General features: G+C 49.4%; 1 protein-coding gene across 2 annotated transcripts; it reads left to right on the top strand.

The window, feature by feature from the left end:
• Positions 1 to 15,059: 15,059 nt before the first annotated feature.
• JCAD (junctional cadherin 5 associated) lies at positions 15,060 to 48,920 on the top strand. 2 transcript variants are annotated; one of them, XM_020284108.2, is made up of 4 exons: positions 15,060 to 15,147; positions 25,229 to 25,548; positions 39,284 to 42,789; positions 45,709 to 48,920. In XM_020284108.2, the coding sequence occupies exons 2-4, from the start codon at positions 25,286 to 25,288 to the stop codon at positions 45,741 to 45,743; spliced, it is 3,804 nt and encodes a 1,267-aa protein (XP_020139697.2). In that variant the 5' UTR covers positions 15,060 to 15,147; positions 25,229 to 25,285; the 3' UTR covers positions 45,744 to 48,920. The 2 variants fall into 2 exon arrangements, with proteins under 2 accessions (XP_020139697.2, XP_075853564.1); XM_075997449.1 differs by lacking the exon at positions 25,229 to 25,548 and having other exon boundaries at positions 15,062 to 15,147.
• The last annotated feature ends 21,901 nt before the right edge of the window (positions 48,921 to 70,821 follow it).

Raw genomic sequence — 70,821 nt, 5'->3', positions numbered from 1 at the left:
AGTTTTTGCCTTTTCTTCTGGGCAAGTGAGTTCTACTGAGGAATATGCCTTCTCCTCTCCCTAAGAAACCCTTTTAAAATGAATAAAACATGGGCCTGAGCAATTCATCCTTCCCAGCTGGTTCTCACCAACTTATTGATGTCTTTTGTTTCCTTCTCCTCTTGACAAGCACGATGGCTTCGCTCTCATGCTGACTTTTATTCCTGTGAAGTTGAGGATAACAGGCCTTCTGTTGGTTCCATCACACCAGTGTTTAATTTAGATCCTCTAATGGGTAGTGATGCCACGGTTCCAGCACCACCTGTGTCCTTTCATTGTTCTAGCTGAGCACAGGTGGCCCTTCCCAACTTCGCTGCATAGTTGGAAAAGAAACAGCCACACAGCCCTAGGATGCCTTCCCTCGCTGGAAAAGGGTCCCTGTTTCCACATCTGGCCGCCTGTGACTCACGGTTTTGGGGGATTAAGATGTTGAAATTCAGCTTCAGCTGTGGCTTCTGCAGTCAGCAAACACCTATGCATTGTAACTGCTTTGACAAGATAAAAACGCTGATGTTCTAAATCTAGAATGAAATAATTGTCAGATTTCTGTAGAGGCACTAAATGCTCCAAGAGTGCCTGTTTGAACCATATTTGTAAGTTAGAAGGGAAAGCACAAATGCCCCAGGAAGCATTGGGCCAATTCCATTTGTCATCTTGATCTAGATGATTCAAAACAATGACAATGCTTGGAAACGAGTGTCAGAGTGAGCATGGAGCAGCGGCAAGTTGAGAAAATAGCAGACACAGAGGCATGGAAGCAACTTTGCTTTTCACTCCGATTTTTCTGAGGGACTTCTTCCTTCCTCTCATGGACATGAGCAAAACAAGAACAAACCTCCCTAATTTCAAGTGCATTTTTTACTTCTTGCTCCATCAGATTTTTAGTGGCTGCTCCACAATCTGATGCCGTGATTCTGACAGGTTGACATCTGCTGCTGTTTGACATTTCTGCTGTGACACTGGCTTCATTTTATGCAAGAATTTTTATCCAGAATGGATGTAGGTTCCTAGGGCAGGTTAAGGGCACCGCTTCAGATTGAAATCTAACAGTCAGAGCAGACCCTGGGCAGCTTTGGCCCATGGATGAAGTAACAATTACCTAATGTTATTGGTACTGACATGAATATTAAATCAATTAGGCCATCCCGTGGAGCTGGGATAAAGCTGTGTGAAATGGCACCAGACATATAGGTTGAGTGAGAAGAGCATGTTGTTCCTAAAGAATCCAACTAAAAACATATTGAAAGCAAGGTACAAAGGAGTCTGTTGTGCGCATACATAGCTTGAGCGTCGTCATGGTATCAAGGGGAACCCTGATACACCCCCTTCAGAGGTGGGGACAGCCCCAAGGCTCTCCATGCTGAAGTCCAAGGCCTTTTTCCTCAGGCAAGAATAAAGAGTTGCTAGAAGTCTATGTAGATTTCCAGGTTGTGCAATCAGAACTGAAATGAAACAATTAAGGTATTTGAGCGTGAGTCTGACATGGGGGTGGAGAGGGGACGTCGCTGCCCATGTGAGACGGCAGTCCTGGGCGGGACGGCGGCTGCGTGGGAAATAGGTCCTTCATGTGCTCACCCTCACGTCTTCCTCCACACGCTCTCTCCATTCTCCCCCCGTATGGAGTTTGCTGGCAGCTCGAAATCCTGTTGTCTTTTCTTTGAAATCATTGCCATTATGTTTGGGTGGGTGTAGAGCTGTGTCCGTCAGCATCGCCCCTGCGAGACCCACCAATATGGAAGAGGGACATCATCAGCCTGGGAACACACAGGAGCCAGGCCCAGGTCGCCAGGTTGGGTTTCTGAATGTCCAGGCCAGAGAATTTAGCTCAAGGTGCACAGAGTGTAGTTGAACTTGAATCACTGGAACTTTCAGTGAGTTTAAAATTTGGTCACATCGCTTTTTTAGCTTGGTCAGTGCCTGCTTGGCATTCTCCCATCAAACTTAGAAGGAATGGTGAAAGGAAGTGAAGTAATGTCCTAGCCACAGGTACAATGTGTGTCAATATCCAAAGGAAGAGTCCTGCCAATTTATCATGCTGCTATATGCCTCAAAGAACACTCTTGATTTAGCATCAGATGGCTATTTTGTCCATAGCACTTTTGTCAAGCTTATCAACACATTTTTTATCCCCTCATTGCTGGGCCAAGACTACTCTTCTAAACTCCAAAATCTAGCTTTTATTGCCTACTTCACACACAGGTGTCACACACGCATGCACATGTGTGCACACACACACACAGCGTGTGATCAGATTAACCTCTGTGACGTCACATTTCACATTAAATAAAATTCCGCCATTACAGTGTCGTCTCGGTGTCTCGTGCTGTCTTGGTTCCCTTGCAGGGTGAAGACGGCTCTAAACATCTGCCTTTCGGGGTCACGGGACTAAACACTATGGCATTTCAATCATTTTAAGAATCTCTAAATCCTTTGTTTTAACCTGACAATGCACCTGCTATTTGCAATACTATTCTGGAAAGAAGGAAGAAAAGAAGGAGGAAAGGAAGAGAAAGACAATCTTGCATTGCAATTAAAAGACTAAGTGGAATGATCCTTCCTAAAATTTCTTAATCTGTTATCTCTCTAGCATTTTTCTCACTAAAAAGCAAATGAATATAGAAAACGTTTCCTCCCATGGTTTTCACCAAGTGGGAGAGCTGTGCTCATAAGTTATATTTAGCCACAGAAATTGCCGACACCTCCTGTTTGCAGAGCACTGTGCCGTGCCAGGTGCCTTGCGTGTTTCTCACTCACTCGCACATGGGCTTCGTGGAGGGCACAGCAAGGAGCGGCTAACGTTTGTGGAATGTTGACTCCTAACTGAATGGCTTCACACAGTATCTCATCTAACCCTCATCCCCAGACTGTGGTTTATCATCCTATACAAGGAAACTGAGGCTCAGAGACATCAGGTGATTTGCCTAAAGACACACAGTAAATGGCAGTGTTGAGATCCAACCCAAATCTGTCTGACTCCAAAGCCCATGTGCTTTTTCCTCCAGGTTATGTTACCTTCTGACAAGCAGGGAAACTGGGGAGCACCGTATTGTCAATACATTCAGCCCCTAAATGGGGCTGCTGATTGCTTTGCAGTTAATGAGATCTACAGAGCCAGTGAACAAGTGCTACTAAGAGAACCTGTCCCTGCTAGGTTAATGCTAGGACTGGTCACACGGCATGGTTCTCAAACTTTGGTGCACATTAGAATCAGACAACTTGTTTTAAAAATGCAGATTTCTGGGCCACCTCTGGGTTCCTAGTCAATAACTGCTAGCCACTACTTGTTTCAAATGATCCATAAATTTACTGATTTGTGCTTTAATCAATTCAGACCATGACACTTTTAGTCTTAACAGTTTATTTTGTGAATGCTGGTTGTCGTTGGGTATCTTGCCATTAAGAAACTTACAATCTGGTGTGATAAATAAGAACTTCGGGCTGCAGGAAGGCATGGACTCACACTGAGACATCAGTGGAAACAGTGTATAATATAGCGGGGAACATAAGGTAGACTGGTGATGCTAAATAGATGCACATACTGAGCAGCAGTGGGAGTTAATTATGCACTATAGACGTTTCATGGACTTTTAATTGAAATTCCAGGTAAGTGCCTATAATACTAGCCTCAGGTCACCTGACTTTATGACGAATTTTGTTTTCCTAAAAATGGTGTCTGTGGAATACCTTTTTTTACTGTGTTTTTACCAGTGTTTCAAATCTACATGTAAGAAATGTACCTGTCTTTTAACTTTTAATATATTCCCCTACACACAGTTATTAAGACCTTAAAGTTGTATATCACGTGGCTGAAAAATCAGATTTACCATCCTGCAGTTGCTTCAACATTCGAAGATTTTGTCCACACAGTGCTGAGCCTGTCACCATCTCGGGAGGTTCCCCACACTAGAGAGCTGTTCATGTTATAATTCATTACGAAAGCTGGGAATAGTAAAAACAACAATAATAATGATATTAGGACAATTTGTTGTGAGGTAGCAGCAAGGAAATGTACATTTTTAATTAAAAGTTTAATATACAAAATCCATCATAACCCTGTATTTCCATGTGCCTACAGATGAACAAGTGGCCCCTGATAAATAAATAGGTGGCCTTTGACTGATGTGGAAAATGTCGGGCACCAGGACCCGGCTGATTGCTGCCTCCCCGTAGTTCCGCATCTCCGGGGGCCAGTGCTGCGCGTGGCCAGTTAGGGGCACGCTGCTGGGGCTGGCCCGGCAGCACCCGGCTGCCCCCATGCCCCCGAGACCCGCATGCCCCGGCCTATTTCCGGCCACGCCAGGCTGCTTGCATGATCCTGACTGGGTAATTTTTGAATCCCACTGTTTTTGATTGGATGATAAGGCTTGTTGATTGGATGTTAAAGCCTGTTGCTGATTGGATGTTAAAGCTTGTAGTTGATTGGACGCTTCTTGAGCCCTACCAAGGGTATAAAAGCAGGGACAGAAGGTCAGGAAGGGAGAGAACGTCGGAGGACACGAAGAGAGCTGTAGCATCAGGTGTGCTGAGTCTACTGTAGAAGAATAAAGGCTGTTCTCTGACCGCTCGGTTCTTTCCCTGGTCAAATGAATAAGAGCTGTAACAAGAGCTGTAACACTAGCTGTACACACTGCCGCAACATGACCACAAATAAACAATGTTCCCTGGGCCAGATACTGTTATTTTCATGAATAGCATCTGTTCCAAGATACATAAAAATGATGGGTCCAGTGTATGCCGTTTAAAGAGGGGGAAAATAGGGGTGGACTTAATACTACATCTGTGACTAGTTAGCTATGGCAACTTCCAGGTATTTGGTGGTTTCAGCAAAAGTTCTAATACACACATCTAATCAAGAACTATAGGGAACCTAGCACTCTGGGAGGCCGAGGCGGGTGGATTGCTTGAGGTCAGGAGTTCAAAACCAGCCTGAGCAAGAGCAAGACCCCGTCTCTACTATAAATAGAAAGAAATTAATTGGCCAACTAATATATATAGAAAAGATTAGCCGGGCATGGTGGCACATGCCTGTAGTCCCAGCTACTCGGGAGGCTGAGGCAGTAGGATTGCTTGAGCCCAGGAGTTGGAGGTTGCTGTGAGCTAGGCTGACGCCATCGCACTCTCTCTAGCCTGGGCAACAAAGCGAGACTGTGTCTCAAAAAATAAAAAAAAAAAAAAAAAAACAACTATAGGGAAGACTGTAAAAAGATGTAGACAAGTCGTTAATATCCACTAGTTTGAGAAAACTAAAAAGTGCGTGTAGGCCCCTGCTGACTTGACAATTGTATTCAATTTGTCCTTTCATGAGGAAGTTGCTCTGGGTGCCCACGCAGGGCTGGAGGTTCTAGTGCTGGCATGTGCAGACTCAGGGCACCCTAGGGTCTTACAGCCAACTGGGAAAACTCACTCAATTATCAGGGCAGGAAGGGAGAAGGCGCATTGCAACATTGCAAAGGAAACATTGTAACAGTTACCCAGGGACTTGGAGACCAAGACCAATTTTCCCAGCTGTATAAGACACTGGATTTGGACTTTCTTGATTATTTTCCAACTATTGCTGATGAAAAGCTGTCACTTGATTTCTTTTCTTTTCTCAGACTTACATTTCAAGTCTATGAGTGGCCTTCCTACAAACCACTAATTATCCTCATTGTCCTTTCTTATTTTCGTGTTTTGATATGATTTGCTTTTAGAAAATTTGAATTTTGTGTGATTAAAAAAAACATACAAATAGCATGCCATCTGCTTGGTACCCATATCATCCACGTACATAACAGGCGAACGAACAGGTTTTAGGGTGGCAAGCTGGGTTTAAGGTAGAACAAGGAAAGAGCAAAAATAAAACCCCAACAGATTTAAACCCCAACAGATTTAAAGCAAATTGACAAAGAATTCAAGACAACCTAGACATTTTCTAAAAGTTCTGGCCATGTTATCTTTTCGCCTTTGGTCCCCCTGGCCTCAGCTGACCTGCGGTTCCACTCAAACGGCGAGGAATCATAACTCAGGACTTCGACAGTGTGAGCCCAAGGGACTGTCCCTACTCCAGAGATATTTAGCAATTCAGTTCCACAGACGGCTGTGTCACCTGGCTGTCTGAAGGCGCCGTGCCAGGTTGTGGTGAACAGGGGACTGGTTTGTGGCTGACGATGACACAGAGAGGCCAATGCTACTGAAAGAAAATATTAAAGCTCCTCCCAGTTTCCCTGGGAGACAGTGGCTGCCTGTCCCCGGGGGCCGGGGGAGCTGCCGTGTGGCTCAAAAGGCAGAAGGCAGAGAGGAGAGCCGTGGCCTCAGCCGCGACAGGGATTTGCACGGGAAGGGCTAGGCCGGGCAGGAAAGCCGTGCAGGACTGGAGAGCTGGCGCGATACACATGGGCTCTGGGGCACGGGGGCTCGAGCCGTCTGGTGCCCTGGGTGGGTTTAGGGCAGGGAAAATCTTGGCTTGCTGTGTCAGAGCGAGACAAGGAAGTGGTCTGCAGTACGGGCTCTGGGTCACAGGGAAGGTGTCACCAACTTTGGCCATTAGTTTGGTCTTGTGATTAATGGGTGTCAAATAAATAAATACAGAACCTAAGGACACACAGTTAGGACAGGGACGGACATTTCCTTTCACCAGGGACTCAGACTCTGGTGGCCGAACCAAGCGTGCATGCTTAGATCAACCCAACGCAAGCCTGGTACATGTGGCGCTGTGCCAACAGCCTAAACGAATGTGATGGGAGCCGGAGGGAGGCGGACAGGTAACGACCCGGAATGTTTCCTCCTACGGGAGATTTACATTCTCTTCAACATTAACTAGAGTAGTGTGGTCTTGTGCTGCAAAAATGATGTTTTGGTCAACCATGTGCCACATATACGATGGTGGTCCCATAAGATTATGATACCATATTTTTACTGGATTTTTTCTGCGTTTAGAAATACTTACCACTGTGTTCCAACTGCCTGCAGCACTCGGTACAGTAGCCTGCTGTAAGGTTTGCAGCCTAGGGGCATCAGGCTATGCCATACAGCCCAGGTGTGCAGTAGGCTAGACCATCTAGGTTTGCTCAGTAAGCTCTCTCTATGATGTTTGCAGAATGACGGGATCACCTAACAGTGCATTTCTCAGAGCATATCCCCATCGGTAAGCAACACATGACTGTACTTCAAAATCATACAACCCTGTTAATAAATGCTACTCTTATGAACATGGAAGGACATAAATCAAGCACATAATAAATGTTAAATGAAAGGTTCTTCTCACCTCTGCTTCCCACCTTAATGTTGTTTTTATGTTGTTAGCCATCACTAACTTAATAAAAGCCTGAGGCATCATTCTCTCCCCTAAATGGAGGCATTCTTTCTGCAATGAATTCATGTAAGCAACTTGGTTCATAGTTGTTTGCATCTTTCCCATGTAAAAAATAAAAAGTCACATCGAGTTAAAAAATGCTTTGGTTAGTTTTGATTGATGATTCTTGATCAGCTGGTGTGTGATGGCATGTCCCTGCACCGGGGGTCCCAGCAAGCCACGGCCATTCTCTGGAGAGCACCACCACTCAAGGGCTTTCCTGGTGAATCTGGCAAAGGGCTCTGTGGACTGCAGGCAGGGGAAACTTGGGATGCTCTGTCTACCGTAGTAAACAGCTCTGTAGTAAACAGCTACAGTGAGGGTGACAGAGTAGCTGTTTTCTATTAATGTATAGTTTTATGTGGGGAAAAGCTGACACAAAGATAGCAATTAAAAATGATTTTTCTCATGTGATAACCATGCAGATTCAATCTCCTTAGAGTGAAGATATATGATTTTTTAAAAAAGGTTGTTATCCTTTTCTTAGTCCTCAGGGTGTGAGTCAACAGTCAGCAAGCACTAGTGCGCTCGATTCTCGGGGGACATTGCGCAGCGACTCTCCCGCCACCGGCACGTCTGCCATGGGTGTCACGCGCCGTTCATTCTGTTCACTGCAGACGACAATTCCTGTTTCTTGTGCTCCATCCCTGCTCCTCAAACTTTACTATGGGCAAGAATCATCTGAGAATTTACTTAAAGTACAAATTACAGGATCTCACTTGTAGACCTTAGAAATTCCTATTGTGCCCACCGGTGATGAGGTCCAGGCATCTGGCCTTTAGTCAACTCCCCACCCTGCTTGATCCTGAAGGAGGTGGTCCATGGGGCAGACCCTGAGAAACAGATTTCTAGTTCATGATTAAAAATAATTGTTCAGGATAGCCTGAGGATTCATACAGAGCATGTCAATATCTAAAAGTAAGTTTTATTAGTACTTGTTGACATAAAACCCTTTTAGTGTTTTTTTTTCAATTTGACATTTATTTATTTATTTTTATTGATACATATTAGATATACATATTTTGGGGATACATGTGATAATTTAATATATTTATATAATCAAATCAGGGTAATAGAGATATCCACCTCCTTAAATATTTATCTTTTCTTTATTCTGGGAACATTTGAATTATTCTCTTCTAGCTATTTTTAAATGTAAAATTGACTAATGTTAACTATAGTCACCCTACTAATCTATCAAACACTAGGTCCTGTTTTTTCAAATATACTTCTGTGTCCATTAATCAACCTCTCTGTATCCTTCCTCAGCCTTTCCTGGTCTCTCGTGACCACATCTGCTCTCTGTCTTCACGAGATCCTTCCTAGTTTCTTCTTCTTTTAAATTGAGATAGGGTCTCACTCTGTCGCCCTGGGTAGAGTGCAGAGGCATCATGGTAGCTCATCAGGACCTCAAATTGGTGGGCTCCTGCCTCAATTTCTCTAACAACTGGAAATAGAGGTGTGTGCCACCACACCTGGCTAATTTTTCTATTTTTTGTGGAGACAGGGGTCTTGCTCTTGCTTGGCTGGTCTCCAACTCCTGATCTCAAGTGATCCTCCAGCCTCGGCCTCCCAAAGTGCTAGAATTGCAGGCGTGAGCCACCAAGCCCAGCGTCCTTCTAGCTTTTGTATAACCATCACTGTCTGACTTTCTAAAACAAGTCAACAAGAGAGACTTCAATGTTGTATCAAGAACATTAATTTTATTTTTTGGCAATGGGTTCAAAGTTGCAGTTAAGAGGAATAAGTTCTGGTGTTCTATTGCACAGTAGGTGACTATGGTTAACAATATGGAATTGTATATTTCAAAATTGCTAGAAGAGAGGATTTTAAAGATTCTCACAAAGAAATGATAAATGTATGAGATGATGGGTGCATTCATCTATTTTCTGTTGCTTATTACAGAGTACCTAAAACTGGGTAATTTATAAAGAGAAGAAATTTATTTCTTACAGTTAGGGAGGCTGAGGAGTTTGAGGTCGAGGGGCTGCAGTTGGTGAGAGCTTTCTCGCTGGCTGGTGCACTGCATGGTCAGTACCAAAGCGGCCCAGGGTGTCACATGGCCTAGGGGCTGAGCGTGCTAGCTTGTCTCTCTTCCCCTCCTTATAAAGCCACCAGTTCCCCTCCCAGGATAACTCATTAATCCATTAACCTATTAATCCACGAATTAATCCATTAATGCAGGAATGGATTAATCTATTCCTGAGAGCTGAGCCTTCATGATCTAATCACCTCTTAAAGGCACCGTTTCTCAATACTGCCACATTGGGGATTAAGTTTCAACATGAGTTTTGTAGGGGACCAATATTCAAACTGTAGCAGATAGATATGCCAACTATTGTGATTTGATTAGTGTACAATGTGTATGTGTATCAAAACATCACACTGTACCACATGAATTTATATAGTTATGTATCAATTAAAAAACATTAATTAATTTTTTTAAAAAGGAGCATTAATCTTTTTAAAAAGTGATAACAGGTAGTGCTTTTACAGACTAAGGAAAAAATCAAAGATCTGAATCAGCTAAAGGAAACCTATGGTTATTACAGGGCTGGATACAGGGAGGCAGGAGGGTCGTTCTAGGTCCCTGAAAAGGTAGCACCTTAAAGAAGCACGGTCTTGTATTTTATTTTTTTCCTCAAGCAGGCTGTTAAGCATTCTTTCTCTGGTCGTCGCACATCTGCCCGATGACTTGACAATCCAAGTTCCTTCCTGTGCCTGTGAAACCTCTTTTCCAGGATGTGGAGGAAGGCAGGGACGCCGGCATCCGGGGCTGGATCCCGCACGTGTTCCCAGGGCTGTGCTAGACTTCCAGCCGCATCGAGCTAAAAGTTGTTTTCAATCATATTTTCCATCATATAAACAATAGGTATTTTTTCCTGTGTGTACATCTTCTAAGAGCAGGTGGCGGGATAAAGGGACACACTGCTGGAGAGGGGGAGCCGTGCGGCTAGGGGACGGGGCTGGCTTCTGCAGTCTCTGGCCCACCGTCTCGTCCACGTACTGGCGACTGAGGTGCAAGGTGGCCCTCGGACTCGCCTCACTGCCTTTTATCTGCATGCGTCTTCTTATATTTGTGACCAGATGTTCACCTGCTCACACTCACCCATCGTTCCTGCCTTCCCTGCCTCCCTCTTCCTAATTCCATCCCAGATCTTCAGGAAGCCCCTCCTTGCCCGCCTCTCTGCCCGGCCTACCCACTGCCTTCCCGACTTCACCTCCTGCTGCCTCAGTCTTGGCTGGAAAGCCTCAGAGCGAGACTAGTGACTGACCAGCTCTGAGAGAAGACAGAAGGCAGACGTCCGGAAATGAGGTGGACACGACAGAGACAAAACCAACAACCATACAAGTCTTTAAAACTGTGAAATTGCCATCTGTAGACTCTTCCGTGTTTCAATCTCATTACTTCTCCTGATTGAATCTGCCTTTGGCAACCTTTCTGCTAAATTTATACAATTTCTTATTAAATTTATTTGGTTTGGTTTAGCTTAGTTCCTAGCATTGCATCAATGTCATCTTCTATCGCAACTCTACAGAATTTTAGGTACATTATAGAATTTCCCTGGGGCTGACCCAGAAACTCAACAGCATGCCATTGATCCGTGGGAAACAAGACCTAATCTCACTGCACTGGCTGATACATGATCTTGCGGGGACATGTGGCTCCATGTGTCCACACAGCGCTGGGCACACATAGGTGCCCCACAACAGAAAGTGATTTCTTTGAGTTGGCAAATCGAGGAGAAACAGGAATCTTAAATGTCATTGAAGCAATCTATCTTGGAAAGATGCTTTTATGACAAGAAGTAATATTCCCAGAAAAGCCTTCTGCATTTCATTTTCCTTTTTAATTTTTTTGTCATCCTATCTTCTCAGGTTAGAGATGATGTCCTTTGTGTCTCTGCCTAGCCACACCCCACCTGCCGTTTCCGGGTGCTCTCTGTAACGCCTTCCCTGCCGGCCCCAGCCCAGCCCCAGCAGCACAAGCACCGGAGGCGGCCGCTGCGTCCCCTGCAGCCGAGCTCTGCACCTGAACCGCGCCGGGCGCTGACCGGGCAGCATCTCGTTTAATTCTCGTGACTTCCCTAAGAAGTGAGCACTACATTATCCCCATTTTATTAGAGGGGAAATTGAGGCTACCAGAAGGAAAATAAGACATCTAGAAAGTGGCAGAAGCAGCCAAGACTGGGGCTCTTTGAGCCCTGACCGTGCTGTCTGCTCCCGTCTCCCCAGCCAGCTTCCCTGGGAGCACTGTCGCTAACACACAGTGCAACACTTGAGCATGTTGTTATTTCTTTCCCAGCAGTGTGTTGGCTTTACCGCTCTACTAGATTACATGTTCCTACTTAACCGTGAGAAGCATTTAATCCAATAGAGTGAAAAGGCCACCTCGCTCTGGTGGCTCAGAGCAAGGCCAAGATTCTGCCACTGGACGTCCGTGTTGCTCCCTCAGTCCCAGTTTCCTCATCTGAGAAGCGGTTTCTACCTCATTAGATTGTGGTGAAGGATTAAAAGAAATAATGTAGCCAGGTGTGGAATGCCGGTAATCCTGGAACTTTGGAAGGCTGAGGCAGGGGGATTGCTTGAGCTCAGGGGTTCAAGACCAGCCTGAGCAAGAGCGAGACACCATCTCTACAAAAAAATAGCATGGTGGCTCGCGCCTGTAGTCCCAGCCACTCGGGAGGCTGAGGCAGGACGATCACTTGAGCCCAGGAGTTCAGGTTGCAGTGAGCTGTGATGACGCCACTCCCCTGTATCCCGGGCAACTCAAAGAAATAACAAAACAAAACAAACCCAAGAAAACAAAACAAACAAACAAACAAAAAGAAATAATGTATATGTAGGGCTCAGATATGGTGAAAGTACAAAAAACTTTAGTTAATATTAGTGTTTTGACAGCAAGCATAGTCCTAAAGTCATGGTGCAGCTAAATGGTTTTCTGAAAATTCATTTGGCGAGGACGCCAGTCTGCTACGCCATCCATTTCTGCCTTGATGGACTTGATGCAGCTAACGCTCCTGCCTTTCCCCAGCTCAACAGCAAAGTGTAACACTTCGTGTTTCCTGTCTCCTTTCCAAAGCACAAAACCTTTTGCCCCTGCGCAGAGCCAGGCAGCAGCGAAATCTTTCCGCCCGCGCAGCCGCCAGAGAACCCTGCAGCAGGCGCGGGCCGCAGGTGGCAGGTGCTGCTCCGGGTCTGGCCTGCCCGCTCCGCCGGCCCGCCCTGCAGGCGGCCTGGACAGGAAGCCCGGCTGCCCGAGGGCCCCTTCCCACACTGAGGGCTAGGGCTCCAGGCTCTCCCCTTGCTAACAGTCTCACTCTGTCGGCCAGGCTGGAGTGCCATGGTGTCGCCCTAGCTCACTGCAGCCTCCAACCCTTGGGCTCAAGCGATCCTCTCGCCTCGGCCTCACCCCACCCCCTTAGCCTAAAAAGAAATCTAAAACTTTTTAAAATAAGTAAATCCCAAACGCTCAGCTGTGGTCACCATCAACAGCTTTTTGGTCTTCTTGCCTTCAGTGTGTGGTTGAGTGTGTAGAAGTATTGTGTGTTCATGTGTGACTGTGTTTTATCTGTGCCTTTGTGTGTGTGCATGGGCGTTTGTGTGGGTCTGTGTGTGACTGTGCATGGTTGTTTGTGTGGGTGTGTGTGACTGTGCATGGGTGTCTGTGTGGGTCTGTGTGTGACTGTGCATGGGTGTCTGTGTGGGTCTGTGTGTGACTGTGCATGGTTGTTTGTGTGGGTCTGTGTGTGACTGTGCATGGGTGTTTGGGTGAGTCTGTGTGTGACTGTGCGTGGCTGTTTGTGTGGGTCTGTGTGTGACTGTGCATGGGTGTTTGGGTGAGTCTGTGTGTGACTGTGCGTGGCTGTTTGTGTGGGTCTGTGTGTGACTGTGCATGGGTGTTTGGGTGAGTCTGTGTGTGACTGTGCGTGGGTGTTGGTATGGGTCTGTGTATGACTGCATGGGTGTTTGGGTGAGTCTGTGTGTGACTGTGCGTGGGTGTTGGTATGGGTCTGGGTGTGACTGTGCGTGGGTGTTGGTGTGGGTCTGTGTGTGACTGTGCGTGGGTGTTGGTGTGGGTCTGTGTGTGACTGTGTGTGGGTGTTGGTGTGGGTTTGTGTGTGACTGTGCATGGGTGTTTGGGTGAGTCTGTGTGTGACTGTGCGTGGGTGTTGGTATGGGTCTGTGTGTGACTGTGCATGGGTGTTTGTGTGGTTCTGTGTGTGACTGTGTGTGGGTGTTGGTATGAGTCTGGGTGTGACTGTGCATGGATGTTTGGGTGGGTCTGTGTGTGACTGTGCGTGGGTGTTGGTGTGGGTCTGTGTGTGACTGCATGGGTGTTTGGGTGGGTCTGTGTGTGACTGTGCGTGGGTGTTGGTATGGGTCTGTGTGTGACTGTGCATGGGTGTTTGTGTGGTTCTGTGTGTGACTGTGTGTGGGTGTTGGTATGAGTCTGGGTGTGACTGTGCATGGATGTTTGGGTGGGTCTGTGTGTGACTGTGCGTGGGTGTTGGTGTGGGTCTGTGTGTGACTGCATGGGTGTTTGGGTGGGTCTGTGTGTGACTGTGCGTGGGTGTTGGTATGGGTCTGTGTGTGACTGTGCGTGGGTGTTTGGGTGGGTCTGTGTGTGCATGGGTGTTGGTATGGGTCTGTGTGTGACTGTGCGTGGGTGTTGGTGTGGGTCTGTGTGTGACTGTGCGTGGGTGTTGGTGTGGGTCTGTGTGTAACTGTGCGTGGGTGTTGGTGTGGGTCTGTGTGTGACTGTGCATGGGTGTTTGGGTGAGTCTGTGTGTGACTGTGCATCGGTGTTGGTATGGGTCTGTGTGTGACTGTGCATGGGTGTTTGGGTGGGTCTGTGTGTGACTGTGCGTGGGTGTTGGTGTGGGTCTGGGTGTGACTGTGCATGGGTGTTTGGGTGAGTCTGTGTGTGACTGTGCGTGGGTGTTGGTATGGGTCTGGGTGTGACTGTGCATGGGTGTTTGGGTGGGTCTGTGTGTGCATGGGTGTTGGTATGGGTCTGTGTGTGACTGTGCGTGGCTGTTTGGGTGGGTCTGTGTGTGACTGTGCATAGGTGCTCGGGTGGGCCTGTGTGTGACTGTATACAAATCCTGTGTGTTTTGTGTATGTCTGTGTGTGTGTGGACATTAGCACAGAGTTGGCCCCAACCCCCGTGGCAGGAAATCAGAGGGAAGTGTAGCCAGTGCACCTGTGCCTTCCGCTACCCACCCAGGCGGACCCCATAGGCTCTTGCATCAGACTGGGCCTGAGGGCCGCCCTGCCCTGCGGTGAGGAGAATGGAGCCCGCAGGCAGCCTGGGCGAGGCGGGGCGAGGTTCAGCGGGCGGCCGCGGGGTGGGGCGGGTCCGGGCGGGCAGGGTGAGCCCTGCGGTGGGCGGGGCTAGGCCGGCGGGGGGCGGGGCGATCCCGGGGGCGGGGCAAGGTTCAGCGGGCGGCCGGGCAGGGCGGGTCCAGGCGGTCTGGGTGAGCCCTGCGGTGGGCGGGGCTAGGCCAGGCGGCGGGCGTGGCGGGTCCGGGGGCGGGGCGAGGTTCAGCGGGCGGCGGGGCGGGGCGGGGCGGGGCGGGTCCGGGTGAGCCCTGCGGTGGGCGGGGCTTAGGCCGGGCGGGGGCGGGGCGGGCCCGGCGGGGCGGGGCGGGGCGGGGCGGGCGGCGGCGCTCCGGGCATGCTCGGCTGCGGGCTGCAGGCGGGGCGCGTCGCGCTGGTCCCCGGCCGGCGCGAGCGGCGGCGGCGGGGCGCGGGCAGCACGAGGGAGCCGCTCGGTGAGTCCCGGCGTGTCGCGGTCCTGACTCCCACCGTCCAGCGGGGCCGCTCCCACAGCTCTTCGCGGGGCTCGGCCGCCGCCCCCGGCGCTCGCCCCCAACTTCCCCGGCTGGGACGGGGTTCCGGTCCGAGACCTCCGGGCGTCAGGGGGTGTCCGCCGCCCGCCTCGGCCCCCACGCCGTGCCAGCCCCGCAGCCGGCCGCGGCGGGCGGGGGGCGCGCCTGCAGGGCCGGGCAGGGCGTCCCCTCCTCCCCGGTGCCGGGGCGCGGGGCTCCCGGGGCGGGCTCCGCGGGCCGCGGCTGGCGTTGGCGCTCGCGGGGCCGCCCGGCGTGGGGAGGGCTCGGAGGGCGGGGGTCGCCCGCTCCCCCTTAACGCGCCGCGCGCCACGGCCCGGTCCGGCCGACCCCTCCCTCGTCCGCGCGCCCGACTTCGGGGACCCCTGCACCCAGGAGCTGACAGCCGCCGTCTGGGTCCCCGCGGTCCTGGTTCCCACGGCGGCCACGGCGGTCGGACCTGCCCGGCGCGCGCTCGGCTGTCCGCCCGGCCTCGCGCGCCGCCCGCGCGGCCAGGCTGGGATTAGGGCGCTAATCGCGCTGGGGAGCGGGAGCCCGTGGGTGCCGTAAATCCCGCTAATCAGCTCGCCTGAGGGTCTGGAGCCCGTCGGGGTCTCCGCGGCCCCTCCAGTTGCAGTCCCTGCGCCCTGTGCCAGGGTTTGCCCGGCGCCCGGGTTTGCCCGGCGCCCTGACCGTGGTGGGCGCAGCACTGGCAGCGGAAAGCGCCCTCCTGCTCCCCGCACTGGTGGAGCCCAGCGCCGGGGATCCTTCGTGGGGGGTTGAAAAGAAGCGGTGATTTCGCTACTGAAGAAGAAAACAAAATCGGGAACTTGAGGCTGGCACAGCCAGGGCATGCCCTGGAGCTGATCATCCCGGCTCTCTAGGAGCAGGGAGGGCTTCACGGGATTAGTTTCGTCATATCACCCCCGCCCCCAGACACACACCCCTCCTGCACCCCTCAGTCCCGCTGCTTGGCCCACATCCTCTCCCAAGTGTAGCTGCCGGGTCTGGTCTTGGAGAGAGGGTAGGGTGGGGCGGTGCGGACCACACAGCTCCGGGGTTTCCTGTCGGTGACAGTTTAATGTGATGTTTCTCCCACAGCGTCATGTTTTCCTACTCTGGCTTTTTGTCTTTTCAGATTTTCGAAAAATACACATCCCAGGGATTGGGGGTGAGGGTCAGAAGATGGGCGGATTCTTGGGAGGGGAGTGGGAGCTGGGTCTGGCAGCCAGAGGCTCTGTGACACAAACGGCGGACTAGGGGCTGCGCTGAGTGGGCTCAGTCCGTGCAGGTAAACCTGAATGGTGTCAGGTAGTTTTAGAATTTTCAAGTGACTGGATTAGGACCATGCAGGGAGGCAAGAATGCATACAGGTTTGTGTTTTTTGGAAATCATACAAATATTCAATTTCATGGGACATGTGTTGGTTTTCATGTGAAATTGGAAGTTTGGTAAATTCTTTTGGTTTTCTATAACTTTCTTAATTATTTCCATAACGTGATTATTTACCTTGATATTAGATGTCTAATTCTTAGTCACCAGTTGAACAAGCTTCCTGAAGATCTCTAAGTGTCATCATGGGCAGGCAGCATGTAGCAAACTGTTTTACTCTGGCCAGAGTGGGCAAGCAAATATTTGGTGAACAGAGGCTTTTAATCTGGGGGGCCCTCCTACAAAACCATACCCTCGGTTGCAGAGACCGGAAGGTCAGGCGCTTGGCAGGCCCCAGAGATTTAGGGGGATTGGGTTGGTGGAGGAAGCCAGTTTCAGGAAAAAAGAAGTGTGTCTTTGCACCCCTTAGGACTAGCTTAATACACCCGAATGTCCACATGCTCTGGAGAGTGTGGCAAGCTCATCAGAGTTAATCTGCAATAATACCTAATGTGAGTGGTCACAGATTCCAGAAGTCTATGATGTATTATTTAGTAGCCATAAAATGTAACTGGGCATCGGAAGTGCACAGGGAAAATAAATAAGGACCAATTTTTCAGTTAAGAAAAAAAAAAAAGTTGAAAAGATTTTTGAAGTCTAATTTTTAAAATGCAATTTAGAAATGAATCTTAGAAATACTAACAGTAAAGAAAGCCCAGGAGTCTGCTCCCCCCTCACCCCAGTTTCTCATTGTCCTACTGGGAGAGCCCTCTAGTTCAGGAGGACAGTAAGCCGGTCATCCCTCCTTAGAGTTGAGAGTTTCTTTTTTAATGAGCTTGGCGAAACTCCATGCTAATTAATCTAGAGAGAGTTTAGAACATAGAACGCTGGAATGAAACAATTGTTCTATTGTGGTTTTTATTTTGATAAGCAAAGATTATATCCCTGAAATCCTCTGGGCCTATTGCTGAACCCATTACTACAGTTTATTTGGGTTTTTAACAGATGTTGTTTTTCACCTTTTGGATGAGAAGGGTTATCTCTCTCATTAAAATCTTGCTCTTGTGCTTTGTTTGAAAAGCCTGCTGACTTAAGGAATGCTGAGGTCCAATCACTTGCTAAGGCCAGCAGCCCAGGGAATAGGAGGTCAGTCTTCCAGCACTTTGATATATCCTTTAAACCCTAAATGGTGATTAGGAAAATATAGGAACCCCTCCCCCAGATACTAAAACTTCAGTTATCTTGATTTGAATTGGGAATGTCTCATTTAAAATTTGGATTTTACCTTTACTTTCTATAGCTAAATGTATTTTCCCACAACTTTCTATGGCCAGGATTGGGAACAGCCTGGCCAAACTGCCAAGTATATTATCAGACCACTAACTATCCTTATGGCTTGCTGCTTTTTTGTTATCTCTTTATAGTTCACTTAGAAAGCTCATTTCTTCCTTATGTAAATGAAACAATTGAGATACTGTTTTAAAGATGAAAAGAAAAAAGAGAAGGAAAGCAACTGTATGTATAGGACAAACAGTTGGAGAAACAGAAACCAAACTCTGTCTCTTGGCACAGTGGGATCACTGGACACTTTTCCTTTTTACTTAAGCACTGAATTTTGCAGTGTTGACTCTTGAGATAACTTTATGTGACTTTTGTGATTAGAAAATAAATTAAAATGTAAAGATTATGTGAAATAATTTAGATTTGAATGTTTTATAAAGCCTTGGCTCTTTTATTATAAAGATATTTAAAAAGAAAAGCAAAACTGGTATGCTACAAGCTTAAATAGAATACTTTAGGAATCTTTACATATAAATTGATAATGGAATAAAATTCTTACCTATGACAATTATAAATTTTACAGTTATTTTTGCATATAGCTATAAATTCCAGAATGCTAAAAAAACCCAACTCATCCAATTTCAGGCCTTCCTTAGTGACTTCTGATCTTTCAGAAATGTTGATGGGGTACTTAGGGTTTCATAATGGGGTGAGGTAGCGAAAGCGATAATTATGTGACACAAAATTTAGAGGTAAAGGAGACAGGAGGAAGCATATGCATGTGTGTGTGTTCACATTCACTGTGGGGAGAAAGACAAAAAAAGAGGAGTTAAAAGAGATAATAATTATGAAAAAAATAGAATGCATAATACCAGGCACTTTCCCCTTCTCTTTCTCTATCTGCATCAATGCCTTAACCAACCCAGCTCAGCGACATTAATGTTCCAAGATCCTTTTGATCTTAGACTCAAGTTTTCCATCTCATTTTTTTGTGTCACCTGAAGGAAACCTAAGGTTGTCCTCTTAAAATGATTACTTAACAGCTTAAATATCCTTTTTATGTCTTATGAGATTTCACCAACTTGAGGGCATACGGTAACAACAGTCTGTGAGAACTTGTCCCAGAACTTCAGCTGGAACTGTTGATTTATTTAGTAATTAAGACTGGAAAGGGAAATGGCAGTCCTATTATTCATGATGGAATATGCAATTCTACCATTTAAAAAAAAAGCTGTAGAAAGCATTACAAGTCTGCGTATCAATAGCAACACGCTCCGTTCTGGTTTGCTTACTGTCATGGCTATTTCCCTCCCGTTTAAAGAAAGTGCTTTCTTATATATTATTCATAACATTAGACATGAAAGTTGTCAGTTGAAGAAATATTTACACTGAACTGCCAACAATTTGAGGGACCAATTACATCCTAAGTGTGGAATGTCAGTGAATACAACTGAGAAGTTTTAGGGTTTTTAGAGGAGTGATGAGTGACGACGATGTCCAATCAAGACCTTGAGAATGCTAGTTGTTATCTTGTATTTGGTTTCTTCAGCAGGACCTGCAGTTACATGTACCACACACTAGAACTTTCTGTAATTTAGTATTCATTTATTCTTTTCTTCAATACTCCTTCTATTGTCTGCTACTTCTATTGAGTCTTGTAAGTATGTAATATATTTTCAAAGATATATTTTCTTAATCCTATTCTAAGCAACTCTGTTTTTGAAAGATTTTTTTTCTGATGACCAAAAACATTGCAGTATATAACCTAATCAAGTTATAATTTAATATATTAATATATTATGAATGATGATGGCTGCTGATGAAATATTATATTAACATAACTTAATATAATAATATATATTATACATGTTAAGTTATACATACTTAATATTAAATATAGTTAAGTATTAATATATAAAATTGCCCTTATTTGACCATATTTTACCTGCAAAATGATAACTTCATATGGTTGGATCTAATGCATTTCATGATAGAACATCATAAAATATAATAAAGTATAAATAAGGAAATTTTTTTAAAAACCCAGAGCTCAATGCTGTTCTTAAGGTTTCGATGTTTCCTTTCTGTGTTTTCTCCCTTCATGTGCATGTGTATATAAATGAAACTGGTATCACAGTGAAGCTAGAGTTCTGTGTCCTGTCTTTATTATTTAACATGGCATCATGAGCATTGCCCTATGCCATTGTATACCTGAAAACATAATTTTATACATGTATATACATATTATAGTCCACCATGTGATGACCAGAAATTTTTAAATCATCCCTTAAATGGACATTTAGTCTAACTTTTTATTATCAGGATTAAAAATTACAAAAGTATTCTTATATAAAACTTTGTGTGTATCTATGATTATTTCATTAGGATGGATCCTAAGAAGAGAGATTATAAATCCATAGAGTTTCGGACATTTAAACATTTTGTTACATATTAATCACTTTTAAGAAAGGAAATGTCTACTTATACACATTCATACACTCACAAATAGGAGGGCCCTGATAGTTCATCACACTCTCGCCAGCAACAAATATTGCTTGAAAAACTTCAATAATCCGATAAACGAATAATGGCATTTTGGATTAATTTGTATTTCTTTGATTACAGGTGAGGATGGCCTTTTTTCCCCCATGTTTTTAATTGAGTATTTATCTCTTTCTTTTATATTCAGTTTGTGTTCCAGGCAAATTTTATTTTACTTATTTATTTTTTTTTGAGACAGAGTCTCACTTTGTTGCCCAGGCTAGAGTGAGTGCCCTGGCGTCAGCCTAGCTCACAGCAACCTCAAACTCCTGGGCTCAAGTGATCCTCCTGCCTCAGCCTCCCGAGTAGCTGGGACTACAGGCATGCGCCACCATGCCCGGCTAATTTTTTCTATATATATGTTAGTTGGCCAATTAATTTCTTTCTATTTATGGTAGAGACAGGGTCTGGCTGTTGCTTAGGCTGGTTTTGAACTCCTGACCTTGAGCAATCCGCCCGCCTCGGCCTCCCAAGAGCTAGGATTACAGGCGTGAGCCACCGCGCCCGGCCCAAATTTTAAAAATGAAAAAAGTTTTGGTTAATTTAATGAATTTATTAATATTTCATTTCCTTTCACTGTCTTGGGAAGCCTGGTAACTATAAATATGAAACTAAGAAATATTTTTATTTTTATAAATGGGAACGGAGGAGAAAATGGTGCCTGTGAGATGCTATTCATTTGCTAGTCTCCTCCCCTAGTGATGAGAATATCCAGAACTGAAATAATACCACCTAACCTATACCTAACCCTAATACTACCTGAACTGTAACATCCACAATGAGCGTGTCGCCAGGGTCTCATTTGTCTCCATGTGCTTCAGCGCAGAGCCCACTGCGGCCTGGCTCGCCCAGGGTGGCACAAGTGGAACAAGTGCCGTGGTGAGTTTAAGTTGGAATAGGTGTGCAGCACCTGCGTTCTGGGGTGGAGAGTTGCTAGCTGTTTCCCTCCATCCTCATTCCTCTCTGCTTCCTCCTCTTCTCAGTGTGTGGCCATTTATCTCTGCTCGCTTGGGTGGCCTCTGCACGGGTGCCAATGAGGCCAAGGTCAGAGGTTCTATCTTCATGTGACCTATTTAGCTTTGTTCTGTGTTGCGGCCACAAGCTGTACTCTTCTTCCTGTGGCAGCCGACTCCGAGGCGTGCTGCCCATTCCAGGGAAGAACAGGCTGTAGAGATGAGGCCGATTTCTAGGGCTAGAAGGACCCTGATGAAGTTCAGCCTTCTCATTTTACTCCAGCAGAAGAATTCCAGGACCCAGAGGCTTCCTTCTTCTCTCCTGTGCCGCGTCCCAGCCCTGATTCAGCATGCAGATGCATACCAAGCAATGTGGAGAAACAGACACTCAGCCCAACAGTGAGGGGAGGTCCGTGCTTTGATGCCGATGGATTGTTCACAGCAACTTTCTAATTGCATAATCCCTGCTACTTGAATATAAATGATACAGCCAGTATTTAAAGAACTTAAAAATTTGCCCCACAATAAGGTTGCTCTGAGTGGTCTCATTCAGATTCTTTACAAGGGACAAATAATTAATCTTTGAGGAAAATCATTTGATGATTTGGGGGAAAGAAAATTTTGTGGGAATAGGATGGTTAAATCAAAATAAATTGGCTGTCATCTTCTCAAACTTACAATTATTTCCAATTTCTGTACTTCTGTTAGTGGAGTGATCGTTATCCTAGTCACCAAGGCTAAAATCCATTGTACTTTCCCCATGAAAATTACTCTTATTACTCCTTTTCCCCTCTGCCAGCACCCTGCATGTTACAATGGGAGGGACTCGTCACCGCGCGCCCCCATCTGCTCTCGCTTTAACCACTGTGGTCCTCTGCTTTCCTGCCAAACTTCCCTTGCCCAGACCCATTTGTGGTTTGCCATTGTCTGCTCCAGTAAAGTCCAAATTCTATTAATGTTGCAGATAAGAGTGGCTATTTCCATGTAGATCATTTTTTTCCTTTAGAATTGAGGTTATATTTTTTTTAATGAAGTTGCTCTCCCATTTATCATAGATGTCGTTTGTCTTCTGTTTACTTTCATACAGCAGTTTTAATGACAGCTCCATGTTCCTTAAGAAGAACCTGAAATCCAAAATGATGGAGGAGCACTGCGAAGGCCACAAAGCGATTGGTGTTTTCACAAACCAATCATGTTACTGAGTATTTAAAAATATATAAAAAATTTAAGGCCACTAGTGTTGGCCTTAAGACATTGCAGTCAAGTAAGCATCAGCCTGCATGTGTGTGTGTGTGTGTGCGCGCGCGTGTGTGCGGGTGTGTGTGTGTGTGTAAAGAGTCATCTAGAAGAGCTATCCCAGTTCTAGAGAATATAAGAAATGTTTTTCTTTTAAATATATACTTTTAAGTTTTAAGGCCACCATGTCCTCTGTCTTTTCTTATTTATGCATTATTTGGTAAATTAGGAAACTTTTGTTGATGTTAAGGAAGGGAATATAGACATGAACCTAAAATTGTAGCATGGACCTTGGACCTAGGCAGACCTGGTTCAGACCTTGGGTCTCTGCTTGTAGGCTGTGTAATCCTGGATTCTCAGTTTCAGTGTTCTGTCTGTAAAATTGAGGCATTCCTCTGTACTTCAGGAAGTTTACTGGCAGTATAACATGAAGTGTAAAGTGTGCCAAGCAGCAGCTAATACAGTCTGCGGCACGTAGCACAGGTTCATGGTCGATTGGCGATGCCTTTCTTGCGTGCTGCGGTCCTGAGCGCACGGTGCAGGTTCTCCCTTGTGATTTCCATGCAAGCGCATAGCTATATTGGACCAGTCTACCCAGCCCCAGCAGGAAAGCGGCCCACATATATGTACTGCAAGGATTATTTCTTCTCTCCTACTCTGACAAATGGCCTGCGGCACAGCCAGCTGCCTGTCAGACGCTGGCCTGCTCCTTGGTGTGTTGGCTGACCAGTGGGAGTGCACGTGCAATTCGCTTTTCTTTTAAAGAGACTGATGAAGTAGGAGAGAGAAACTGAGTGTCCTAAGACCTAAACCCTAACTTTAAACTGTGGTTCTGACCGAATGTGTGACGTTGAACCAATGAGCCTTGGGACTCTGGTCTAGGCTACTATGATTCAGAGGCTAAGTCATTTCTTTACTCCTGGGATAATTATACTGACAGTCTATTTTAAATGCCAATTCCCCCTCACATACACACGTGCGGTTTATCTAGTAAATTCCAGATCATTCTTTAAAACCTAGCTCACATGCCCCTTTCTCTCATTTGTGTATTCATTCAGCAAAAATTTATTGAGCACGTAGTATGTGTTAGATGCTGGGGATGTAGCATCGAGCAAAACAAAGACCCTGCCCTCACACCAACTCTGTGTTCTGTAGCCCTGTGCTTGCAGCAGGATCTCACTCCTCTGTAGTCCCTGGGCCGGTGACTTGCTCAGTTGAATCAAAGAACAAACACTTGCTTCTTGGGTCCTTGCTTTTCAGCTTAAGTGAATGACCCAAGTCGTGCAGCTCCCTGGGAGACATGCCGTGGGAATGTCGGGAGTGGTGGGTTGCTGTGGAGATGTTTCTGTCAGTCTAGGAGCTGCTGGAACTTGCCAGCCTTCCAGAAAATGTAGGGACATCACAGAACATTGTAGACCTCCCAGGTTTGGTGCCCTCCGTGCTGACACCAAGACTCTCCTGCTGCTGCAGTCCCGCAGGTGGTGAAGAGAGAGGACACACAGTGCCGACGAGCGTGCATCGGCCCGGGTGAGAACCCCGGGGACAGGAAGCGCACGCACCTCCTCTTACCTGCGCGGGCCGGCAGGCATTTCCTGGCCATTGTTCGCGGAGGCCGCCGCGGCTCCGTTTCCGCCCCAGCCAAGCGGAGCTGGAGCTGGCCGGGCCCTCTGACAGGGCTGGCTCGTGTGCAGCTCACACAGGCCGCCGTCAGGACCAGCCCTCGCGGCAGTGGCGGTCCGTGTGACCTCGGCTGTCTTACGCTCTGTCAGTGGGAGGAAGACTTAGGAAGAAGATTCTCTTGTGGATAAACCAACACGGCAGCTCTACTTGATCTGCTCCTCATGGTTTTCTGTGCATTTTATTCTTCGTTGTTGGCACTCTCACCTTTGGGCAATTTACACTGAGGAAGTCGCAGGTGTGGGTGACGGTCCTCAGGCAGGACTAGGGCCTGGCCACCCTCGGCTGAGAGATGCAAAACTCCCCCGAGATTCACTGGGAAGAAATTCCACTGACAAAAGTTTCACGAGGAAAGGCCTTTCGGATTGTGTGGTGGGCTGGCCGTGTGTGTGCTCCATCAGCCTGTTTGTTTTCTCATTATGAGCCTAAAGAACCTCACATCTATTCTAGGCCACTAGCCAACCGCCACGGGTAGCTGCCCTTGCAGACGCCATCTAGACCGTTCCCGCCGCGGTGTGTCCTGGCCGCCTGTTGATTGAAGGGCTCGGTCCGCCCTGCTAGAGCAGAGGTGTGTCCGCAAGATGAAAGCAGGGAGCATAATAAGATTAAGCTGCATATTGGAGGTTTCTCTTTTTAGAAACACAAATCAGCAGTTGCAGCTTCCCCGTCTGCATTTATTTGGTCCTCCTCCTGCCTGCTGTTGATAGGTGAGTGGACAGTGCTAATCACGTCCCTGTGTAAGCACTGTTCCAGACCCTTCTGTGAGAGGCAGCCCTGAGAGGGCGCGATCCTCAGAGCTGCCTGCACGTCCTGCAGGGCCAGGGCTGCGTCCGCGCCCAGCGTGGGTGACACGGGGAAGAACTCCAGGCCGAGCCCTGAGCAGGGCTGGCGCTGCGTCCGGCTGCGGCCCGCTCGGGTGGGGGCACGGGGTGGACCAGCACAAACCGAGCTCTCTGTTGTCCCCGCAGCGCCGGGTCTCGCCAGCACGATGGTCCCCGCGGCCCAGCCCTGACGGAGCGGGCACCATGTTCAGTGTGGAAGACCTCCTGATCTCCCACGGGTACAAGCCGTCCAGAGACCTCCCGGCACCGCGCGAGGACGGCCCTGAGGGACGCCAGCCAGCAAGGACGCGGACGCGAGCTGGCCACGGCCTGCTGAACGGGCAGGAGGATGGCCCTGCAGCCTGCGCGGGGCGCCAGGCGTCTGCGGGGAGGGGCCGCGTGAGTGACCGTGAAGGCGGCCGCGGGGAGCCCCCAGGGCCTTCCGCCTCTGGAACCTCTGAGGCCGGGTAAGCTTCGCTGTAACCTGCCCATTTCTTTTCACGTGGGAATTTGGCAGTGGGTTACGTGTGGGAAACTTTCCAGCTCTTCGTGCTTAACGGGGCCAGGGCGGGAGAAGGGGCTCGGAGAGGGTGTCAGTGTGCCCGCGGCCCGGCGTGGTGGCCCTCAGAACGCGCGGGCACAGGTCCTGCGCGCCAGGTGTGCGTGTGCGCCTCTGCGGCTGCTCCCTGTCTAGCCGCCGCCTCTTCCTCGCGCAGGAATCGTTTGGGGCTTTGCAAACACTCATTCACGTCCTGGCCCGTTCGGCTTTCTTCTTAATGCATTGCAGTATTTCGTCAGTTGCAGCGAGTTGCAGAGGGCGTGCATCCCTCCCTTTGTGAAGAAGGACACCTATCTTCGCGTGTGCTTGTGCCGTTCCGTGGGCACCTGACCCGCTTCCCTTGCGCACACGCTGGCCTCACGCGGGAGCCCTTCCGAGTGCAGCCGCCCTGCGGCCCCTGGCGAGAGAGGGGTGGTTGGCTGGGGAGCAGGCTGGTGGGAAGAGACTCGCGGCAGGTCGCCGCGGAGCCAGCCGGGGAGAGAGCCCGAGAGCCTCCTCCAGGCGACGTGGGCCTCGAGCGAGCCTCTGTTGTCACTCGGTGACGCTGCGCGTGTCTGGCGCAGGGACCAGGCGCGGGCCGGGTCGGAGGGGGTAGGGCGCGTCCTGAACTGCGCGAGGCCGCCAGGGAGGGCCGCTCTGTCGGGGAAGCCAGCAGACGGAAAGGCGGCGACTTGAGGCTCGGCGCTGGCTAGGCTTCCGTGCGGAGAGGTCGCCTTTTCACAGAAAGGGTCTTCCTGGTCAGACGACAGCTTTCAGGCAGCAATGGCGGGATTTTGTTTTGGTAGTCAGTGCATTTAACACCTTGCTTGCTGGGCAAGAAGCGAAGGTGGGAGCCCCCTCTTGCGCGGTGTGGTAGGAAAGGTCTGTGTCGCGGGTCCCAGCCGTCTCTGGGGCGGGCGGGGCAGACACCGGAGTGGGAGAGGGCCGGGCGCTGGTTGTCTTTATCCTTGGGCTTCAAACTCGCCGTGTCCACGACTGCCCTGGCTTAACTCTCTCGTCAGCCACGTTCCCCTAAAAGGTGCCCGCCGAGGATTGGCGAGAGGCTGCTTGCGGGCGGCCGGCCGAGGGTGACGCGGGCAGCAGCAGCCTTGGGCTCCGTTCGTCTCCCCCGGCTGTTTCCGGCTGTGCTGAGCATCTGATTCTTCCGGCCTGGATTTCTGGGTCCTGAGCTTGTGCCTTGTCTCCCATGTCTTTTGTGTTTCCTAAAGAGCTTGTGACAGTTCTGGGCACACAGTGGTTATTTAAAGTGTGCCGATGAATTCAGTTTTCACCCGCCCCGCCATGGTGACGGCTGTTGAGAGGCAGAGCTCAGTCTCCAACAGGGCCGCGGCAGGGCCGAGTCCTGCAGACGTGCTGCCTGGGTCGCCCGGGGCCTCTGCGACGGGAGGGCCCGTCAGGGCTGAGTGCCAGAACGCTCTTTGGAGCCCTCTGTGGGCAGCGCGGCTCCCAGCCTCATCCACGACTTGTGTGGGACTTTCTGACCCCTTGTGGTGGCAGGTTCCTGAGAACCCGAGGGCCTAGTGCCCCGCCTCGAGGTGGCTGAGCGCAGTCAGCTCTGCTGGCAGCTACCTTTCTGTCCCAGCGCAGTGCTCAGATAAGTGGCTTTGCGTAGCTCTAGGATGTTTTCATACACAGCAGAGTTCTCAACAGATCTGGCCTCTTCTCCATGTTTCTGGGGTTGGCTGATGAGCTTAGGAGGTGTGCAGTTGCATTGGAGTGGGCTCGCATGGAAGGAGGAGCAGAAGCATGCCTGTCTGCAAACTCCGTGCCAGCGCCTCAAGCCCCAGAGACCAGCTGCAAGGCCCCCTGGGTTGAAATGAAAAGATTCTTTAGTGGCCAATAGAGAACTGAAGATAGGAGGCCAAGAGAGGTAGGCACAGAGCATTATTTTTCCCCATTAGAAAAATAAGTGCTTTGGGAGGAAATAAATAGGTGCCAATAGTTAACAGCTTAAAAGGTTTTTGTAGGAAGAGAAACCAATAATACTGTGGCTTGGGTGGGCTGATTCCAGATGAACAAATGGTGCTCTGCCAGATCCTAGCCTTTGGTCACTTGAAAGTGCAGCTATGGCCTTGCAGCCTGTCCTGCCCCCACCATGACCCCTGCCAGGCTGGCTGCAGGTCCAGGGCACACAGGCCACCCAACTGCAGGCCATCAGGGCGACTTGGGAGAGCCCCAAGGGCTCCTCTTTTGCAGCTCCTTGGGCGGGTCGAGGTGTGCCCTGCAGTGAGGCTCCACACGGTGGCCCGTCCTGCACCCCACACACTTCCTAGGAAAGACAGGATTGGGGAGCTGGGAAGGCCAGAGGGGCTTTGTTTTATTCTGGCAGGATAGTGGCGCCGTGGGCGTGTCGCAGTGTTGTTATTTATAGCTAAGGGTGGTCGTCCTAGTTCATTCCGTGCTGCTGTGACAGGCACCGCAGCCTGAGTAATTTGTGGTGAACAGAGGTGTCGGCCCACGATCTGGAGGCCGAGACGTCCACTGTCAGGGCGGCATCTCGAGAGGGCCTGTGGCTGCGTCGTCCCGAGGTGGAAGGCAAAGGGTGCGAGAGAACAAGGGGGCCTGAGGCGCCGCCTCCAGGGCACACGTCCCCACCCTGGTGGAGCCCTCGTGGCCTGAGCTCCCCTGGAAGGTCCCGCCTCCCCAACCGTCACGCTGGTATTTCAGTTTCCACGTGAGTTTTGGAGGTGGCAGACGTTCAGGACGTGGCAGACGGGAAGCCCACAGAATGTCACTCAGAGTGGCAGTGTGGCAGTGGAGGGGACCCAGCTCGGGGCGCGAGCCCCCCAGGCTGCCACGCCTGGTGGGTGCCGCCCCACGGCAGTGCTGGGCCTGCCTGGCCCCCGCGTGTGAAGTGTCGAAAGGGGGCTCAGTTCTGTGAGCTGCTTTCACGGTCCCTGGCTGGGGTCTCTTCCCACTCCCCTGTCCTCTGCCCTGCACCGGCTCGAGTGGACGTGTGACAGCTCTCACAGCACCGCCACGTCCCTTCCTCTCCGGGGAGCCGTACAAGGAGTGCACTCGGGCTGCCCGCCTGAGCTAATGGTCACAGCACCGCTTTTCTGTGCACTGTGTTAATGGCTGCGTAGACGGAGGGCGGTGTGAGCTGGGATCTGGGGTCTGGCTAGAACATCAAGATTCTCCAGTGAGAGTGTCGGGACTTATTTTCTCCTGCCTAACAAGTATCACTGACTTAGAACAGTTTCTTATTTAAGGGCTGGTTATGTCTAATACAACTTTTACTTAAGAAATGAACCCAAACATGGAGCTTTGACTAGATTTCCAAACACACAGGACTCTGCTTTCCAGCTTGCCGAGGGGCTGTGCGTGGAGCTTTCAGCGCCGTCGGCCCGAGCAGCACTGACCGTGCAGGGCCGCGGAGAGGGGCAGCTCCGCTGGGCCGAGAGGAAGGAATGTGTGAGCCTGCTAACTGTCAGTGGCGGAGAAGAGCCCAGAGTCCGTTCTCGTTTGTGCAGTTTGTCCACATTCACGCACAGAGGGGTTATTTTGGAAAGCTCTGAGTTAATGTGTTGGGCCATCCTTCTTATGGCCGGTGGCCTGCGAGCGTTGAAAGTACAGAGGATGGACTTTGAACCCAGGTCCTGGGACTCACTGCTCGGGACCTCCCCTGGCCCGGCTGCCTGTGTTGTCAATCCCAGCTGCCTCCTCCAAGCCAGACCTGTGTGCCGGCCACACGGGGCCACCGTGTGCTCCCCGCTCTCTAAGCCCTGCCTGGAAGCGCCCACCGCCCTCTCCACCCTGTGTCCAGCTGCAGAGCGCACCCTGTCAGTCAACTTTTTCAGGTTCCTTCTATTGAAATTACTCTCTCCTATAAATTCTTCCAGCACTTTCTCCTGGCCTCCAAGATTGTCAGCTACCGTAATTTCATTCGTCTCTGACATGGCTAAACACTATTAAAGAATTTTGCATTTAGTAAACACTCCTATTTTTTTATTTTTTAAACCAGTTCACTGGATGAACCTAGCACTTACCTGCCTCGGCAGGTGGGTGAGTGCTGAGTGTGGTTGGACACTGGACCAGATGGGACGGGGAAGGTGCTGCCAGGGACCCGGGCGAGGCTGGTTTGGGAGGGCTCCTCGCCCGGCAGGTGACAGAGCAGCGTCGCGGCTTCCGCTCTGACATGTGAACTCTTAGGGAGTGATGGGGAGCAGGGAGGAGAAAATAATGCTCATAGACTCAGTAAACTTCTAGGGGCTGAATAGTTCCTAGGGTAAAGTTCCTCTCCTTTGGGTCCCAGAAAGTGGAACGTGCCTGACGGAAGAGCGGGTGGCTGTCAGGGAGCGGCGGGCAGGTGCGAGGGCCAGCCCTAGGCAGCAAGGGGAGGCAGGCGCGCCGGCCTCGTCGGTGCGGCAAAGACAAGGCTGGCAGTTGGCATCTCCCTGGGTGGCGGGAAGGGAATGACCAGACTCAGAAGCCTGAGTGTCACCCGGGGCAGGGGGCTGTGGTGAGGACAGTCTCCAGGCCAGAGAGCTGGCCATGCACCCCAAAGCATGATCTCTTCTCTCTTCACAGACCTGTCACTAAGTAACAAAAAACGTGGCATTTCCCCCCCTTTTAAGTCATTGGCTTCACGGAGAGCTCATCTGGGTGGACGCTGACCTCCCAGTGGTCTCAGCGGACAGACCGTGACAATGCACGTGGCTGCAGGCTTTTCATGACGGCCACTCTCAGGTTGCAGCGGAACCCCACAGGCACATCCAGAGCTTGCTAAACACACACACACACATGCACACGCATGCACTCCCATACACACATACACACGCACGCACACACACTAAGGCAAAGGGGAAATGCTATGTGTTATCTGCCCGTGGAGGAAACTGCATGCTTAAAATGCAAGTAACCATAGCTAAATAACACTTAGCCACCATTAAAATATGTAAAAGGCTGTTATCAGGCACTCAAGCCTTCCTTAATGTGTTTCCCTGGCAATATTGTAATCAGAGGAAGCTGTAAAATAACTTAACGTAGCAGAGCTTGAATCTGAAAGTCACACGGTCATCAGCCCTTCTCTGCTCATCGCCAGGAATTCCGGTAAGATTTTTTGTGAGTTAGCCACGAGGATAACTTGTCCTTACCTCCTGTCACTGCTGGCAGTCATAACTATGAGAGACTTGGAACCCCAGAGTCTCTGATGTGGTGGCCTGGGGCCCTCGCCTTGGGAGGTTGCGTTTGATCAGTAAACCCATCCCGAGAGTGCTACTGGTGGGCGTAGACAGTCGTCTTCTGGGGCTTCGTAAGCTTCTCTCAAATCATGGTCCTGCTTATTATAAATGGTTTTCCAAAAAAAGAGTACTTCAAGCTTCACATCTGTTTCTATGTATCTCTTTCTCTTTATGAAATTAAAAATCCACAAACATGATTTTCCTTTTAAGTGCTTGTTTCATATCCCAAGCAGTAGGCATTGAGTTTGGACCTCCGCGCCGGGAAAGGTCTCTTGAGCGGGCTGTCGGGCACGTGAGAAGGCCCAGACCTGCGTCCCCCTCCGCCCCTAGCACAGAGACACTTCTGAGGCACTCTGTCCTGTCCGTGAGCAGTGGGCCCGTCCAGAAGGGCCTGTGCCGGTCCTCTCTCCTGCGCATGCTCCCGCGTGGCTTTCCCACCACCAGTTGTCCCCAGCAAGAAGCAGGTTGGATCCTCGGAAGTGAGATTTCCGCGCTGCGGGGATGAGGAAGTGCTTCCGCGGTTCTGGGGAGCCGTCAGCAGCAGCACAGCCCGGGACGTCGGTCGTCTCAGTGGCCGCGTCGCCACCAAGAGGGGGTTGCTGGCATGCAGTTTCTCCTTCAGCTCGAGAGCGGAGGAGTTAGGGAGCTAGGAAGTGCCCAGGGGAGAGTGGATGGCAACAACACGAGAGCTGAGTTGACAAGTGACCCACGTAGTCATCATGCCGTTGCTTTGCCGCAGAGATGACCGTCCTCTGAGTTCTGACGAAGCGCTGAGTCTGGACCCGGGTCCAGCTGGCGTGCTGCCACGTGCCAGCGGTGGGACGCAGGGCTTTTGGGCGGCTTCCCGGGCGTGTGTCCGAGAGACAGGCTGCGGGCCCGAGCGCACCGCCCCTCCGCCGCCTTCCCTTCTCGCGGCTGTCCGCGTGGCTTCCAAAGAACCACGCGTGCGAGGTGCAGAGAATGCTGCGTGCGTGCTGGCTGGGTGAGCGCACGGATGCACGCGTGAAAGCGCAGGCAGTGACGGGAACGTGAAAGGGCGTGAGCAGCCCGGGTGGCTGTTTTCTCGTGTCTGCGGTGGTGCTGTGGGCTGTGCTTGTGAAGAAGGTTTAACTCGGTGAAAATCTGGTACGTCCTTGTCAGTGAGAAAACATGGAAATGGCGAGACAGTCTGCCTTACCTCTTGGGCTCGGGTGAAAGAAACGGCCGCGAGCTCGCGCTCCTGCTCTGCTCTAACACAGTAGACGCGGTTGCGCTCCGGCGTCGCTTGGAAACGGGTGTAGCTTCCTCCCCGGGGAGCAGCCGGCCCGGAGGGCAGCGTCTTGTCCTGACTGTGAGTGTCCGCGTTTCCTGGCATTGTCAAGGCCTATCGATCACGACTTGGGAGAAGACAGCACGGCTCTAAAATAATCACCACGCTAAGACAGAGACGCAGCCCTCCCTCGCCTCCCCGTGCGCCCCGGCCCTCGGCCGCGAGCAGGTGGCGTGTCGAGATCCCGGTGCCCGGCCCTGCCTGAGAAGACACTGGGGCTTGCGGCAGGCTCAGGGAGGCCGCGCGCCGGGCGGCTGCAGGTGGTGGCTGATGCGGCGGGATGTGTCCCGGGTCCTGCTGTAGATGGAGTGTCGGCACGTGACGGGGAGCGGGCTGAGTAAGGGGGCTCCAGGTGTGCCCTGCCGTCCGTCCGGTCGTTGGTGTGTCCGTGCCTTTTCAGTCTGTAGAACAGTGGGCTCGGCCCGACCTGCGCAGGGCCTGTGGCGCAGCTTTCTTCTCAGCGGTGCAGCTGCGGAAAGGACGCCGCGCAGAGGAGCGGCGCTCCCCGCGGAGGACAGCTCAGGGCACAGCCAGCGCCCCCCTGGGTGGCCCGCCACGCCCCTGCCTGTCCTCTGCGGTGCCACTCTCCCTCTCCGCCACGCCGCCCTTGCTCGTCCTGCCTGTGTTTGTGGCCCTTCCCGCCTCCCACTTCCCTCTGCTTTTCCTTCTCCGGCGCAGGCTCGGGTCCGCCTGAACGACACCTAACTTCGGAAGTACCTGCTTCCATGAGCGGTTTTCCCAGTCCCTGATTTTGCCACATAGATTAAAAAGATATATTACTAGAATTTTCACCACAGTCTCTAAGAGGGCTCCATATCAGCACCAGCTGTGAACTTACTAATTCATGAAAAGGAAGCAAGAGCCCCCAACTGCAGTCCTCAAGGCAGGGCCTCCGGAGCCCTAGAGTCTCTAGTCACCTTGCACGTGCACAAGGTCTTCACCAGATCTTGCAGCATCAAAAGGCTAAGTTAAAGTCCTGGCCCAAAGTGTTCCAGAACACTACTGGCAACCACCGAAGAGCGGTTTGGGTCCGTTCCAGCCATCAGTGTCTGGAAAGTCCTGTGGTTCTGTGGCATGCGAGTGGCACTGCAGCAGGATGGCTTCCAGAATGACTTTTCCTCTCACTCTGGGCTCCCCTGTGGAAGCCGGACCTAAGCCCAGGAGGTAAGAGCCTGTGTGGCCGAGGAACTGTGACCTGCAGGGCTGTCAACCAGGTATGTCCGCAGGCCCCTTTCCGAGATGCGTCCGACTTAGTGGCCACTGTGTGCGTTGATAACTCGGGTGCCTTTGAGTTGTTTCCCTGCACCCCTCGTTTGTATGTCTAAATTTAGCATCATTTGTAAGTCCAAAATTTATTATGCTTCCTCTCGCAGACCCATTTTTATGTTTATGTATTTTTAAAGAAGTAACGAAAAAGGAACATCCTGGAAGAGTCTGCCAGGAGCTTTATTGCAGCTGAATCTGTGCTATTTATCCTCCATAGTCACTTGCTGGGACATTGTGAGAGGCAGACCTGACAGGACAGTAGCAGTCTGACCAGGTGTGTGTGGATTTCCTAGCTGCAGTTCTGCCAGCGCAACCTGCCCTCCGTGTTCCAACTGGACTCTGCTGAATAGTGATACTCATCCATTATGTTTTCAGGGCGGCGTTGTCCTTTTTGACTGATCTTTAATTTATGCTAACCTCTACACTTCAGTCTTGATCTTCTCCTGACCCCTTCATTCCCCTTTCCAAAATTAGCTGATTTGTTACCCTGTGTCAGAGGGTTATTTGCAGTACAGCAAGGCATGCTGAACAGTGAAGTTGCAGGCCTCCAGGCCGGACGAGCATTGAGAGCAAACTCTGTAGGGGAGGGTGAACAACCCGTCACGGCTTGTCAGGCACCTAACACTGGGACAGGTGACTATGGGTTAGAGGTGCCTTCTGCTAGCCTAGAGGAGAAAGCTTCTCCTCATTCTTTTTTTTTTTTTTTTTCTTATGAACAATCTTATTCTGTCACCCAGCTAGAGTACAGTGGCACAATCATAGCTCACTGCAGCCTCAAAATCCTGGGCTCAAGCAATACCTGGGACTACAGGCTGTAGTCACCACGACTGGGTAATTTTTAAATTTTTGGTAGAGCCTTAGTCTCGTTATGTAGCCCAGGCTGGTCTCAAACTCCTGAACTCAAGCGATTCTTCTACCTTAGCCTCCCAAAGTGCCAGGATTAGAGGTGTGAGCCTGGCCTTCTTCTGGTTCTTTAAGTGATTACTGCAGCCTTCACGCCCAGCTTGTCCGTCTGGATACCAAGGCCTGACCCCTCTGGAAGAGGAGTGGCTTTGGAGGGAATGGGCTGGGCAAAGTGCCACAACCATCCAGAACATGACACAGGGTTTGAAGGTGACCCACAGCACTGGGTACCTGTCAGACTGCAGACCTGGGAACCAGGGAGGAATCACAGAACTGGGACACGGCTTTTGGGGTGTCTCCCTGCCCCTACCCTGACCATCACAGTCAAGTATAACTAACTGGACTTGGAGGGCCACCCACGAAGGTCCAGGTTTAGGATTTTGTTCACAGAGGAGGGAAGGGGTACCTGCAATGTCTGCTTCACTTCCATGGAACCCCCGGCTCAGTCAGGCACACAAAAAGCCTCTACCCATTTTGCTTTAATTGAGCCACACATCTGTCCTCTGTCCCTGGGCGTTGGCACAGTGCTGGGCTGTCGCTGCCCAGATGGTGACAAGTTGGTGTGGCTTATGAAGCCCTTGGAGTCCACTGAGAAGATAGAGCGTGTGGGACACTGGTTAAAGTCACTCAAATACTGCCATTCTAAGTGCACTTCTACTTTTTTTAAAAGAAGGGCACCATCCTTCTTCTGTTGTGGTTGAGAACGAGTGACGTGAGCTAACAGGAAGTTCTCCTAACTTTTCTCATGTGTGCAGTGAATAGCTTTGCTGATTTTCTGTTAGACGTGTTCGTATTTTGAATATTTCCCAAGTAGTTTTTATCAGTTATTTCCTTGGCCTTCTCTGTCCTTCCTGTGAGGAGACGTGGGGCTCTTAGCAGGTGTCACTTCCGCCTCGTTGCTGTCCTGCTGGCTCAGGCGTTCTGTGTGCAGACCCTGCTCGTGCTGGGGGCTTGTGGACTCGGTGCGTGTGTCCTTGTCTTTTTCCCCAGCCTGTGTTGATGTGTTCAGCATGTCCTTGTAAGAAGTCCCATTGTTAACTTTTAAAAAATGTAAATTATCAGTTTGATTTTTCTAAAAAGAAAAATTTGATCTCATCTTATTTCCTCAACGGTATTAAAAACATACTCTCGGTGTTGGAGCCATGCGAGGCCCCTGGTCTCAGCTGGGAGTGGGCGTCCACACCGGGGCCGTCTGCAGGAGAGAGGTGCCAGAACAGCCCCCTCCCCAGGTGCCTGCCGGAGCCCGGCTCTCGCTGGGTACAAAACAGATACTAATTAAACATTTGTATCGTTTCCTATGTCACGTGGACTATATCTTAAAATAGATTATTTGAAATTTCCCAGATTGTTATTTTTATTTAATTGGGAATTTGATGGATTGTGCAAATAGAAGAAAGTTTAACGGAGATGCGCAGCCATTTTGGCCAGTGATGTATGTTGTCGTGACCAAGTTAAAGTGGTAACCTGACATTTTGGGTGGAGAAGAAAAGTGACCACATTCCCTCTGTAGAAGGCAGCAGCCTGTTTGTATTCTTGTCCTATTTGTGTCATTTTTTGTCTGTCTGATTCTGCTCACGGCACGTACGTGCACGAGTGGCACCTCAGGGTTGCAGCCCTCTCTCAGCCTCTGCACCCGAGTGTCAGTTGAGAAAATGGGCCAAAGCCACAAAGTGCACTTTTGTCCTTACAGTCACATATCTCAGAGGATGCTCACAGGGCTGTAAGGAATGAGGCTGGTGCTTGATAAAGCCTGTGCTGTGGAAAGCCTACTTCCCCAGGGGGCTGTGACAATCGTGACGTCATATTAAGTTGTTTTTAAGTCTTGCCCTTGGACTTCCTAGAGTCTGAGAGGCTGTAGCCCGTGGGTGCTAAAGACTTTTGATGGTGCATCTTCTACAGTGTTTCTCAGGGTACTGACAGGTGGTCACACAGGTGCCCCCAAGGGAAGGGACAGTGGCCTCTGGAGCTGCTAGGCTGGTTCACCTAAGCGGGTACTTGCTGGTGGGAGAGGGGGCATGCAAGGAGCCCAGCAGCAGCTTCCGAAATGACTTAACCCTACAGAAACTGACCCAGAAAGTGCCCTGCTCAGCATTAGAAACCTAACTGTTCAGAAAGGTGATTTCAGTGACAACAAAGCAACAAAGAAACGGTGACCTCCTACCATGCCCAGTGCTAAGGCAGCTTGCACCACGAATGAGTAGTAAACTCAGAAACATTCAAACTACTGAGTGGCAAATGATTTGCCTCTAATTGAGTTTGAATATTTTTTGCCTTTCCAGCCTATAAGCAAAGCTTTGCTGTAAGTGGCTGCTCGCTAAGCTGCCAGGGGGTGGGCGTGGACACAGGATTTGAGGAGCTGCCCTCGCCTTTTAAAGCAAAGAAGTAATTCCAAAATAAGAATAAGAATATAAACTTTTACCAGGGCTCCTACAGAACGCCGACCTCTGCCGTGTGATGGGACTGGTTCTCTGTCACCTTTGTGCACTGTTGCTTGTCCTGCACTGGTGGCCTTGGGGCACCTCTCTAAGTCCCCACTCTGCTGTGCCCCAGCTGGAAAGCAGGCTGTGTTGGAGGAATCGTTTGAAACCACCAAATATGGTTAGTGACATCTAAGCACATGAAGAAGAAAAATTGACCTTATTAGCAATCAAAGAAATGAAAATTAAAGCAATGACAAGCTATGGAAAGAAAGCAAGCAAGACCAGCTCTCCTCTGCACTGCGGGAGGGACTGTGCACTGGGATGGTCTGGCTAGGGCCAGGCTGACAGTACGTGTGACACACTGCCCACAGTTTGCTCGCTTCCTTTCTGAGCATGCGTTCTAAATAATCTGAGACCTGTGGTAGGTGTTTGTGAACAGTAGTATGTCTCGAAGCGTTTGAGAACAGAATCCACACTGATGTCCAACATCTGGACAATGCTTAAGTTAATCGTATACATATAGAATACTATTCATCCATTAAAATTAAGCACTTGAGGAATTTTTCTAAAGAAGTAAAATGCAGGGTTAACTGAGTGGGCTTTATGTTCACACTTCTTGGATTGGAATTCTTACCCAACTACTTACAGACTATGTAACTTGGGAAAATTGTTTAACCTGTCCATGCCTCAGTTTCCTTACCTGTATAAGGGGGAAATAATGGTGGTTGTACAGTTTAAATGAAGTGATTTATTTGGCACGCTTAGCACAATGCACGACACAGCCTACGTGCCCAGTAAATGTTAGTGTTAAGCAAGTTACTTCTGTGCCTCAGTTTCCCCCACTGAAAATGGGGGTAATGGTAGTTCTGACCTCAGAGGGATGTGGGCAGAGCTTAAATGAGTTAATGTGCAGAAAGCAGTTGCGGACCTAGCACACAGGAGCCACTATGTAAGTGTCAGCTGTTTGTGCTCCAAGTGTCGGGACCCTAGTAGACTACGGAGACTGCTACGGCTATTCGAAAAGCCACAGCCTCCCACACATGCAGACTAGAGGACGGATGTCCGAGTGACTAGCTGTGAGTAGAAAGACTACAGCGACTTTTGCTTTTGTTCTTTCCTGTATTTTTCCAACACTCATTTTTAACAATGAATGCAAATAGATATTCCTTTAATAATTTTAAAAATAGCAATTTTAGACTTGAAACATCATCTGCTTAGCCCATGGTTGATCACAACAGTCAAGTCCTCTGAGCTGCTTTCTAATAATGGTTTTTCTCTGCTCTAGTACTAGTCTCTGGTCATTTATAGGGAGTAGCTTAATATTCCTGCGCAGTGTAACAGTGTTACCCAGATACCTTCTCTGCTTGCAGCAGAACTGCGGTTCTGAACTCCGGGTTCGTGCTGGCATCGTTTGGGGAGGTTTTGAATATGCTGGTGCCATCTCCTCTCCAGACCTGTTACGTGCACAGGCGTGGGCGTGGCCCGGGTGTCTGCGGAGGTCCTGAGGCGCAGCCAGGCGGTGCTCAGCTGCCTGTGTTGGACACCACCCTCTCCTGCCTCCCAGAGAGGTTCGCTCCAGTGACAGAACCCCCTCTTCCTCCTGTCAGTCTCACAGTCAGCCCTAGTGGTGCTCCCCAAATCTCCTGAGGATAAGGGTCCCCAGAGATGCTTGTTACAAACGCAGATGCCTGGGTCTCGCCCAGACCCACGGGACCCTAACTTTCAGGGGAAGAGGCTGGGTCGTGTGTATATTTCACAAGCCCACTGGGTGAGTCTCACCGGCAGAGACGGGTGGGGACCCTGCCAGGGCCGCGGTTCTCAGCCTTGGCTGTGCACTGGGACTATCTGGGAGACCTGGAGAAATTCTGATGCATGGTTGCTGCTACCCGCTGTGTCCCCCATTCCAAAATTCTGACGTAGTGCATCTAGGATACCAGCTAGGCTCTGGAATTTTTAACGTCCTCTGGTTTCTGGTGTGCAATCACGGTTGACAGCAGCCAGCAGTGATGGTTCTCAAAGTGAGGCGCCAGGACCAGCAGTGTCAGGTGTCACCTGCCAACTTGTTAGACACAAAGGTTATGAGCCCCATCCAGACCTACAGAATCAGAACCTGGGGATGGAACCCAGAAATCTGCATCTCAGCAACCTTCTTAGCGGTCCCAAAGCTTGTTAAAACGTTAAGAACCACCGCTCCTGGGCAGGTTCCTGGACACCCCTAGAGATTGCTCGGTAGGTTTGGGCTGAGCAGCAAGGTGCTCCAGGCGGTCAAGCCCACACTGCTATACAGTTTGCCCTTGTTCCCTTGGGCATTTTGAAGTCACGAGGGCCTTGCCGTCTCTGGAGCACACTCAGCGTCCCTGTGTTCTTGTAGGAAGCCCGCCGAGCGTCCAGGACACACGCGGTGCTCCAGCCACAGCGAGTGAGACGTGTTTTCCTTAGGGTTGGCAAGTCCTGTGGTTGGGAACCAGTCCTTCAAAGGTGCTGACCCGAGTTTGATTTCGAACACCAGAGAGGAGAGCATGTTTCTTCTGTGCCTAATGTCCGTGCTGCTTTGTTTTGCAGGTTTTATAATCAACCCACCTCGGCACGGTGCCCTCAGCCCCAGGCCGGCAGCCACCAGGCCTGTTGCAGAAGAGGAGGACGTGAAGTCAGTAGCATACTGGGCACGCAGGATCGAGAGGACCTGGAGGTTAGAGGGATGGCCCAAGCCCACAGCCTGCCTGGCCACACGAGTGTGGGACCCTGGGAAGTCGGAAGAAGGACAGAGAATGTGATGGAGAAGGCAGTTTGGGAAGAAGAGCTGAGAGTGCCGGCTCCTGCCAAGTGGCAGGATGTCAGCCTGGGGAGCTGGGACCAGCCCAGGAAGGTAGGGAGACAGATGTCTGATGGCAGCGGGGAGAGATTGTTCCACGACCTGTACCCGTTCATTCAAGGAGAGCATGTGCTGAGCTCCCAAAACAAGAAGAAGTCCCAGTCCTTGCCTAGAGTCCTTTCCCCTGAGAGCCTGAGCAGCGTGGACATCCCCTTTCCACTAAGTGACGTATGCTTTCCCAAAATGCCACCGTATCCTCCAAATTGTCCTCCGCATCTGGAACCCACAAGGCACCCAGAGAAGGGTGGTGCCTCGGTGCCTTTGCCCCGGCCTAAGTTTGGGAGACCCCTCAAGCCCCCGCATGGCTCGCACCAGCCGAGCAGGGGCGGCGTGGAAAAGAGCGACCCCCAGGACGGCCGGCAGGCGGACCCGCTCGTCTCCAGGCGCGAGCTCTGCGCGCCCGACTCCGGCTTGGAGCCGCCAGTGTACGTGCCTCCGCCGTCATACAGGTCGCCGCCCCTGAACGTCCCAAACCCCTACTTGGAAGACACGGCGCCCAGACCTCTGACTGAGAAGGCCGGGGCTGGCGGTCAGCTTCCTCCCGGCGCCCTGGGCGCGGGGGCCGAGTGCGGTGCAAGCCCCCGCTCTCCTCAAGGGCCGCCGGCGCACCCCTGGCCTGCCCCCGCCTACAGCAGCTGCGTTCAGTACATCCCCTTCGACGACCCGCGGATACGGCACATCAGACTGGCTCAACCCCAGGGCTTCTGGGAGGGAACGGAGCTCCACGAAAAGTCGCGCGACTCCAGTCCTGTCACTCCCCAGGAGCCACCTGGCGGGAAGGTGCACCCCGATGGTGCCATGCTGGACCCCCACAGCCTGACACCCCCGTTGGGGGATGGGCGGGGCCCTGGCGCCAGGCCCTGGTGGCTGTGGGGCCAGCTCCCCGGGGACGGGGAGCGAGACCCCTGCGTCGCCAGAGGACAGCGGCCGCTCGCGGGGCGCAGACACGCGGAGGGCCAGGGTTCCCCGACAAACTCGCAGGGCGACGGTGCCTGCGGAACGCAGACCAAGCTCAAAAAGTTCGAAACTGGGATTCAGAGCAAGAAAAACTCCAAGAAAAAAACGAGCGAGACTATATTTTGCTTGGTTTCCATCCCGGTCAAACCCGACGCAGGCCCGGGCGACGCGGGCGCGACGCTGTGGGAGCGGAGGGCGCTGGGCGCGGCCGCCGGGCACGGCCAGGGGCGGCGGGAAGACAGACGCGCGCTGGACCTCAGCTTCCTGCACCTGGCGCCGCACGCCGCGCTCACGGGCGCGCGCTCCTGGCCGGGGCTCCAGTGCCGGGACCAGCAGACGCAAACCAGTTTCCCCGAGGAGCCGCGGCGCCCGCAGCCCCTGCCGGGGGCGCAGCCCGGGGGGCCGAGTGACACGGCGCCCGCTCCGAAACGCCCAGGCCCGGCGCTGGCTTCCCGTGACCACGGACAGAGGCCAAATGCCCAAACCCTGAAAGGTCAAAGGTCCCTCAGCCCATCTGGCAACAGCGTTCTTTCAAGGACGTCCTCGTCCACACATCAAGCCCTGGGGCCGAGAGCGGGCTGCAGCCAGCCCCGCGTGGATGGCCGCGCGCCCCGGGCCAGCCCCGAGCCCCGGCCGGAGGTGGTGAAAGGGGAACCCACGGGCCCGTGCAACAGCAAGCAGCTGTTTGGGCAGTTTCTCCTGAAACCAGTCAGCCGTCGTCCCTGGGATCTGATAAGTCAGCTGGAGAGTTTTAACAAGGAGCTCCAGGAGGCGGAGCAAAGCAGCGACAGCGGTGGCAGCGAGGATGGTGAGGCGGGGCTGCAGTGGGAGCCCGGAGCTGACGCCCGGCAGGGGGACCTGGGCTTCCCTGGACTCAGCCCAGAGAGGAGGGTCGAGCAGCAGCAGGGCGTGCGGGTGCCCGAGGGCCCTGCGTGCAGGCCAGGAATTGGCGAGCATGAGTCTCAGAGCTGGAGGGCGGAGTCCGGGCCTGGCCGCCCTCCCTCCCTGGACCCCTCGCCGGCGGAGGGTGGCAGAGGGGACTCTCCCCGGCCAGCAGACAGAAGCTCGAGTGCAGAGAAGAGATGCCGGGAGGTCGGCAGTGCAGTGAATGAGCCAGGGGTCAGCCCTGGACCTGTGCAGGGCATGATGTCTTCAAGACCAAGTGGCACGAAGCCAGCGTCCCCATCCTATCCAGCTGAGCCGGGGGAGTCCCAGGAACATCGGAGACTCCCGGGCGCTTCCATTTCTGTGACACCCAGCTCAGCAGGCCCTGCTGGGGTCCATGGTGGCAGAGCCAGGGGCACGGGGCTCCCGCTCTCCCTGACCAGCAAGAACCTCGGGCTCTCGGCGCCCGACTTGCGGTCCGTGGGGCTCTCCGTGGGCCAGGAGCAGAGCACCAGCGAGGCCAAGGGGTCTTTGGGTGAAGCAGGAGAAGTCCCCCCGGGCGAGTCCCTGCAAGCGCGGGCTGCGAGGATCCTGGGCATCGAGGTGGCTGTGGAGTCCCTCCTGCGGGGCAGCAGGAGAGCGGGACGCAGCCAGCCGCCCGCGCCTGACCCCAGTGCCTGTGGCCCAGAGCGCCCCCGGGATGAACCGTCGTCCGGCTCAGCCGCGTCCCATGGCCCCACGGTGCCCAACGATGCCTTTTATGGCAGGAGGAAGTGCGGCTGGACCCAGAGCCCGCTCTTTGTGGGGGAAAGGGACAGTGCCAGGCGGGCTCCCCTGGTGCCCGAGCACTCAGGTGTGGCCGGGGGCATCGCCAGTGACGCCTCCTGCCTCGAGCCTCAGCTCCGCTCCTCAGAGTCCAGCTCCTTCGATCAGCAGGACATGGGGGCAAAACCTCCCTTCAGGTCCACTTTGTTCCATTTTATAGAAAGGACCCCAAGTGTGGTGGGCTCAGAAAAGAGGCTCAGAAGCCCTTCCAAAGTGATTGAGAGTTTGCAAGAGAAACTGGCCTCCCCGCCGAGGAGGGTGGACCCCGACCGCCTGATGAGAATGAAGGAGGTGAGCTCCGTGTCACGGATGAGATTCCTGAGCTTCCGGAGCGCCGACTCCATGGAGGAGCCCGAGGAACTGAAGGCCGCCAGGGGCCAGCCAGGGCCGCCTGCAGACTTTGTGTCCCTGAGCGACGGGGACCGGGTGTGGAGAGTGGGCCCCTCTCTCTCCGTCCGCAAGGAGGGCATCTCTCGGGGAGCCAGTGAGCCGGAGGACGAGCACGTTGATCAAGACTTCTGGTGCCCAGGTGAGGAGTGAGGCCGGGGGACAGGGCAGGTGTTCCCTGTGCATTTGGGGTCCTTAGATCATAAAGCATAGCAGGGTGATGGAAAATGTAAATGTGCATGTTCAGAAAAGATCAAGATTGACTCTGTGAATCGTTTTATCAAAGGATTCTTCCTTTTCAGAAAATTGCCCCAGAAGCTTTCCTTAAGAATCAAGATCTTGTAGTATATTTTGAATTATTATATTTTTATAGAAATTATCTGTGTGCACAATTATATAAAATTGTCTACATAAACAACGTTTTGGATCTCTTCATGCAAAGAAGTAAGCCAATAAAGTATCCAGCATTGGTGCAGGCACCTTGATAGATCTCGTCGGAGACCGTAGCATTTCTACCCCGTACTGTCCTCCTAGAATAACAGGTGTTCATGCGAGTAACTCGCACTGCTCTTTATTAATCTAATAAAAATGACATCCTGGGTTGATTCAACAAACCATCTCATTATGCTGTGTCTTGCATTTGTATCTTCCAAAATTCTTTGCTTTCCCATTTTTTGTTTTCACCACCACACCATTCACAAGGCTTTAAAAGGTTTGCTAAAGTTAAGTTTGTCCTTTCTCAACACCCCATCCCCAGAAAGTCTACCCACCAACTATGTTTCTTAAAGTATGCTAGGTTTTGACTTAAACTGAGACAAGGCATCCTGCAGGTCTTTGGGCCCTTCCCCATCCGCCTCACCCTGGTGTTTTTGGAACCTTCTCTGACTCCTAAAACCACAGGGCAGTTTCCCATTGTGGGAGCAGTGACTTCCCCAAACAAGATCTCACCATCTCAGCTCTGACACCGGAGACCCAGAGAGTTCCTGGCATCTCTGTTTCAGACACTTTCTGAAATTTTTTCTTCAGAGGCTGGGGATCGATCGATTCTGTATCCTAGAAATGATTAGACTAAGAGTTTAGATACACATCGAAAGATCTAACTTGCAAAGCACAGTTAGAAGGCGCCTTCTGCTCCGCAGCCCGGAGCCCTTTCCACAGTGAGGGAAACGGCGCCCCACGCTTGTTTGGGGTCTGTCCTGTCCCCTACTTCCTCCCCCGCTGCCTCCAACAGGTGGCTCTCCTCCTCCCACCCCTTTTCATTTCTGTCTTGAAATCGAAGACTTTAGAAATACATGGAAACTAACAGTTGTTTCTACTGGAAGAATCCAGAGATTTTTATTTAAAAAAACAATCGACTTGGGTATTCCTTAAGTTTTCCCACAGATGCAGTATGATTCTTAGGGTTGTTGGCCAGTGTCACCCTGTTCCTTACGCAAAACACGTGATGGAAATACCCCACTCGTCAGGCTCTGTTGGACCTCTGGTTGGCAAGGTGGGTCTTTGCCGAGGAAGTGAGCACCAAACACGCGGAGCCTTTGCCGTTGCTGTGGAAGAGTGTCACCTGGCCTGTGTTTCCAGCTGTTGGGATTTTGTTTCTTTGTAGGCTCTAGCCTCCTCCCACCCCCAAAAAATACGCCCACTCCGTTTTAAGGACTAGCTAAAACTTGGCATAGGTTTCTAAAGTGAGTTTCCTCATCTATAAAATCAAGATGATTTTTATCAATCCTACTTCTTTCTGAGAATTGTAATTATTTTAAAATAAGACAAATCTTGTTATAACCAAACACCAGTTTGTAAACATTAACTATTTCTGTGTCTCAGTTCACAGACCCCTCTTTCAGAGAGTATTCGGTAACATAAAATTTCCAGCTTGGTAAAGCACTCCCTTGAATTTTGCCTGCCCATTTGGTGTGCAAATGGAGTCCAGACGGTATCTGAAAACCCCCAAACGATGCAAATTTTAATTTTAGCCAGCCATTAAAAACATCTCCCTTGTGACCTTTTTATTTTTTTTTAACTATAGCTACCAATGACTAAAATTTTAATTATTTTCCCCCTCTCCACCTGATGCATTTGTTAATATGCAATAAAATGGCCCAAAATCTGCAGGTGGAGAGCTACTGGTGTTGACAGCCACCACGGGCATTCATTTCCCTGTGTGTGTGTGTGTGTGTGTATGTGTGTGTGTGTGTACACACCACGGTTTCTCTGTCCATATGTGCATTCATGAACACTGAGGGGCAGGGGCAGGCTGTGTCCGTGCCTGGCTATTGTGCGTGACGCAGTGAGCACAGGAGTGCAGCTCTCTCTTCCATACTGAATTCCTTTCCTTCGGATACACACCCAGTTGCAGGATCACTGGATCACAATGTAGTTCTATTTTTAATTTTTGAGAAAATGGCAATTTAGGGTTATTGCTGTTTTGTATGGTGTCCCGCTTTGGAAACCCAGGTCATCTGGGCACAGATTGGAGTTTGTCCAGTGCAGGCAGTAGAACGTATCAGCGTGGTGGCCCAGACCAATACACGCCTGTGTGTGAAGGTTCTAGAAGGCGTGTGCTGACAGGTGAGCACCAGCGGCTGCGGGAGACAGGCAGCCTCTCTCTGCCAGCCAGGCAGTCGGGATGTCAGGACGCCCACACCTTCCAGGGCCGTGTGTCATCACAGAGTCGCACATTCTAAAGCAGCTTTCATTAGAGTTGTCATTCGCCAAGAAGGAAAAAGAAAAAAGAAAGAAAAGAACTCCTCCTTAGCGCCAGCCAAGCCACCACTGCCAGTTCAGGGGCATCGCGTTCCGCGTGCGTTGCCTTCCGCGGCGCACAGAGAGGCCGTGGGGCGCCCAGCGGGCCCGTCTGTCGGTTCCGACCACACGTGTCCCGGGAACAGCCTTCGGCAATAGTTTCTTAGTGAAAACAAGGTTGTGGACATGTCTAACAATTAGCTTTCATATACTTGTGGATTTTGCTCCCTAAACAAATGTGTGGTCTGAGGATTAAACAGGAATCAGACCAGTTGAACAAACCACTCATTTCCTTTCTGTGCTTGCTTGCTTTTCCCCACAGACGCCTACGACCCCAGCAGAGTGGAGCGCGTGTGATGCGGCCTGGCCCACCTCGGTGCCCGCCGCCCGCTCGCCGGGACGCTGAGAACTGCCGGGCTTCAGCGGGCCACCCTTCCTGTCCACTGCCACCCGCAACCGCGCCGTTCACGCGGGTCGCTCTGGGGACGGGCGGCAGCCTGTTGAAGCCGCCTGTTCCCACAGCGGGAAGACTTAATGCCTGGAATTGGAAAAGAGTTTTCGCGGAATCTCCTTACGGATGGGCCCGGCAGGCTGGCAGACGGTTTGGTGTCGCTGGTTCTGGGCGGGAACCTGAAGGTGGCAAAGGGAGCGAAGGATCCCGGAAGGACCGGGAGCGTTTCAGTGCCCGTGCGTGCGCGGCCTGTGCCCCGTCGCGGCTGCGGGACTCGGGCGCTGCCCAGCGTCCCCGCACGGGCACTTTCGGGAAATGGGAGTGAAGGCCTGCGACCCACTTCTGATCAGTTGGGCCTTCTGCTGCTGGAAGTAACTTCACTTCTAGGCAACTTGCCATCAGAGAATAAAGCAATACCTTTTAAGTTCCTGAAAAGATTTAAAGCTGTGCTGTAATATCCTGAGAGTATTATTTATCAGGTGATGAAACATTTCGATCACTTGCAAACATGCCATGGTCCGCTTTGCACTCAGTAGTATCTATTTTTGTTTTCTGTATGGGTATTTAGAAATTCTTTATATGAAAAAAATGCTGGTTTAAAATAGACCATTTTAACAAAGTAACTATATTTCTTTTTACAAAAATGCTATTTTTCTATGATGTAAACAATTGTTAGGTGGCAGATTTTTAAGGAAGGATTATTTTATTTAAGAGTCTGTATCCTTTTGTGGGAGAGGAACCCAAAGAGGGTTCGAGTTTGCTTTAAAGCGGAGGCCCAGCCCGTGCACATGCTGCCGCTGCTGTCTTTGCAAATGTCAATGCAGTCGTATCACAGGGTTAATAAAACAGACTTTTCACAAAGACTTTTGTACTAATGAAGCTATAAGACTATATTTGAAAATAGCCCTCTCAAAACCAGCCAACATATCTATGACAATTTTTGCTGCCATATCAACTAGAATGACCAAAAAGCATAGTTTTATCTTTGTACGCCTGTGGGGATCTGCCCTAAGACCATACTTTGCTCTCCCTGCACTGCCCCTTTAAAGAAATATGTATTTTTAGCTAGAATGATCCTGAATTAGTCTCTGCATATTTTTAAAAAGTGCTTGGGGAATATATATATATATATATGTATATGTATGTATATGCCATTACAAAAGTATTCTGAGGCCTATGTATTCTACAGTGTTCAATATTGCATTAACCTGCACAAAGTGAGTGCATTTTTAATGCATTTGTTGCTTTTTTCTAAGTAAGATTTTCATGTTAGCTCACATTCCCTAAATGGTTTCTTGCCTCCTCCCTCCCTCCCTTCCTGCTTTCCCTCCTTCCTTCTCCTTCCCCCACCTTTTTTCCCTTCTCTCTCTGTATTTATTTTCTTTTTGAGAAACCACCTTATCTATTTTCAGACATTTCAGATTCCTAAAATGTGAACCATTGGTGATCTGTCCTTGGGCCTTCGCGGGCTGTTCTCATCTGTGCTGTATGATTTCATTTCACAAGAGTTTCGTGTATTTGGACCGTAACAAACAAAACAGACTCTAAGAGGCCCTGAAAAATCTTTTCACGCCCACTTATCAGCACCTCTCTCCAGAACCCAGTTCTTACTAAGCATAGCAGCAGCGGGCAGGCCGGTCTCCTCGGGCAGTGCTGCGTGGGGAGGAGGGCCGCCCTGTGCTGGCTGGTGAGCCTCCCAGTCCCCGTCATGCCGAGTGAGGGCTGAGCACCACGAGACCTTCCTGGGTCCTATTTCTCTCTTCCAGTGCAAATGTGTGAAGGTGCGTGTATACACGCGTACATGCATGTACATATACACACATGCATGCAGACATGCACACCGTATGCATTAACTCTGTCCTGATTTCCTCTTAAATTGTGTGGATACCATCTAGAGACTTCTTGTAAACAAAAGGATTAAATTTAGCTTATTCCCCAAGAGAAAGAAAAGGATCCTCAAGGGGAAACATTTTTGTACCCGTATATATCTCAAAAGAAACCAACATAGGATGCTCTTCTGTTTTGTTCTGGTCTAAATTATTGTATCATATCTTTCTAAAACTATTCTAAATTTAGTCAAAATTATCAATATTTATATTTCAACCTTAATTTTTCTGCATTCAAGCCTATATGTAAATCTTTTTTTGGGGAAAAAGGTCACTGTAAAAATTTAAGCAACTTATAAATTTTACTTTTAAACTTTTATATTTTGAGACAAATAATGGCCTCTGATCAAAAGTAGCTTTCTCAGAGGTTTTGAATCTAATACTGATAATTCTTTAATTATTTCTATTTCTCATACATATATAACTTCATTATTATTTGTGGCTGGAAAAAAAGGTTTTTATATTTTTTTATTTGTTCCTGCTTTTTTCTTGAACACACGATTTACTGTTGGTGTTTAATAATTTGGAGGTTATAAAATTAAATTAAAGGTTCTAATTGTGACCATTTGGACTAAAAATTGTATGAAGAATTACATATGAAATATATTGGTTTTTCTCGATTTGCACAAAAGGGGGACATGATGGTAAATTGCCTTTCTTTGAAGAAAATTTCTGAATGACTGAAAGCCAATACCTGTATTATGATTTTCAGCCTCATGGCTCTGCAAACCGCAGCAAACTCCTCACTAACTAAGATGCAGCCAGCCCTGCTTGGACCTTTAGAATTATTTCCGTGTTCATAACTACATGGATTTCTTGTGTAAAGGCCCCTCGTGTTTTGACATGCATCTGCTCTTCACGGTCCCGGTCTCCTTACTACAACTGTAGGTTGAGGTTTTGGTTCCTGTGGAAATTCTAAGAGCTTTTGTGATTCCATTTTGCTGTTGGCGAAAGGCTGCCGTTAGCGGAGCGCAGATGACTCTGAGACCCGCCCTGGGGACAGTCACACCTCCAGCACGGCACGCGCCCGCATCGGTCGCGCTGCTGGAGAGGGACGCCCTCCACCCTGCGCGGGCCGGCGGGCAGGAGACAGCAGTGCCTGGCGCTTCAGCCCGTCCGTCCCCAACAAACAGTGCGCTGTGTGTTGTGGCTGTTTTTTGTTGTTGTTTGTTTAAGACGATTAAATGATACACAAGTAAGTGTCAGGCTGGCCTCTCTTGCAGAGCGACCCGTGCGGCAGAGCGACCCGTGCGGCAGAGCTCTGTGTGAGCGTTTGAGCCGAGAGAGGCGCGGCTCTCCGGGCTCCGTGTGGGGAGGGGAGGCCCTCAGCCAGGCGCGCCTGTGCGGCACGTGAAGCTTCCACACGGGTGTGGGGCGGGATGTGTCTCTTAAGCCAAAGCTGTTGCAGGCCTGGGGGACTTTCGCATTTTCTGTTTTGTTATTTTGACTGCAGTCTCTGCATCTGTTTGTGGGAGGAGAGTTGTTACCCAGAACAGGATTTAAGAGACAAGTTCCAATGACCTTTAGGAATCTGCATGGTGGGAGGTCCTTTCTAGGAGCGTGGGTTGGTCACTCTGGGACCCACCACGCTAAAAAGGGGGAGATGATAGCATGACAGTAAAGGAAGATTGGCCTCCAGCCTGCATATTTTGTTGGCAAGAAATAAAAAGGGAGTGGTTACGGCTATGAATTCAGCCCGAGGCCCTTGAAAAGGTCGGGTGGGCTAGCAGCCTGCCTGCTGAAGCCGTCCTGGGCTCCCCAGGCTGTCGGGAGGCGGCCGACGCCCGCAGGTCCTGGCTGTGCCCTCTCCAGCCTGCGTCTCGCTCCTGCTCACGCACACGCGGAGGGCAGGCAGGGCCCTGTCTGTGGCCTCTGCTCACAGGCTGAGCCTCAGACCCAAAGGCAGCCGGTGTCCGGCCGCTGGTCCCGATGCTGGGCAGCGGGGAGCCCGTCCCAGACGCAAGCCAGCCCAGCCCCGCGCTCCTCCCGGCCCCGGCGCCGCGGCAGAGCCCGGGCGAGCCACGTTCACTGTCTCGGAGCAGGGAGGAGACAAGGGCAAGCTCAAGTTGGGAGGCACGTGGCAGAAGACAGAAATGAAAACCCGACGTCCCAGCCAGGGAGAAAAGCAGTAACGCCCGGGTCATAAAATCAGTGAAGTCCGCTCCGCCCCGACCAGCCCAAGTCCGAGCCCCCACAGTCAGGCCTGTCAGAGAAGCTACGCAGAAACGTCTCCAAAAATATATATATGTATTTTCTAAAATTTGGTGAAAATAAGGCCCTGAACCCACAGAAACTCGTATCTGCTCATCCTTACTTTGGTCACCACTAAGTTCCCAAGGCAGGTAGAAGGAGTCCTAGGGAGACACGGTGGTGGCCGCTTGCCAGCTGCAGTCACCGCCACAGCCTGGGCAGCGGAGGGGACCTTCAGGTGATGAGCAGAGCAGCAGCTGGAATACAGCGAGGCACAGACGGTGTCTCCCAGGAGCGAGTGTCTTTCTCTGCGTGATGTACATGTCCTGGCTGTTTCAGGGTGGCTGCAGCCCGCTTAGCAACACGCGTGTTCCAAATCAAGACTTTGCATGAAAGCACCTGCGCCCATCGTCTCTGGCTGGGGTGCCAGAGCTGGCTCCCAGAGGACAGCCCGCTGCACGGGGAGGCGCTCGTCCGGCGTGGCAGCGCGGGGCAGGTGGCCCGTGGGGTTCCGGCGTCACTGGCCGCCACTGAGCACTCCTGGAGTCAAGCCTCCTGTGTGCGTCTCCCCGGAGCCGTGCTGACATGCTGGAAAGAGACCCAGAGCCAGTGCAGGGACTGGGTGTGACTTTTAGCTCCGTGACTGCCCGTGTTACCTCGCATGTGTCGTGTTCCCTTCCTCTGTGTCCCCCCCGCCTCTCCACTGCTCAAAAACGAGAATCGAATAAATAGAAAACCCCTGGCACGATGTGGGTGTTCAGTGCACGGGTGTTCAGTGCATGCCTACGGGGAGGTGCTGGTCTGGAGGGGCGCTGGTCTTCCTGTGGGCGCTGCCTCTTGCGTCCAGCGTGGCGCTTCTGAGCAGGCGGGGATGCCATGCACCATCGCGCTCTCAATCTGTCGCTGCCAGTAGGCAGACCAGTGCACTTCTAAGCTTTTGTTTCTGAGTTTTTAAAACATGCCCTTCGTCCTAACTTAGGCTTTCTCTCTCTCCTATTTGCTTGTGTAGGCTGTTTCCCTCTTTTCTTTCTTTCTTTTTTTTTAAGAGACGGGATCTTACTATGTTGTCCAGGCTGGTCTTGAACTGCCAGACTCAAGTGATCCTCCCGCTTTGGCCTCCCAAGTAGCTGGGATTATAGGCTGTTTTCCTCATTTCTTCTTGGCTCTGTGTGTGCTGGGCCCAAAGCTCGAGGGTCCCAAGGCCCTCTAGGCAGTCTGGAATTTCAGATCACATGGAGATGCAGGTTTTGAAAGAAGGATTATCCCCTAGCTGCCTGGTAATTGAACCCACATATTAAAACATAGCTGAGGAAGAGATTGGTTTACCACATTGATGCTGGGAGCTGACACACACAGCCTGGGCCTGGGGGCCCTTGTCCTGGGCCTGGCTCTGCCGTCAACTGCAGTGACCTGGAGCACCTCCCTCCGTGAGTGGAGAAGGGGATTGAACTAATCAGCTGGTTTCTTCCAACTCTAAGGTTATATAACTATTCTTTTGGCAAGCTTGGAAGTCCATAGGGTCTTTCCCCCGCCAGAAGGGTCCAAGAGAAAAACGATTTGGAAGCGATGGCTGTACATGAGTGTGGGCTGGGTCGCGGCCAGGGTGGGAGTCCTGCCATGCTTTCTCCCACCAGGGTGGTCCACTTCCCCCTCGCAGCAGCTTATCCTGCGTCTCCCCCTCACGTCGCTGTGGGCCAGCCTCGGGACTGATGATACTCCCTTCTCCCGACATATTTTTCTTACTCAGGGGCAGAGCACTGGGGGGTGTGAACTGGGCAGTCAGCCCAAGGCATTAATCTACAGCGGCCCACGTAGACAGCCTGTCTCAGAGTTTGGCTGCCGGGGTCCTTTTAAATGCACTTAGGTTCAGCGATGTTTGTGTCTCACCAGCTAAACCAGCCTTTCTGCTTCCAGCCTCACCCCCCCCCAAATCTCCCCCAGGTGGTCAGCTCGCCATTCACAGGCTGGCAGTGCTGTCAGTACCCTCGTCACTCAGGTTGGGGGACAACTCCACGGAAATCTGAGTGCCAGCCCCCACGGGGCCAATGGCCTCTGGTTTGGTTTCCGTGGGGAGCTCAGCTCTTCTATGAGTTAGAGGATGTTTGTTCCAGGGTCTCTGTTTGCTGTTCCTTCTCCTGACGACCTCACTCTGTCCTGAGCTTCCTGCTGCATTAACTGCGAGTGTTTTCACCCGGCCTACCCTCACCCGTGTATTGCTAAGGTTATGACAGCAGTGTCAGCTGGCATGGAATAAGCCCACATGTGCATTTATAGGCTGAACATTCCTAATCCCAAATACTCTAAAATCTAAAACGTTTTGAACACCATACAATGCCACAAGTGGAAAATTTCGTGTGACTGCATACGATGGGTACACAAAATTATTAAAAATATATAAAATTATCTTCAATCTATGTATAGAAGGTATATACGAAACATAGATAAATTTGGTGTTTAGACTTGGGTCTCATCCCCAAGATATCTCATTATATATGTGCAAATATTCCAAAATCAAAAATAAATAAATAAAAACCCAAACACGTCTGTTCCCAAGCATTTCAGATAAAGCGTACTTATTTTGGACATAGAATTTCTTTTGAGGAGAATACAAGGAAACTAACATTGTTCAGTCCTTACTGTGTGCCCATTAATTGATGTCACGTACATCAATTCAGTGCACCTCATTTTACAGGAGACAGCAGGGACAGAGAGGCTGGGTCACCGCCTGTGGCACGAGGCTGGCAGCGGAGCAGGGAGTCAGCCCTGCTTCTCCTCGCCTCAGAGCGCGTGCTGCTCGTCTCAGTTTGCTGCGTCACATCGCAGGAGATTTCCATTTAGTCAGGAAATTCAAAGGTAACGTCTTTACAATACTAAATGCATTTGTTAGGGTCAGGTTCAGCTGCCTATGCCAGAAAATTGGAAATAACGGTGACTTAAAGAAGACTGAAGCCTATTTCTCTCACGCCCCGAGGCGTCCAGAGGCAGGCTGTCCAAGGCCGGCGTGTCAGCCCATGACATTCGGGAGAGAGGCTCCTTGTATCTTTCTGTTCCAGCGCCCTCTCACAGTCACTTCCACCCTTAAGGGAACCTCATGGCCCAAGATGGCTGTGAGGTGGCAGCCACCTTGGATACTTTCCAGGTAGCCGACAGTAGGAAGCAAACCCAACTTCAGAGATGTTCAAATGTGAAAAAGAAATGTTCCTGTATAGTTGATGAAATACAGTCACTAACCTTCACTCGCTTGGTTTCCCAAGATTGCACAAACACACCTGTCCCCATGCCTCCCGGGGAGTCCCCCGCAGGGCTGGTTCTGGAAGGCTCTGTAGAGCCTGCACTCCGGGAGCGCCCAGCCGCCCCACCAGCAGTGCCGACTCCCGCGCTCTGGTTCTCAGCCGCCCGTGTGTATGCCAATGCCCGGAACGTGCCGGAAGAGAGAGCGAGGCTGGTTTGGTGCCCTGGCATGGGAGCAGGGACACTTCCTGCTTAACCAGCGCACGTGTAATTTTGATGTGAACCATCTCATGGTCACTTGAGGTCAAGAGACCAGCCCCAGCTCTCCCCTCAGTCCTTGACGGGTACCGGGCCACTTGCTTTCTCTCCCCCTGACAATGTCCGTTTGTCCTTTGGGTCTCAGTTTGAGCCTCAGGTTCCACAGTAGCTTCCCCGACTGGCCGGACGAGGTTAGGTGGCTCTGGGTCAGGCACCTCCCTCAGGGCACTGTAGAGGTTGTGATGGAGAGTACGCAAGGGTCACATGACACTGTCCCCTCCTCCTAGGCAAGGGTGTCGAGGAGGGCTTGGATTGTGCCTGTCGTATGACCCACAGGCCCTAACAAAGTTCCCGGCACGTGTCAGTAACACAAGCTGCCAACAAGTAACTTGTTTGAAGCAACAACACCAACGCCCCAATGTTAGAGGAAGGGGGAGGCCGAGTACACCGGGGTCCTCAACTTATTTTGGGAGAGCCGGAAGTCAACACCACGGTAACCAAAGTTTAGAACAAACCTGGAAATGTCGTCACCAAAATATTAACAGTAGTTATCTTTGGAATTGGGGTGATGGGCATGTCGGTATGGATGGATTGCTTATTTGTATTCAGTGTAAGAAACAAATATTGCATGAAAAGAAAAAGATAAAAGGGTTAAAAAAGAACGAGAAGGAGGGAGGGAGGCAGGGAGAGGCCAGCACGTGGCTGTCAGCGCAGGCGTGGGCGCCACTGAGCAGGTGCCCAGCATCGCGGGCCTGCTCCTCCCCACGCACAGCCCCTCGGACCCTCCCCTCCCGGCGTGTCCGTGGACTGCGTGACTGGCCCCGGGACGGCCCGCACTGGACAAAGCCCGCGGAGCACGCAGCCTCTTCTAATGCGCTCACTGTTACGACGTGGTCCAGTCTGGTTTCGCCCTCAAACCTGACCTCCATGTAAATCAGCAGAAGGTGACTTCGAGGGTCCCTGTTCCTCTTTGTCACACCTACAGTTCTTCCACTATAGGACAGTGCCTTTTATTACAGTTAGAGAGGGAACCCAGCGCTGGTTGACATAACTCATGACCAAAACTCAATCTGGAATCTGACCACTCAACGAGCCTGTGTAAGGAGTTGATATCAGATTATTTTCAGTTTTAATAGGAAAGAAGAGTTTGGTTTTTCCTCTTAAAGGGTGTCTGAAAGTGAGCTGGAGGCACGGTAGCCCGAGCAGACCCGCCGATCCTTGCCGTAAGACATCCATATCCTCGAGCATTCTCCTCCCATGAACTTCCCAACCAGCTAGCCTGTTGCAAGATCGCGGCAGGTGAAGTTCGAACCTAGGTCATAAAGTACACTGTGGCTTCTAATTTGCTCCCTTGGATGCCTTACTCTGAGGGTGGCCCGCAGCCTGTTGCAAGGGCCCTCAAGCAGCCTGTGGAGACATCCCCGTGGTGGGGGCCTGAGGCCGCCAGCCGCCAGCCCACTCCAGTTGCCAGCCCGCAGTGAGCCACCTTGAAGAAGACCCTGAGGGCCCAGTGGGGCCTTCGGCCTCCACCGTCCGGAATGCGGCCCGTGTGGGGCTGCCCGGCGCAGCCGCACCCGCCAGCGGGCCCACAGAAACAGCGCGAATGGTAAGTGTCCATTGCTCTGTTTAACCTGCTCAGTGGGAGTGGCGCTAATTTGTTTTGCAGAGATAGAAAATTTATTTAGGAAGTTTAGACCTGAGCCTGAAAAGTTAGAAAGCAAAAAGCAAAACCTTATGACTGTTTTTGGGAAAAGGAGAAGAAATGCTAAGAACAGGGCCCGGGAGGATTCATTCTCATGGCCTCATCATTTTGCCATAGAATTTGACTTTTTCGTCTTCAATTATGGAAGCACAAGCAGAGGGTGTCAGAGCATTTTTACTGCCTTTGGGAAGAGCTGCACGCACGGACTTAGACAGAACATGGTGTTCGAGTCATGCCAATACTGTGCTGCGCAACTCACACCATGTTTAAGGGACGGTCTTTATTATAAAGGTCTGCTACTCTCAGGATTCTCTCAGAGCTGCGCCTGTGCCCATAGGGTATCTGCTTCAGACCCATCCACATATATAAAGTTGCAGCATGAAGAAGAAAAGCTAAACTTGGCAACATTTTTATTTCATTTACAAGAGACCATCTTTGTTATGTTTGGGTACTTCCAATGGATGGTGCCTGTAACGGGTTTCGTTTTTCTCTCGGTCCAGTGAAGTTCCGAGTCACAGACCCATCACGGAGACTGTGATACCACGCTCAGTGGAGAGAAGGGATCTTATGAAAATAACAGGTGGGCGCCCGGGGCAGGTTTCGCCAACACCCCAGCGCGTGGCTTACCTAACAAGCCACTGGCTGCAAGGACTGGGCTCTGGAATCTGATGAATTTCTTTTGAAATACGTATTTGGTTTCTAAAGGAATGATGCCATGGGAGAGCCCAGGAAATATTGGAGGTCTGTGGGGTCCACGTTGAAGATCCAGCAGCATATCAACTCTGATCACCAGGCCCTGGGAGGACAGACTGTAATGCACGGAGTGTAAAAGCCACCTGCAGAGGAAAACCCCTTCTCGTGGAGTGGAGCCTGCAGAAGCACAAAGCCTGCGACATTCGCAGGCGGAGGCCCTTGTCACTGGTGTGGATGAGGCCTCGGGAAGTGACCCATTCTTCAGGGTGGAAAAAGGCTGGGCTGTCTCCTGCCTTGCACCAATGATGATGATGGGAGGCAGCCTCCTGCCCCTCGGGGCCTTGTCCCGAGCAGAGGCGGCACCGGTGGCATTCCAACACTAGGGGGCAGCGTGTGCTCACGCCAAGCAGCATTCGCCCTGGGCTCTCCTGGTGCAGGCCGCTGTGGCAGTTGTTTTTCTTAAAAGCAGGACAGGCAGACCTGCTCCTCTGTGGATCTAGGCGCCTTGCTGCAAAAGGCTGGTGTGAAAGGAAGGCTTTCGGGGCTCTGCTCCTGGCCCCCGCTCCGTCTGTGAAATGTGCGCGTGACTCACAGCCCTTTGTTGGAAGCGCATCTGGGCCTTACAGCTGCGCGGGGCCTGCAGTGAGCCGGGCTTTGTCATTTACGGCGTGACGCAGGTGTGTCACCTGTAGGAGGGGCTGCTGCGAGGACTGAGTGAGACGACGGGAGGGAGGGACTCGTGCGGACGGCGCCGGGCGCGTGCAGGCGCTCAGTGCGGCCATGAGCGGCCGCGCAGGGGTGCAGGGAAGGCCACGCCGCGCTGGCCCGCCGGGGACCGAGAGGCAGAGGCTCCCACACACGCCCCACGGGCGCGTGGCGAGAGCGCTCCAGGGCAGGGCCCTGAGGACACGCCGCACCACGGAGAAACCGGTGCGGTGGCGCTCTGCCCGCTGCCTCTCCCACACGGAGAGACGCCCTCGACGCCCGCACAGCCCCTGCGGCGGCCCGGGAACTGCCCTGCGGCCGCGCCCCAGGCCGGCAAGCTGGCGCCGCAGAGGCCGCCGGCCCGGAACCGGAACCGGAACCGAGCCGGGCGCTCCGCGCACGCGCCGCCTGCCACAGGTGCTCGCGAGTGCCGCGGCCTCAGGCGGTGGCGGCCCGCGGGGCGTGAGGCGCGCTGGAGCACCCCGCGGGGGCGTGAGGGCGCGCTGGAGCACCCCGCGGGGCGTGAGGGCGCGCTGGAGCACCCCGCGGGGCGTGAGGGCGCGCTGGAGCACCCCGCGGAGGCGTGAGGCGCGCTGGAGCACCCCGCGGGGCGTGAGGGCGCGGCCGGCCGCCTGGGCTCCCAGTGCTCGCTGCGGCGAGCCACCCACAGCCCGCGGTGCCTGGGACTACCCAACCCCCTCAGGCCTCAGACTCCCGTCCGCAGCGGGGCACGGCGGTGTGGCTTCTGCCCCTCCCTCCCTGCAGTGTCATCACCAGAACAAACGAGGCTAAGAGACCTTGTGCGCGCGTAGCACCCACTTTGAACGGCGCTTTCGTGGGGAGACGATTCTCCCTGGGCTCCCGCCTTTCTGCCTGTTTTGCCGAGACGGATGCTGACCGCCTCTGCTCCGGACTAGCTGTCCAGGCGTGTCTCCGGAAGGAGCAGTCTAGGAGATGGAGTCAGTGTCTGCCTCCAGAGGAAAGGCCCGGTCTGTTACTGCCCAGCAGAATAAAGACAGTGTCCCTCGGGGCAAAGGTCAGGTGGGCGTACCACCCATTCTAAAACAAACCAAAAAATGTGCGTTTCCTACACTCAGGATTCCTGCCTGTGTGCGGGTCTCCTGGCCTCTTCACATCGCCCCATGGGTATGTTGGGGGCTCGGGATCCCACCCAAGAACGTGCTGAGACTCTGGCTCCTGCTGGTGCCATGAACAACACATCCTGTCGGCTCCGACCCGGGAGTCCTGTGCCTTCTGCCGCCCCCCACGGCACTGGCCAGCTCCCCTGCAGCTCGCGAGCCCTGGCAGAAGCCTCAGACTCACTGCAGTCTTTGGCAGCTTTCAACGAAGGTTTCTTTCTCCAGTCTGCACAATAATTCTGCATGCCAGGCATGGCAGGTATTTTTATTCCTGTTTTGCAGCTGAGGTGACAGACGCTTGGGAAAGTTAAGGACATTTCCAAGGCCAGCTAATACCGTGGCAGGGAAGATAGATACTGGTACCTCAAAAATAAATGCTACATAAATAAAGAAAATAGTTTCTCCACATTTCTCTTCCCCTATATGGATGCAGTTCGCTAGGAGTTACTTTGCTTGTTTGCTTTTAAAATTAATTTTCAGTTCCCTAGAAAAAAGTGTTGTCGGTAGATTGTGCTCTATTTTCTTCTTGTCCCAGAGCCCCAAGTGCACAGGGTTTCTCTCAGGTGTTCCTTCTGCAGTCATGTCCCTAGGGAGGAGGCGGCCGCTGGAGCTGGAGCAGCCACACACCTGGACACCTGTGCCTGGAGGCAGCTGGTGGCCTCCAGATGTCCCCCATGAAAGCTGCCAGGCCATGCCAAGCTGCAGAGCTCTCCCCACTAAGCAAAATGACCGCAGGGCAGGAGCCCTGAGAGCCCCACGCCGAGCCCATCCCAGGCCTATGAGTGGAGCGCCACTGGAGAGGACAGAGGGACGGGCTCTGACAGGCTTGGAGGGGCAGTGACAAGAAGAGAGCCCTTCCCAGGCTTGGCATCTGCAGGGGACACGAGGGAAAAAGCATAAAGCTTCTCCCAAGGGACCTCAGCAAGAGCCGTGAGACCCACAGAGTCCACCAACAAAGAGATGTAGGACAATATGATCGTCTTGTCTCTATCTCTTTGTTTTGTGTTTTATAATAAAAGGGACCTCAGTGGAAACTAACTTTGTTTTTTTTAGTAGTTATTATTTATTTATTTTTATCATTTTTTTATTTTAGTGTATTATGGAGGTACAAGTGTTAAGGTTACATATATTGCCCATGCCCCCCACCCCCCTCGAGTAAGAGCTTCAAGTGTGTCCATCCCCCAAACGTCTCACCTCTTACTCATTGTGGTTGTATACACCCATATCTTCCTCCCCCCTCCCACCATCCTGACACCCAATAAATGTTACTCCTATATGTCCACTTAGGTGTTGATCCATTAATACCAATTTGCTGGTGAGTACATGTGGTGCTGGTTTTTCCATTCTTGAGATACTTCACTTAGTAGAATGAGTTCCAGCTGTATCCAGGAATATACAAGAGGTGCTATATCACCATTGTTTCTTAAAGCTGAGTAGTATTCCATGGTAGATATATACCACATTTTATTAATCCACTCATGAATTGATGGGCACTTGGGTTGTTTCCATAGCTTTGCAATTGTGAATTGTGCTGCTATAAACATTCAAGTGTAGGTGTCTTTTTCATAAAGTGACTTTTGATCTTTTGGGTAGATACCCAGTAGTGGAATTGCTAGATCAAATGGTAGATCTACTTGTATCTCTTTGAGGTATCTCCATATTGCTTTCCACAGAGGTTGCACTAGTTTGCAGTCCCACCAGCAGTGTAGGAGTGTTCCTCTTTCTCCTTATCCACACCAGCATTTATTGTTTGGGGACTTTTTAATAAAGGCCATTCTCACTGGAGTTAAGTGATATCTCATTGTGGTTTTGATTTGCATTTCCCTGATGATTAGAGATGTTGAACATTTTTTCATATGTTTGTTGGCCATTGTTCTGTCAGCTTTTGAGAAGTTTCTGTTCATGTCCTTTTCCCATTTTTTGATAGAGTTGTTTGATTTTTTCTTGCGGATTTTCCTGAGTTCTAAATAAATTCTAGTTATCAGACCTTTATCAGATGTGTAGCTGACAAAAATTTTCTCCCATTCTGTGGGTTGTCTGTTTGCTTTCTTGACAGTTTTTTTTTGGCTGTGCAGAAGCTTTTTAATTTGATCAGATCCCATTTGTTTATTTTTGTTGCTGTTGTGATAGCCTTTGGGGTCTTCTTCATAAATTCTTTGCCTAGACCAATGTCTAGAAGAGTATTTCCAACATTTTCCTCTATAGTTTCACATCTAAGGTTCAAGTCTGTTACCAAGCGTGAGTTGATTTTTGTGACAGGTGAAAGGTGTGTTGTCTCACCTGAAAGACTGAAGGACTGAAAGGTTCTTTCAGTCTTCTACATGTGGCTATCTAGTTTTCCCAGCACCATTACTGAATAAGGATTCTTTTCCCCAGTGTATGTTTTTGTCTGCTTTGTTGAAGATTAGTTGCCTATATGGTTTTATATCTGGATTCTCTGTTCTGTTCCACTGGTCAATGTCCCTGTTCTTATGCCAATCACAAGCTGTTTTAATTACTATAGCCTTGTAATATAGTTTGAAGTCTGGTAAATTGATACCTACTATTTTGTTTTTATTGCCTAGGATTGATTTTGCTATACTGGGTCTTCTCTGGTTCCATACGAAGCGTAAAATTATTTTTTCTATATTTGTGAAAAATGATGATGGTATTTTGATAGAGATTGCATTGACTCTGTAGGTCACTTTGGGTAGTATGGACATTTTAACAATGCTGATTCTGTCGACCCATGAACATGATATATTCTTCCATCTATTTACATCCTCTGCCATTTCCTTCTTCAGTGTGTCATAGTTCTCCCTGTAGAGGTCTTTTACCTCCTTAGTTAAATATATTCCAAGGTACTTTATTTTCTTTGTTGCTATTTTGAAGGGAATTTAGTCTTTAATTTGGTTCTCACTTTTACTGTCGTTGGTGTATATGAATGCCTCTGATTTCTGTGTATTGATTTTGTATCCAGAGACTTTACTGAATTCATTTATCAATTCAAGGAGTCTCTTGGTTGAATCCTTGGGGTTTTCTAGGTATAATATCATGCCATCAGCAAAGAGTGAGAGTTTGTTCTCTTCTGCTCCCATTTGGATGTCCTTAATTCCACTCTCTTATCTGATTGCTGTAGCAAGGACTTCCAGCACTCTGTTGAATAGAAGTGGAGATAGTGGGCAACCTTGCCTTGTTCCAGTTCTAAGTGGGAATGCTTTCAATTTTTCCCCATTCAGTATGATATTGGCTGTGGGTTTGTCTTATATGGCTTGTATCATTTTTAGGTAAGCCCCATCCATGCCTATTTTGTTAAGCATTCTTATCATAAAAGGGTGTTGAATTTTGTCAAATGCTTTTTCTGCGTCTATTGAGAGGATCATTTGGTCTTTGTTTTTGCTTCTGTTTATATGGTGAATTACATTTATAGATTTGCCTATGTTGAACCATCCCTGGAATGAAGCCCACTTGGTAGTGATAAATTATTTTCTTGACAAACACCTGGATTCGATTGGCTAGGATTTTGTTGAGAATTTTTGCATCTATATTCATAAGGGATATTGGTCTGTAGTTTTCTTTTTTTGTTCCATCTTTTCCTGGTTTTGGTATCAGGGTTATATTCACTTCATAAAATGTGTTGGGGAGGTTTCCATCCTTCTGAATGTTGTGGAATAATTTCTGCAGGATAGGCACCAGTTCTTCTTTGTAGGTGTGGTAAAATTCGGGTGTGAAACCATCTGGTCCAGGACTTTTCTTTTTAGGAAGGTTTTTTATTGCTGTTTCAATTTCAGTACTTGATATTGGTCTGTTCAGGAATTCTATTTATTCCTGGTTGAGCCTAGGAAGGCTGTGTGTTTCTAAGAAATTGTACATTTCCTCCACATTTTCCAGTTTTTGTGCATAGAGGTTTTTGTAGTATTCATGAATTATATCTTGTATCTCTGTGGCATCAGTTGTGATTTCTCCTTTACTGTTCCTGATGGAGCTTATTAGAGATCTTTCTTTTTTGCTTTTTGTTAGTGTAGCCAATGGTGTGTCAATTCTGTTTATTTTTCAAAGAACCAACTTTTTGTTTTATTAATCTTCCGTATAGTTTCCCTGTTGTCAATTTCGTTTAGATCTGATTTGATCTTAATGATTTCACTTCTTCTGCTGGGCTTGGGGTTGGTCTTTGAGACGATTCATTAGGTTGTCTATTTGTGATCTTTTAGACTTTTGGATATAGGCATTTATGGAAATAAACTGTCTTCTCAGGAATGCTTTAGCTGTGTACCACAGGTTTTGGTAACTCGTGTCTCCTTTATCATTTAGTTCAAAGAGTCTTTTGATTTCCATCTTGATTTCCTCGTTTATGAAGTGATCATTCAGCAGAAGGTTGTTTAGTTTCCATGACTTTGTGTAGAAACGAGAACTCCTGTTAGGATTGATTTCTACCTTATTCCATTGTGGTCTGAAAAAATACACGGTATAATTTCTATTTTTTTAAATTGTTTGAAACATGCTTTTTGTCCTAGGATATGATCAATCTTAGAGAATGACCCATGAGCTGATGAGAAGAACATATATTCAGTGGTTTTGGGGTAGAATGTCCTGTAAATGTCAGTCAGGCCCATTTGTTCTAGAGTTCTGTTTTAGTCCATTATTTCTTTGTTGATTTTCTGTTTGGAGGATCTGTCCTGTGCTGTCAGTGGGGTGTTAAAGTCTCTATTATGTTGTTGTTGTTTATCCATTTATTTAGATCAAGTAGAGTTTGATTTATGAATCTGGGTGCACCAAGGTTGGGTGCATATATATTTAGAATTGTTATGTCTTCTTGTTGAACTGTACCCTTCATCATTATATAGTGACCTTCTTTGTCTTTTATTACTTTTGTTGATTTAAAAACTAAGTTATCTGTAATCAGCACTTCCATGCCAGCTTTATTTTGGCTTCCATTTGCTTGAAATATTGTTCTCCACCCCTTTACCTTTAGTCTAACTGCATCTTTGCAGGTTAGATGTGCTTCCTGAAGGCAGCAGATACTTGGCTTATGTTTTTTTATCCATTCGGCCAGCCTATGTCTCTTGAGTGGGGAGTTCAAGCCATTCACATTTATTGAGAGAATTGATAGGAGGGTAGATTTATGTTCATTCTGATGGGTTGAACTTTGTTGCTTTCTTTTCTCTCTTTAGCCATTGTGGTATCTGGGCTTTGATCTTTAGCTCTGAGTAGATTTACATTCGTGAGTGTTTATTGTGCTGATGCATGGGTAACACTGTTTTGAGTATTTCTTGGAGGGCTGATCTTGTCTTGGTGAATTCCCTCAGTCTTTGCTTATCTGAGAATGTCTTGATTTCTCCTTCATATACAAAACTTAGCTTTGCAGGGAATAAGATTCTAGGCTAAGCATTATTCTGTTTTAGAAGAGTGAGAATGGGACCCCAGTCTCTCCTTTCTTGTAAAGTCTTAGTAGAGAAGTCTGGCGTTATTTGAATTGGCTTTCCTTTGTATATTATTTGCTTCTTTCATCTTACAGCTCTTAGAAGGGCCCCTTTAGTTGATATTTTGGTCATTCTGATGACTGCATGTCTTGACATCTTCCTGTTTGCATTGAATCTCCCAGGGGTCCTCTGAGCTTCTTGAACTTGTATACTGAGATTTTTAGCAAGGCTTGGGAAATTTTTCTCTATTATATCTTCGAATAGCTTGTCCAACCCTTGAGTGTTTTCTTCTTCCCCTCTGGCAACCCTATGACCCTCACATTAGGTTTCTTCACATAATTCCACATCTCTTGTAGGCTTTGCTCTTTTCTCTCGTTTCTCTGTTCTATCTCTGGGACTGATTTATTTAACTGGAAGGTGTTATCTTCAATCTCTGAGATTCTTTCTTCTGTTTGACCTACCCTGTTCTTGAGGCTTTCCACTATGTTTGGTAGTTCCCTGAATTGATTCTTCATTTCCAGGAGTTCAGTTAAACTTTTCTTCATTGTATCAATTTCTTTAGTGAATTTTTGTTCCAGGTCCTGGAGTCTTTTTATGTTTTCTTTGTGTTGGTTATCCAGTTGTTCTTGCAAGTCGTTGAATTTTCTTATTATGATCCGCATTCAAAATTCCTCTTCTGTCATTTTGGTTGCCTGATTTTGGTTGGTTTCCATTTCTAAGGGGCTGGTGCTCCTCTTTGGGGGTGTGGTTTCTGTTTGGTTCATCATATTTCTGGAGTTCCTTCCCTGATTTCTTTCCATCTGGATCAGTTGTTGCTTCTTCCCTTTAGGTTTTCGTTTGGATATTGACACACCTTGTTTAGTCTCTGTGCTGGTAAGTGGTGTTGTGGGTGAGATTCGACCACACCCTGTATGATGAGCAGTTGGTGCCGTGAAAAGGGTGTGCAGAATGTCCTCCCTGTCAGTAGGTAGTGCTTGCTCAGAGGAACAGGCTACACTGTTGCTTTTGGGTCTTGTGTCCAGCTCTTGTTCCTCTGGAGAGGCACTCTAGTGCCTCAGGTGGTCAGTGGGCTTTGAGACTTCCAGGTGTGTCGTTTTCTCCCCCTCAGTGAGCGCTGGTCTGGGAGTGAGTCTGGGCGCAGCTGGATTGGGTAAGCCTGCCCTCAGGCACCACCAATGTCATTAGCAGGGGTCAAAGTTCTGTTCTCTGCTTCCAGGGAAAGCTGTCAGGGAGGGGCTGGAATGGTCCCGCTCAGCCAGAAAGTCTGTGTGTGGGGGTGGGGCTGTCTGAGACCCACAGTCTGGAGCGGGCCTCGCTTCTTTCCACCCTCCCCAACTCCGCGGCTTCTCCTGGGCCTCTGCCAGCAGGCCAGACCTCATGCCACCGGGCCTCCCCTGGCTGTGATGCCAGCCGGGAGGTCCCTGCGCAGGAACTGGCCACATGTGACAACTGAACACTTACTGTGGCTAGTTCAAATTGGGACATGCTAGAATATACTCTGGATTCGAAGACTTCACACACACACACACACACACACACAATGAATGGAAACTAGCTTGACATTTTTATAGGACATGTTGAAATACTGTTTTTGATATGTTGTGTTAAACAAAATATATTACCAAATTTAACCTCATCTGGTTCTTTTTCCTCTTTTAGATCGGCGCTGCTAGAGAGTGTAGCTTTGCCGACGGCTGAGGGACAGCACAGCAGACTGTGGCTCGCCTGGCATTGCTGCCTACCTAGCGACAGGGCTGGGTCCAAGGCGGCAGCTCTCCCGCCCAAGCAGCCTTAGAGCTGGGCAGGCGCATGTGGGCTCCGGACACCCCTCCCACCCCACCCCTGGCTCTTGAGAGCTTTGAAGGAAGCTTAGTCTTGAAGGAAAGACACTTCTGTTCCCTTCACTGCAGGAAGCACCTGCACAGTACCCGGCACAGGGCGGGCACAGGGCGGGCACAGGATACAGTTGCAAAGTCAGTGCAGCCCGCAGGCTTGTTGCCACTGGATGGCACAGGCTGGTCCTCCAAAGCCTTTGCAATGCTGTCCCCTGCTGGCCGGTTATTGGAAGTGCTCAGTGAGGTCCCTCAGAAACCACTTGAGTGTATGTGTTGTGTGCACGTGTACTTCGTGCATGTGTGTGTGTGTGTGTACTATGTGTGGTGTGCATATGTGTGTGGGAGATGGTATGTGTGTACAACGTCTGAATCTGCTGTCCCTTAGCTTAATTCTTTTTCTCCCATCCCTGGAGCAGTGAGTGCCTGGCCCAGACATCTTCAGACAGCTGCAGAAGAATCCCCTGGGTATGAATCGGGGTCCCCAGGCCACATGAGGGTCTTGTTGCACCACTGGGTCTTCTTTCTTCAATACAAGATTATTCCTGTAACAGTTGGCAAATGTCCTCTGCAAGCCTCAAGAAGTCTGAAGCGGGGAATTCCAGCTCAAGTCTGCTTTTGTGGTTCCGATGTTCTAGTCTCTGCACTAAACACCATGTTTCAGGCCATGGGGAGATTCATACCCTTGGGGAAGGTGGTAGTAAGTGACTGAGGGCAGCCATGGGAGAGTTAGAATCTCCAAGGCAAAGGGAGCCCTTGTCTTAAGCCAGATAAGAAAAAAAAAGAGACATGAATAGCTGATAGCTGAGTTTCCTGGAGAGTCCAAAAACATGTAGAACAAAAGTTTACACATTGGAAACACATGTAACCCCTAAACCATTGGTTGAATGTCCCTCCTTGTCCTGCACGAGGGTTCATCTGAACATGATGCATGAAGAACACAGGCGGGCCAGCCACTCTGACAGCTCTCCTGACTTGACTTTCTAGGAGTAAAATGAAATCACATTATCTCAAGATACCATATGACCCATGAATCCACTCTAAAGAGCATTATCTTTTTCCTCCAAGGAGCAATTAGGTTGTGGTTTCTGGATAAGACTCTAATGACTAGTCTGCAGATGGTCTTAAGCAAGTCATACCACTTTGTGAAACTGTTTCCTTATCCATAAAATGTCTCACTTTTCTCATTGGGATAACTTGGAAGAGGATTTGAGATCCTACATGTCAGTGGTTCTCAGCCCTGGTGGCACATTCAGAAATAATCCCGCCTGTGTCCTTATCCAGACCAATGAGATCAGAATTTGTGGGTGTTTGGATTAAGCATCAGTGATTTCATAACACTGTGTGGTCATGGCTATTATATGCAAAAGCCTATCTGAGAACCCTGGCAAACTCTACAGGCATGAGGATTCTGTGTGTCAGACTTCTGATTCCAAATGGTGCCATAGAGGCAAGCTGGCTTCCCCCAACAAAAAAAACCATTCCCTCCCCCCAACAAAAAAAAACAGAAACCAAATATGCAGCACTGATCTTCATCAGCAACAACTCAGAGCTCAAGTATGAGACAGTTTCTGGGGCCACAGAGGAGTGAAAAAACTCCAAACAGACGTTAAGAGAACCAGACTTCCACATCTGCGATGCCCCTCCCCTGCCATTCTTCTAGGAACCAAATGCATGGAAAATCTCCCCTCAATTCACAGTTCCTGAACTAGAAAAAGTGAAACTGAGGTAGTCAGCTAGCTTCCCCACCTTCTTAGGATTCCTGACAGGAGACTTATCCTTGCTTCAACCCACAGGTACCATCATGACTGACTGAAGGGACAGCCGTCCTAGAAGACAGGCAGAGACAGGGCGAGGTGGGACTACCATCCCTAACCCTAAAACTCCACCCTGTATCATGGCCAAAGGAGACAGAATTACAGCGGCTGTAGGAGGTGTGTCCCCGAGTCCCTGGGCATGAACACTAGCCACTGCTGGGTTATCCCATACTACTGGGACAATCCCTTTGGGACCTTCTCCATTTAGGATAGGCAGTGTCCTGACCATTTACTAGAGCCAAGGTGAACCTGGGCTTATGTCACCATCTGGAGCCAGAAAAGGAGGCAGGGACCTAGCAGCGAAGATTTGCTAAGCAAACATGTTCAATAAAAACTAAAATAAGCTGGACAGAGAAAACTGGAATAAATAATTAATTCTTCAATACAAATAAATAGATGTATGCCCACAAGAAACAAGAGCAAACAGGACAAAGCAAAAATCTAGTGACTGACCCTAATGAGATGGCGATGTATGAACTCTCTGACCAAGAATTCAAAATAGCAATTTTAAGACACTCAGTGATCACCAAGATAACACAGAAAAGCAATTCAGAAATTTATAGTGAAATTTAACAAAAAGATTGAAATAATGAAAAAAAAGTCAAACAGAAATCTTGGAACTGAGAAGTATATGTGCTGAACTGAGAAACTCTTTAGAGGCTGTCAAAAGCAGAATAAACCAAGGAAAGGAAAGAATTGATGAGCTTGAAGACAAGCTATTTGAACATACACAGAGGAGAAAAAAACTGAAAAGCAATGAAGACCACCTACAAGATATAGAAAATTACCTCAGAAGACCAAATCTATACATTATTGGTGTTCAGAGGGGACTGGGCAAGATCAAAGGCTAGAGAGCTATCTAAAGACATAATAACAGAAAACTTTCAAAAAGTTGGAAAAGATATAAGTATCCAGGTACAAGAAAGACAGAGAACACCAAACAGATTCAACCCAAATAAGACTATTCTACAGCATTCAATAATCAAAATCCCAAAGGTCAACGACAAAGAAAGGATCCTAAAGGTAGTGAGAGATAAGATATAAATAACATACAAAGGACTCCAATTTGTCTGGCAATGGACTTCAAAATAGAAACCCTATAGGCCATGAGGGAGTAGGACAACATTTCAAAGTATTAAAAGAAAAAATTGAAACCTAAGAGTATTGAATCCAGCAAAACTGTCACTCAGATTTGAAAGAGTGATGAGGTCTTTCACAGACAAAATCTGTGAAAATTCATGACCACCAGACCCATCTTGCAAGAAATGCTAAAGGGAATTCTTCAATCTGAAAGAAAAAACATTAATATGCAAAAGAAAACTTTTCAAGGTATAAAATCCACTGGTAAAATTATGCATATGGGACCAGGCACAGTGGCTCATGCTTGTAATCCTAGCACTCTCAGAGGCTGGGGAGGGAGGATCTCTTGAGACCAGCCTGAGCAAGAGTTAGACCTCATCTCTACAAAATCAGAAAAAACTAGCCAGGTGTGGGGGTGTGCACCTGTAGTCCCAGCTACTTGGGAGGCTGAGGCAGGAGGATCACTTGAGCCCAGGAGTTTGAGGTTTCAGTGAGCTTGGATGATGCCACTGCACCCTAGCTGGGGCAACAGAGTGAGACTCTGTTTCAAAAAAAATTAAGTACACGGACAAATCCAGAATACTCTATTACTGTATTTGTGGTGTGCAATCCAACCATGACTCTAGGGCAAAGTCCAAAAGACAAATCTATCAAAAATAATAATAGCTACTATAACCTGGTAAGAGATATAGATAATTTAGAAATACGTAAATTGAAACAAAAAAGAATCGAAATGTTGGTGGGGAGGATGTGATTAAAGTGCAGAATTTTTATTTATTTTTTTGCCCTTGTTTATTTCTATTCTTTTGTATTCTAAGATAAGTTGTCATCTCTTTAAAATAACTTTTTATATCTATAAAATGTCTTTTGTAAGTCTCATATAACCATAGCACAAAAAACTATAATAGATTCACTAAAAATAAAGAGCAACAAATTAAATTGTACCACCATAGATATTCACTTATCTACAAAGGAAGACAGAAAGGAATAGAGGAGTCTCAAAACAACCAGAAACAAGCAACAAAATGGCAGCAGTAAGTACTTACTTATCAATAATAACACTGAAGTTAATGGTCTCAATTCTCCAATTAAAAGGTATTGAGTAGGAGAAAAATTAGGGGCAAAGGACATGAACAGAAAATTTTCAAAAGAAGATAGAATAGTGGCCAACAAACATATGAAAAAAATGTTCAACATCTCTAATCATCAGGGAAATGAAAATCAAAACTTCAATGAGATATCTCCTATCTCTAGTAAGAATGGCCTTTATCAAAAAGTCCCCAAACGATAAATGTTGGCGTGGATGTGGAGAGATAGGAACACTCCTACACTGCTGGTGGGACTGCAAACTAGTTCAACCTCTGTGGAAAGCAATATGGAGATACCTTAAAGCGATACAAGTAGATCTACCATTTGATCCAGCAATTCCACTACTGGGCATCTACCCAAAAGGTTAAAATACAGTCTATAAAAAAAGACACCTGCACTTGAATGTTTATAGCAGCACAATTGCAAAGTTGTGGAAACAACCGAAGTGACAATCAATACATGAGTGGATTAATAAAATGTGGTATATATATATATACCACGGAGTACTCTTCAGCTTTAAGAAACAATGGTGATATAGCACCTCTTGTATTTTCCTGGATAGAGCTGGAACCCATTCTACTAAGCGAAGTATCCCAAGAATGGAAAAACAAGCACCACATGTACTCACTAGCAAATTGGTATTAACTGATCAACATCTAAGTGGACATATAGGAATAACATTTATTGGGTGTTGGGCAGTTGGGAGGGGGAGGAGGCAATGGGTGTATAAATACATAATGAGTGAGATGTGCACCGTCTGGAGGATGTTGGAAGCCCTGATTCGAGGGGGCAGGGGGGGCATGTACAATATATGTAACCTTAACATTTGTACCCCCATAATATGCTGAAATTTAAAAAAGTAAAATTAAAAGGAAAAAAAAAGGTATAGAATGGCTGAATGTATAAAGAAACAAGACTCAACTGTATGCTTCCTCCAAGAAACCCCCTTCACCTATACAGACAAATGTAGACTAAAAGCAAAGGGGCAGAAAAACATATTCCATGCAACTGGAAGCCAGAAAAGCAGATCTATACCCATATCAGATAAAATAGACTAAAAATCAAAGGAAAATCATTACAAAAAGAAAGGAAAGTCATTATATAATGATAAAGGGGGTCTATTCAAGAATAGGATATAAAAATTATAAATATCTATTCACCCAACACTAGAGCTCTCAAATATATAGAGCAAACATGAATAGACCAGGGAGATAAACTGCAATACAATAATAGTAGGGGGTTTTAACACCCCACTCTCAGTATTGGACAGATCATCCAGACAGAAAATCAGCAAGGAAACAATGGAGTTAATGTGCACACCAGATCTAATAGGCCTTACCGACATTTACAGAACATTTCACCCAACTATGGCAGAACACACATACTTTCATCAATACACAGAACATTTTCTCGAATAAGCCACATCTTAGGCCACAAAACAAGTTTGTACAAATTCAAAAGAATAGAAATCATGTCAAGTACCTTCTCTGACCACAATGGAATAAAACTAGAAATCAATAACAAGAGAAATCTTGGAAAATACACAAACACACGGAAATTAAACAACTAGCTCGTGAATGACTAATGGATCAATAAAGAAATTAAAAATAAAAATTTAAAATTTCTTGAAACAAATGAAAATACACCATACCACAATCTACGGGATATAGTAAAAACAGCACTAAGAGGGAATTTTATATCAGCAAATGCCTACATCAAAAAAGTGGAAAGACTTCCAATTAATAACCTAATGATGCACCTCAAGGAACTACAAAAGCAAGAACAAACCAAGGCCAAAATTAGTAGAAGGAATGAAATAATAAAGATCAGAGCAGAAGTAAATGAAATAGAGACCCAAAAATACAGATCAATGAAATTAAAAGTTGATTTTTTAAAAAAGATTTAAAAAGTCAACAAATCTTTAGCTGGACTAAGAAAAAAAAGAGATAATACTCAAATAAAT

Source organism: Microcebus murinus, chromosome 25 (assembly GCF_040939455.1).
Source record: "Microcebus murinus isolate Inina chromosome 25, M.murinus_Inina_mat1.0, whole genome shotgun sequence".
Lineage (NCBI taxonomy): Eukaryota > Metazoa > Chordata > Mammalia > Primates > Cheirogaleidae > Microcebus > Microcebus murinus.
Note: the sequence above shows the minus strand (reverse complement) of the source record. Positions and strands in the feature narration are given on the sequence as shown.

Excerpts from the sequence above, each read along its gene's own strand:
- JCAD (XM_020284108.2), top strand. The coding sequence starts at position 25,286 with ATGTTCAGTGTGGAAGACCTCCTGATCTCCCACGGGTACAAGCCGTCC. Across the intron at positions 25,549-39,283 it reads TCTGGAACCTCTGAGGCCGG|GTTTTATAATCAACCCACCT; the intron begins GTAAGCTTCGCT and ends TTTGTTTTGCAG. Across the intron at positions 42,790-45,708 it reads TCAAGACTTCTGGTGCCCAG|ACGCCTACGACCCCAGCAGA; the intron begins GTGAGGAGTGAG and ends TTTTCCCCACAG.